At 34.0% G+C, this 72089-nt stretch overlaps 1 protein-coding gene and 2 long non-coding RNA genes across 5 annotated transcripts; 1 reads left to right on the forward strand and 2 right to left on the reverse strand.

Moving 5' to 3' along the window:
* Nucleotides 1-905: 905 nt before the first annotated feature.
* LOC135141954 (homeotic protein empty spiracles-like) lies at nucleotides 906-50632 on the forward strand. Of its 2 annotated transcripts, none has more exons than XM_064073571.1 (3): nucleotides 906-1597; nucleotides 34346-34518; nucleotides 48539-50632. In XM_064073571.1, the coding sequence occupies exons 1-3, from the start codon at nucleotides 1090-1092 to the stop codon at nucleotides 48767-48769; spliced, it is 912 nt and encodes a 303-aa protein (XP_063929641.1). In that variant the 5' UTR covers nucleotides 906-1089; the 3' UTR covers nucleotides 48770-50632. The 2 variants fall into 2 exon arrangements, with proteins under 2 accessions (XP_063929641.1, XP_063929649.1); XM_064073579.1 differs by lacking the exon at nucleotides 48539-50632 and adding an exon at nucleotides 42544-43010.
* LOC135135183 (uncharacterized) lies at nucleotides 2567-5225 on the reverse strand. 2 transcript variants are annotated; one of them, XR_010281459.1, is made up of 4 exons: nucleotides 5038-5225; nucleotides 4742-4813; nucleotides 2803-3133; nucleotides 2567-2738 (listed from the first exon to the last, which is right to left on the reverse strand). It is a non-coding gene; the product is annotated as an uncharacterized LOC135135183 (long non-coding RNA). The 2 variants fall into 2 exon arrangements; XR_010281460.1 differs by having other exon boundaries at nucleotides 2567-2752.
* Nucleotides 50633-54455: 3823 nt separating the features above from the next.
* On the reverse strand, nucleotides 54456-58794 carry LOC135135191 (uncharacterized). Its single transcript, XR_010281461.1, has 3 exons — nucleotides 58693-58794; nucleotides 54589-54802; nucleotides 54456-54538 (listed from the first exon to the last, which is right to left on the reverse strand). It is a non-coding gene; the product is annotated as an uncharacterized LOC135135191 (long non-coding RNA).
* Nucleotides 58795-72089: the final 13295 nt, after the last annotated feature.

The raw sequence follows: 72089 nt of genomic DNA on the forward strand, positions 1-72089 counted from the left end.
CTAATAACATAATACAGTTACCTAGTGAAATTTTATGTCAGTATACTATAATGATGTTTTGATAATATTTTTATTATTAATAATTCATTTAAATAACGCTGTGATATAAATTCCAGTGTCATTTATTAATGCTAATTTTAAGCAAATGTGAACGGCTTGAATATGATAAATTATTAATTGAAATGTCAATCAGTTCATCAAATCTGTTTGATGTGGGCGTTAATTTTAGAATTTATATTCCCGGACGTTTCACAACAACAATAGAAAAGTAAATAATAGCTATTAATGTTTGTATGATACATGTCATAAATTTAGTAGATTAGGTACATATTTTTTAAAATTTTCTTGCGTTAAGGCTCGTCCACATTTTGGCAGAATCTCTCGTGTTCTTTTCCCAAACCTCTCCTTGAAGTATAGTCGCGGTCAATTAATCAAATCCCGGGGTGTACAGACGCGTCAATAAAACCGTGTGTATGTTGTCTAATTAGGAATTTAGACAAGTTTTCTCGAAAGCTCCGCCTCATTGTTTGCGCACGCACACGTAGGCGTTCCCCTATTCTAATTAAGCGCTCTTAAAAAAAAAGCAAACATGTAAATGTCAACCGGCCGTCTCGGTTCGTAAAAAACCGTTTAAGTACAGTCTCCAACCTGTTTGTTTAAAAAGCGCCTATGCCATAAGTGTAATATCCTCGCATTTACCCAACTAAACCCGTTTCCCGAAGTGAAAATAAAAGGCGTGGCGTCTCGTTGTAATTCCATTTGTATTGCTCTCGGCAGCCAATCCCGTCGTGCCATTATAACACGGGGGCCGTCCGCGCAGCACCTATCATTGCACACTCCTCCCCTCCCCATCGGGTGGCTCAACCACGTTCCCCTCCCGATCGCGTTTCGACTTGATCCGTTGCTTATTAGCTGAAGAGGTTCGGTGTCGGTAGCACGCAGTTCTGCGCTAAGTAGCCCCATTAGACACTTGTTATCACGTAATTATCATGCTCCTCTGAGTGCCGTGTAGTCTGTGTCAGTGCGGTGGACATGTGGTGTGAGTTTCGCCGACGGGAGGTGACGATGGGCTGCTGAACAACTGCGACCATGATGCCTCTGGCACCGACTCCCATCGTGGCGGTGCCGTCCAAGCCCAAGATCGGTTTCTCCATCGACTCCATCGTGGGCCAGAGCCCCCAACACTCGCCGGTGCACTTCTCCGAGGGCTCGGCGCCGCTGTCTCCGGGTAGTGACGATCAGCGCGCGAACGGCTCCTCGTCGCCGCCGCGTTCTCCTCCCGCCTCGCCCAAGCAACCCATCATGGTGCCGGGCATCCCGGCGCACTCGCTGGTGCGGCCGAGCCCCACGTACGACCCCAACCTAGTGCCCAAGAACGGATTCCTGCAGCCGGAGATGGTGCACAACCACCAACAACACCCCTTCGCGCTCGCGGCGCACTTCCAGGGGGCGGCGCTCGCCGCCGCTCTCACCTCGGGTCAGCACGGCTTCCCGCAGCCGTCACCGCTGGCCACGCACCAGCCGAGGGACAGCTACCCGCTGTACCCGTGGCTGCTGTCCAGGCACGGAAGGATCTTCCCCCACAGGTTCCCGGGAGGTAGGTACTTACAAATTCCCTTTGAAAAAGTTCCAAGTTGTATGGGATTTTGGAAATTTTTTGAAAATTTGGAAAGAATGTGGTTTCCTTAAAGTTGATAAAGGATATTATTATAGAACCGGTCAGCAATATAAGCGTTCTAAAGCGACATAAGCCGGGTGCTAGGACGTTATGAGCGTCAACAATTACAAAAGTTCTAAACTATATAAGCACACGCAAGTTCTAATTTAATTACAAAGTGTTCTAAGTTTCAAAACAACCTACCATTGACACTTAGGTGATAAACATCTACTGCCTAACACTTTAACTGTCAGGCATGTGCAATTGTTTGTACTCCCAACAATTACAAGTGTTCTAGGAAGGAGAACTTCAGCACCAGTGTATATGATTTTCGACAATTTAGGTATAACTAGTGTAGAGGTGTATTAAACCACCGAAGAACATATTGAATAATTCAAATTGACAAGCCAGTCTTGGTATAATTATCAAGGTGATACATATAATAATCAGTGAAAGCAGTTATCGCTAACGAGAAAAAGTCATAGCAAAATCGCTTTTATCTTTGAGCTATGAGACAAAAAAGAAGAGTATCCTAAGATTCGATTTTTTTCCAAAGAATAACAACATGTTTTTGAGCCGAAGATTATACGTTAGGTTGCCTATCTTCAGTCGCGGTAGAAATGTTCATAATCTTAATGTGAGTCCAAATCTTTTTTATTCAATTTTCGTCTAGCACCGTAATCTCAGATCGTGCCTAGACGCTTAAAACTTAACATTTCAGCATAACCTATGTAGGAAGTTGGCACTTTTTTAAGCTTGCAAAAAAACCTAAAACAAATTTGTGGGTACGCTCAAGTGTAAACAGTTACTGTAATAATAATAATAATACCAATAATAATTTAATATCGTGTTAAACACACTTAAATCCAGTTGTCATTAAATACTTTATTCTTGGATTTATGTAATGGAATACGGTGTAAACAGGAAGTGATGTGCAACAATTTAATCTTTTCTGTTGTCCAGGACTAAATAGGACAAACATCAAAGGACTTTTTATTTTTTTCTGTACAAATTTTGAGGGTTGCTCCTATTTTAGCCAAAGCAAGTTTCTCTTAAAAGTGTGTAGGTTTCTCCAGGAACGCTGGAAAAATAAATCTAAAAATCTGAAATTTTCAGAATAGCAGGTATAACTATTTATTACATACCGGAGGTTCCTTTTTGAGCAATTTCGTGGCAATGATGGAGGATATGATCTGATTTGCCCATTATATCGCAGTTTTTATTAATGATTTTATGGTTACGAAGGCGCTATTTCTGATTTTGAGAATTCTTTCTGTATTACGACTTCCTGTTAACCTATTCCAAACCACAGCTAATGTGGCCGCTAACCGCAGCTACAATTGTTTGATTTATGAATGTGGTGGGTTCTCTCATTTTAAAATATGGCGGCGTAAAAATCCATCAAATTTAAAGTCCATTATCTTCTTAATTAGTTTATATTTTGTATTTTACATTTCCAAAGATGAGGGAACCAATCTGAAAAAAACAAGATATTAATTTATTGGAGAGAAAAGGATTTTTTGGGGAAAAAATGTGGGAGTAGCAGAAAAATCTTATATCAGACAGTGTAAATATTTGTCAAATTTGTAAACAATCATTGATTAATTAATATTAATTCTTTACAATTTTTTGCTTTAACTTTCAGGTGATGGATATTTTTTGGTTCACTTTGTTTATTCCATATATGTAGGTAAAGTGCAACCAAATCTACACCACCACTAACGACTAACGTAACGGCTAAGTTGTCTAAAATCCAGTGTTAGAGATATTGCGTAAAATATAGTTAATCATGTTGGAATGAGAAATAATATATCACATAAATCACATTTACAACGATAGAAGCTTTTAAAATATTTTACAAACTTGTAGAAAAAAAATTAATGTTTACTTCACTCTAGACACGGACACATGAATGTAAAAGCGCAAGTAATGATGTATGTTTTGACTTTTTTTAAGAGGTCATAACTTCACAAATTTAAATATTTACAAACAACTTATAATGTAGAGAATTTATTTTTTCTAAATGATCACCAGCAATAAATAAAAAGTCACTCAGGTATTTTTAATTTTAATGGTGCTTATATTAATTAAGTGCTGATTTAAATTTCAAGACTAAAATTGCGACTAGAATTTTATGATACAGCGTTGTGAATTTGTACTTTACGCCCCGCAGACATTCTCCAACCCCCGAAAATTTACGACCCACTAGGCCTAATTTTTGAGTGTGAGCCACCCCAAAGGGGGCAATTTGTTACACCCTTATAATGAAGTTATTTGATGGAGACATAGATACACCAGCCATCTGTAACGCGTAGGGGAGCGATCCGAAATTGGTTCGTGGTATCGTTATTTATTTAAGTGGTAACACCTTGTAAACGATAAAGTTAATTAACGTAGGCTTCTACTGATAATTACAACTACGTTTTTATTTTTTTTCCGGTGTGAATTACTTTATAAATCGGTTATTGATATTATTATGTAATTTTAACCACAGCCTTAACAATGAAGAATGAAGTGATGATGTCATGATGGTTGTGCAAAGCTTGCAGAGATGGACTGACTGTAATTTTAACTAGTGATTATTTAATATTAACAGGTTTTTCTGCCACAATTATTGGTAAATTATATCCCCGAGTAACCACAAATTGCTAAAAAAGCCTTGTATAAGACTTGAATTAGTTAAGCTGATGCTATGCGATTTGCCTGCGGATTATCAATTAGGTGTTTTGTAAATTTTTTAGTTTGTGTTTGTTGTTTTAGTGACTTTTGCATGTACGTATTTGCATTTTTTATGTAACGAGTGGATGATAGCTTCTGGGTGTTAACGTTATTTTAGCAAACGGATTTATGCCAGATGAATGTTACTTGCGTCACTTTTCCAGAACTACAGACTATGAATAATTATGTTAATTTTAATGTTAAAGAGATTATGATGCGACGAAGTACTGCCTATTCAGTGTACACTTATTCTTGCATGAGTTTCTCGACCGGGTTCCGACGGTTAGTAGTCATTGCGTTCACGCAGGATATTAAGTAACGTATTAATCATAATTACTGGAAATTTACTCAATAAAAGTTGCTTACCCACAGTGCTGCATTTAGTTCTTCCTTTATATTTATTGCGTTACGTTATAACAATGTTTTTTGAACGAGTACCTAAAAAAAAAATTAAATTATTACAACATCTATAGGTATTTCTCAAGAATTTCGAATATGAAAAAAGTATCACTTTTTTTGTTTTCCTTCAAAAAGAAGTGAGAATTTTTAAAAATAAGCCAAATTTTCTAATCTGGAACATAAGTAGCATCAAACAGTACAACAAAATCTTTAATAATGCGTGCTACCATGAGTATCAGCCAAAATTTCGATTTCGCACCCACCTTTCGACATTAGCCCTATAGCTGTCGATCAAACGCTTATTCTCACTTTGCTTGGTCCTCTTTAATAGGGGTCACAATCGCCCAAAACTGGAATCATTGATGTAGAGGCTGTTGCTTCTCGGTATTGTTAAAAAATTATACAGTTCATGAAGTATGTAACAATACAATATCTTCAGACATAACATCTCTACTTCGGTTAAACAAACAAAAGACCTGACAACTAAAGTTTTAACGATTTATTTAGAAATTTATACTTTTAAGTTATTTTTTTAACCCCTTGATTTCATTCCATTAATCATCACATGATCTCGTCACAAATTACCCACGTCACTAAACATTCGCCATTTTGTTCAGCCTAACACTTAAACCATGAAAACGGACCCGTCCCAAGGGTCCGATTTATCAGCATTTTTTATTTAACTACTCAAACTCATGAAATCACTATTGTTACCAATGCACTCTAGTTATACATTCATTTAACCACACATCTACCTTGACCAAAGCCGAACCCAAAAACAAAACATCCCATTTATTAATCTCATTAACTCGTCAAAAATATGTCGAGGTTTAACACCTAAACTAGCTCATTTTCTCAAACAATGTCGTAATGTCACGTCATACCACGCTAAAAAATTAAACATTTGACCCACATTTTGATTAATGCGGTAAATATAAGTGATAAACCGTTTAATTAAACGGCATGTCGTTATTAATTCCACCCAAAAAATTTTTCTTAATCTCAGTAGCGTTCACAAAAAATTAATTCAGCTCCATTTCCGGTAAAGTCGACGAAATATTCGGTGAATAAATGATGAAAGCATTAACATAACGAACGTTGTTTTTGGTCCGCCATCTTGAATTTTGGTAGCGCGGATTGTGGAACAACACCCTGTACCTATGTTTATGTATGTACACATGTCTGCTTGACGCGATTATAAAATTTAAATGTTAGAAGTTGTAAAAATTACCGAACTCGTGTTCAGGTTTCCTTATATGTACTTAAAGTCATAAATACTGCAAGTTCTTGCACTAGAACATAACACGAATAAACAAAGAAGTTGTTGAGGTCAATGGTTTTTTTCTGGAATAAATCTTGCACAAATGTGGATGGACGTGCATAAATGCCCATCTCGGGCGTACGGCGCTTTTATTATTGTCACTATTATTATTATTATTATGGCACGGCCTTACATTTGCACTTAACATGGCCTAACACATTTGCAAATTTCCTCGCAATTTATTTATAGGTGAGCGAAATGTCAGACACATAAATGTTGTAAAAAAGTAATAAAATTATAAGATCGTAAAATCGGGAAATAACAAATAAATCAAATTTTGGCGCGGAAACACGTTCAGTGTTTGAAATGATCATTGCAGTGTGTTGTCGCACCAAGAAATTTGTCTCTTTTTGGAAACATGGTTTTTTAGGTCACACCTGTTTGTAGTTTTGAATTGGTAATTTGTAATGGGCACGCATTTCCGGCGCTGGACTTATTATTTACAAACGATTGCTATTAATTAGTCTCAATTTTGAGATTTTCCGCTCGTTCGGTAACTTTATTGGCTTAGTAGTCATAGATTACATCTAGTTTTTTGGCAGGAATTTTTTACCACAGAATTTAGCACTCACTTTCGTAATTTTACAAAAACCCGCCGCTCTCGATTATGTTCTAAACGCCCAATTTATAAATAATTGGCGGTTACACGTTTTCATGAAAACACACATTAAGCCCAGCACCAACCATCCAAACTACCAATTATGGGCAAGCCACGATTTTTTCAAATCTACTTTTAAACGGGATTTAATTAAATCTCTACACAGCCATCAAATGGATTAGTCATACGTCAGATCGATCACAGCTCGAATATTTGACAGATCCATCGACCTAATCACCATCTAGTTACCGTGCATTTAAACCCAGCCAACTTGGAAACAAATTATCAACAATGTTTCCGTGTCGGAGCTCTTTCCCTTTTCCGGGTGTCGACAAAAAGCGTCTCTTGCATCATGAAACAACAAAAGTGAATTGCCATTTGCATGGCAAACCTCGGAGTTTACTCTCCATAATTAGGGCTTTTTTGAGCGAGCAAGCAATTACGCTATTAAAGTATTAATTTCAAGTCTTAAACATAATAACAGTGGTGCAGCTCCTAGATATAATTACGGCGGCGCTGCTAATGTGTAAATAATTACCTCGGTTCAAGGTATTTCACGATCGCTATCTCGCGTTTCCACCGAAAAAGGCTCACGGACAGGGACGGACCCGGCGAAATTCCGCCCGGAAGACCAGAGAAAGCCGCCAACTATTTGCAATGAATCACAGCTGCGGCACGATCTTATTCGAACAATTTGGTGTACAGTTTTACACCCTGAATATGATCTACAGTAACAGATTTTACCTTACAAACTTAAATTATCCAAACTAAAATGTTTAATTTAAAAAAATTGATCTCATGTGGTACAAACAAACAAATCCAGTTTGGAAACGTCAATAAATTAGTCAAATTTTGGTTAGCCACTGCTTAATCGTGAATTTTTAATTATTCTTTAAAATTACGATGAAATCGGCAAAAGACTGATCAAAAATTTTTTTAGTGTCACTTTGTGTTATAGCCCTACATTTGTGTGACATTTTATTGCTTTTTGCCTTCTGTACGAAATAGTGTGCACCAACGTAATTAAAATCATGTCACTTATTAGTGCCTCGAAGTTTATTGCCCCACTATCAAAACCCAATTATTTAATAATTAAATTAGATAATTAATCGTCATAGACATACAACGGACAGGTGTGTGCCTACGGATCCGTTATAAAAACCTATTTAGATTTAAGTGGATAAAATAGCATTATTTTATGCCCCATCAGTGACTTGATTGGTGCGCTTTTTTCGCCTTAATTAAATTAAGCTCTCAATAATTTGACACTCAAATTAAACAAAACGGGCAAGTTTCGACTCAATCGAAGATCGCGCGAACAAATTACCCGAGCGCGCGCTCGAGTGCTTTTGTCGCAATTTGGAAAAACACGTGGTAATTGTTGCACGTTTCTAGGAATTTCTTCCGCTAATCTCGACGAAATTACGAATATGAAATATACCTCCACTTAGCTGTAATCCTCAAGGCAATTATCCGTAATTACAATCCTCATCACTTAGCTAAACACATTATGAAGATGTTCCGATAGGCCGGAAAAATCCCACGCTCGTTTATCGAAGAAGCGCTTTTTTTGAGAAATGGCTCTGATTTCAATTTTTACGTTGGGCCACCAATCGGCGGCCGTTTAGGAACGTTTAATTACGTCCGCCGAAGGCCGAAAAACGGCTGGCTAATTACGGCCAAGTCGCACCATTATACATGCGAGAGAGTAATCTAACATGTAAATGTATCCTTAGAAGCTCACAGTAAATTAGGCACGCAGGAAAAAGGAGCAAGCAAACGCCTCGGCCCGAATTATCATAATTTGTGAACGTATTAAGAGGGCCAGTGATTAAGAGGAGGCCAGGGCCGGACGGCGTACTTTTCGACACTAATTACTAACCCGGGGTTTGATTTTATTGTTCCATTCTGATTTATCACATTCTTAACCAAATCTGCCACAAGCTGTGTACTGGTAGCATCTATTTTCCTCGTGTGAATTCACGAATGAATGCATTTTTACATTTGCTCTGGTAATTTAAAAAAAAAACCTGTAGCAAGTCGTCAATGGTTTGTATAAAATGTAACGAAACAAAAAGCGCGACACTTGATACAGAATATCTAACTGAGAAAGGTTCACTCCTGCTAATTGATGACTATGTATCAATATGTTTAAACTCCTATAGTAACAGGATCTCTGAAACATTGTTTATTTTCTCTTTCATTCATATTACTTTACAAATCTCCAACGGTACTCCATTACTAATTTATATAAAATTATATAAACGAATTTTGCATATTTCTTACACAACATAACATCACCAACTTGTTCTATTAATATATTGTATTACTTAATTAATGACTAACACCAGTTTTTTATCATTGTGTTTCATTTTATTTACCGCAATGTATTTTTTTTTTATTTTCGTCTTTCATTCATCTTTTTATGTCGTTTTTTTTTTCAATTTCCAACGTGGTACTAAATATTTTGTTAATTGTTAAAACCATGTTAAAACACTGGAAAGTGATACCAAGAGATTTTCCTTTTTTTGTCGTAGGTACTGGATTTTAAATTTAACCTATGTTACTACATAATTTTTCTTCTTTTTTACTTGTTTGCAACTGCAGTTATGTAATAAACCGTTACTGAGTTTTTGCTTGTTTGTTTTTTGTCATTAAAATTTATTTGGTTCTATGATGATAGCTGTGGCTAAAGTCACGCAAATAGTGTGGGATTTCTTTTAATCACTTCCTTGACATTTGACGTTCACAAATCAAGCAAATAGTGACTTTATACTTAAAAAAAAGTTTTGTAATAACCAGAAAATACATAATTAAGAGCTTCATTTCCAAACTGCTTGCAGTGATGAATTAAGTCCTCTAAAACTAATATATGTATTTTAAAAGTATTTGATAATAGTGATTCCAAAATTATGTTTGATTATTTGAAAAAATACGGAGTGTACTCTGTCATTTGATTAGTGTTGTCTATTCTTTATTAATGATAAAAGTAATGGACTTAAAATATAAGACGACAAATAAAAAAATTCTTGTTGAAAGGCCTTAATTAAACATTAATAATAATAAAAAATAATAAAAACTTATGGGTGGAAGCGACGTCCAGTTTCATCCAAGAGATGTGGCAAAATAGCATCTGACATTGCGAAGAAATATTCATAGTATTTGGCGCTATGGGAAATTTCAGAGTCCAAGACCAGGGGCGGATGGGACCCTCTGGAAATCTGGAATTTTCCAGAGGAGTCAGTAGCTGTGGTACATCAAAGAATCCGCGTCCGAATCTAAATTTTATATACCTACTTTTAAATGAATTAAAATTTCGGCCTTTCAGACTCCGGAGTAAATTTTTCCGGGACTTATTCAGCAGGTCCTATCCATCCTTGTCCAAGATATACCACGAATTATTATAAATTTAGCCCGGGATTCAATTTCTTCTTGATTTGATTGTTCAGATGAGGACCAGATATGGAATTAATTGAAGGCAACAGTTTCATTTAGATATATTTTACCCTTTGAGAGCCTCGTTAAATTTTAAAGATGTATGTGGATCCAGTTATAGGAAGTGGAGGTTGTAGAAATTTAGAATAGAGATCGAAGTATGTCTGCACGTTACTTAAAATTCAATTTTATTTTATTTAATAAAGGAATCTATGAACTACTTACTATGAAGTAGAAAAATCAGATTTGCTTAAATGACCAACTGAATTTTGATATTCCAATCATTAACTCACAAACCTTCAAACTTATGAAAATTAGTATCACCAACCAATAAAACTAAATCTCACTGGTCACTACGTTCCATCACAACGGACTCCTTTGTCACATGTGCCTTAGCAACAGATAACACCTTTCTAATGATAAGGTTGCCCACCAAATTTTAATATAGCGAGTATTATTATTTGGCACAATTAATATAGTGTGCATAGCAACGGCATAAATTTTTATAAATAAAAAACTGGTGTTAATCGCTGTATTCGTTGCTAACAGTAATCTTTTATTGCACTAGTATACTTTTCCTACTCAAAATAAAGCAATAAAGTACTTTTTTTGCAAGAACGTAGAAAAATGTTTTATTAAATGCTATAAATTTGCACTTAAAAACCCGTCACTTGTAATTTTGTGATCACAATATAATCTATTTACTTAGTTTTCAGTCCTGGAACGATTTCATACTTGATTATTACAGTTAATTTTCCACATTTGAATTAGTATTTGTAAAATTTCTTCTAATGTTAGAATTTTAATAAATTTATTTTTTTAAATTTTAATGCGGCATTGTTTTTAAGTTAAGAAACAAATTATTAAGACTTTGAAACTGGTTGGTAAAATCTATATTTTTGGAAGAAAATGTAGAAAATGTCAAGCGTATAAAGCTTCTAATTATTGCTGTCTATGTTTATGAATCATAGTTTCTTATCAATAAATAATAAATCATTTTTTAGGCGACCAATACTAAAAGAGCTACTTTACGACTCGATCTGCGGCCGTAAAGTGTTACTTTTTCGGACTGAACCTTCAAAATTACTTTTTTGGACTGAAGTGTCATATCTGCTAACCTTTCTTCGAAGTGCTTGTGTGTTTACCTTACATTTAGCGGAATTCTTCTTATGTCCTACCAAATTACCTCAACAATAAGATGAGATATCTATTTGTCACAATTATAAAGACTACTGAAGCAAGAGTGATTGAATAATTTAAACATTTATGATGAGATTGGTTCTAAAATGTTTGTCGCAAAATATCGTTAATTACACATTCTCTTAATTAAAAGGCAAAGTAGATCTCTGATTTTGTGACAAATTCGTCAGGGTTTTGGTCCAACAAGAAAAGCAACAGTTTCCTCCTTTTTTAAGTCGTATGTTATTTTTCAATAAAATAATATTTCATAATCATTTTTTCAAATTTAACTACGAATTTTTACACGTGGTCGCCTAAAAATTCTGTATGCACCATGGCCAAAGAGATCAAGAGATCAGCCGAAAAAGTTTTTCTTTACGTCCTTGGTACATAAATAACTATTTTTCACTAGCAGCCTGGACGCATGCAAATGTCGACTCATTTAGTGGTAGCAAATTCAACTTTTGCTACCACGGGTTCAAAAAGAAAAATTGAGGTTATGTACGCAATGTTTGATGTGATTATTTCTTAAAAAATGAACAAATGTGTGCTACAAACATTACTTGAGTATAAGCATGGTAGTTGGTAGACGGTAGAAGATAAAATGATTAACTCAGCGACAAGTATAAACGGTTTTCTTTGCGTTGAAGATTTAGATCAAGTTTGATTAGAAATCAAAACAAAATCACGTTGCGTCAAAAAATTGAACGTTTATTTTTCAGTTTATTGTTTTATGGTTTCTACTAGTGAAAAAAATAGTATATTAACCACGGTTGCAAAGCCACTTCTAGACCTCGCACTTAGAGCCCTCGACGCTACGCGTCTCGGGTTCTAATTTGCGCTCGGTCTAGAATGCTTGGCTCTGCAACGTTGGCTAATAATATACTATTAAATTTCATTCCTTTCATTTTTCCATTTGGCTTTTGCTGAAATTTCTTATTGTGTGAATGTAGTTCTCCACAACCAGTGTAGGTATTTATGAAACTACAGATAGGTTACATGAACAGAATATTAGGTATTTCACCATGATAATTTCCTATTTATATGTGTTTAGTGTAGTAATTCTGTAATACACATTTTTTATTTACAATCTTCCTACTTCAGGCAAGCAACATAATTTCATGTTCAAAAGATGATATTCAACGACAAGAAAATTGTATTGTACCTACTGAAAAAAATCTTAGTAACGACAAGATATAAAATATCAAAAAGAATAAATTTATTAACTTGGAGAATGAAATGACTAGAAGCTGTACGTCGACGCATGATGAAATACCTACGTCACGTTTCTGTGTCTAATTTGTGTTGGAGTATCTTCTTTACTTTTATGCTTGTAACGGATTACCTTATGGATTTTGACGTTAATACATATAAAACAATTAATATAGTGCTATTTGATTGTTACATACCTTTGTAGACACTATACACAATAACTTTATGAAAAGAAATGTTATTACAATTTTCAATCACAATAAAAAACAACAAGGAACGAATATAACGCGTGTTTTCAAAACGTCAACAAACTATGACAACACAGAATGACAGTGCGGGCAAACAGCTGATTTGCCGCGCATGCGTACAAGTACAGTTTAGTGCCAACGCAAGGAAATTTAATACTAACTTCCTGAATCCAACCAACAGTTGGAACGGGATTGAAAGACGCATTCCTGATTAAAATATTAGTTAACTGTAACTGCCAAAAGCCTAAAAGGCATAATAAGAAGAATAAGAAAAAATTTAATAAATAATAATTTGTCGTTAACTGTTTTTGTCGTGAAAAATAACTATTATGACGTGCCAAGATATATTCCTCCTTTAAAAATATCCTGTAGATAGTAAAGTGTAAACTAAAAATGACGTCATCTCACGATTTTGCTAAGTAAATCCTTTTTAAATGGCATGCTTCTATTATAGATGTAATTTATTAGTCCGATTCTGTACAAAATTTGAAATGGTGATAATAAGAACAATAAATATTTTCTTTAACAATAAACAATAACTTCACTGTTTTTCTTTGTTGTTAATGCATATCAACACTATCGACGGTAATAATTATAAATTCGTAATTTGCGGAAAACTGTTTTGTTTTATGTTTTCGCGCTACTGACTCATAAAAAATGTCTTAATAAGGTTGTTAGAAACAATGAAATATAATATTCGGTTTACCTGTGTGCAACCTAAATAACAAGTGAATTTCACGATTTTCAAGAAGGCTTTAGTAGGACAGTACTATACATTGCTGTATAACAAGATGAAGATAATATTTATGAAAAGAGTAATTTTATATGCTGGTCATGTTTTTTATTGTTTTTAACGAGATACAATATACTTATTTTGGTTGGTTCCAATTTTCTAAGATAAAAACTGTATGGAATATAAACCATAAAATCGCTTTGGGTTGCACATCAGAATGTATTTGCATAATGTTACAATTTACAATATAATGCGTGACCAAAACAATACCCATTTTTGTTTATGAGTCAACAAGTTTCACAAGCAAAAATATATATTTCCCGAAATTACTTTTTGCTTCTTCACATTTACTCATTTATTAATAATAAATTATAAGCAAACCACGATTTTCTCAACAACTGGAGCTTTTATGGACGTATCCTTGTCATTTTTTTTTCATTATTTCCATTAACAACACAGTCACATTTCTATTCTTGTTACACAAACAAATCCACGTCTACTTAATTAATAACACAATTAAAAAGCAAACCGTGCTATATATTCCACACTAATAAGTACCCACATACAAAGTTTATTATCTGCACCTGATCCACTTCCCTTTTTATATGCATCGCGAAAGCAATAAAATCCACTACAAATGGATTTGTCCTCTTGATCGACGCACTTAAGGCACTAATTATCACAAGGAGACACACGGCAGACCAAGGCTGTGCCAGATTAAAATAAGCCATTCCTATTTAAAGAATGTTAAATAATTAATAAATACAAGCGACAATTGCAACAAAGCGCTTGAAGAATCTGTTAGTCTGCAATTACCGTGGACGTCTTTTTATGCGGCTGCTCTTCAACATTCTTTGTATGTAAAGCAGCCTTTGCGCACAAAACAACCACAAACAAATAGCTACAAATTGTTCCATCCGTGCACAACTTTATTTACTCGCTCTTTCGGTTTCAAAGCACGGCTGTATTCAAATCCAACAGCCATTAAACCAGCACTAAATATGCTGCTGCGGAATGCAGGAAATGTTTGTTAAATAAGTTCTTTTACCATTAGGAAATATTAAGTATTAACTAGCTGGACTTACGGCGATCGTTGAATCCAAACGATGCCTGCGGAGAGCGTCGACGGACGAAACTGAAGTTACTAATAAAATCGGTTGGAAGTGAGAGGCTCGGCCAGCCAACTTCCCCAAGACGTCACATTCGTTTTATCTTCTTTCTTTTTCGTTTAGTTTGGCTTCGAAATACCTCGCTAATGTTTGCCAATCGCTACAATTAGGGCCAAAACGCCGAAAATTGCTCTCGAAAACCAAAACCCATGCCCGTGGCGCAGCAGATGGCATGGGGTATTTATATAGCAATTAGTCAGCGCCGCCTTCCTCCTCGAGAGAACAATTAGAGCGCAATTAAGGCAGTGTTCTCCGCCGTAAAAAATGGAACAAGCCGTAATTTCAGACGAATTATAATAGAAATAGGGAGCACTTAAAGCGCCATTAGCAGGCACACCGTACACTTATTCGATTAATTACGGCGACTTAATTAAGCAGAAGGTGTCGCCTGAAGGACAACCTGTTATTGTGACAGCGTTGTGAAATTCATCTCGATGGAAAAAATCCGGGGAAGTGAGAGATTTATGCGATGACGGAGGTTGGACTGTTGATATGATCGTTAATTTGGTTGAAATGTTAAAAAAGTCGTGTTCTTGTGGCTGAACTGTGACGTTTTTTGCATTTTTGTACGGTTGTTGGCTTTGGTTTACAATATGTAATTATTTTAAAGTTTGTGTGTGGCAAAAAATACATGAATTGAGGCTCATTATGGCGTTAAGTGTGTGCATCGGAAATTAAATTATGGAGAGGACTTGTGTTCGGCTTGTAGTTGTCGTGCGGTTTTTAATTATTTATGAGTGAGGCGGAAGTTTGTGGAATGGCAATTAGCGGTGACGAGTGTCTTGAAAGGCGGATGATAGAAGAGAGGATAAATTGACTTGACCGGATAATTGTTTGTAATTTGGGTTGTTATGATATTCTAGTCTCAAGCATGAGATTTGCATTTTTTGTCCATTATTTATATTAGTGTTGCAAATTTTTTCGTGCGCAAGTTCTCACATTATTTTCGCATTCCTGCTCTTACGTAGTTGTTGTTTTATATTCCTGCAGGAATTGTTGATGTAAATTTTATTTATGACCTTCATATAATAACTTCCACAGGTTTAAGTTCACCTATTTATTATCAAAAATGTATGAAAAGAAATTGAATGCCAATTTCGACTACCTATACATTAATTTTTATTCAAAAATACAATCAGAGTTAATAAGAATCCCACACATTATTACCGTTTTGAAATTGAAATCAGCTGTTGAAAATTTTACCATAAACTTGCTCATGCCAGTGGCGTTCATTTGATTTTTGAAAATTTTTATATGAAAATATCACCTAATCTGGCTTAACTTGACCCGAACTGACTTAATCTGACCTGACCTGATTTGAGTGAGAAACCTAATTGGACTCTGGGATTCTTTGCACTAAATTTAAGGTGAGATTCCACCTGACTTGACTTGTTCTGACCTGACCTGATCTAACTTGACCGAGTCTACCTAATCTGGCCTGATCTGACGCCTTAGCAAGAGACCTGATGGTACTCTTTGGACTTGAGGAAGGAAAAAAATTTACCCCGAAACGTTCTGAAACAAAATGGCGAGAGAAAATCTTTTCACAACAAGAAACTTAAAACATGGTTAAAATTGTATATTTTTGCAAGGAAATATGGATTTTGCAATAATGGGGCGGAGCCTAATTGCAAAATCGATACAAATTATCCATTTTAAAATGTTTTAAGTTTCATGCCGTGAAAAGAAATCTACAAATATTATACCAAAAAGGCAAAATGTAGGCCCGCCCACCCGCCCTATCTCAATTGTGATGATTTTTTTATTCGCCGTGAACCAGGAGGATGGTGCTTGACTGCAAAATACTTATTTCTTTCCAAGAAATCAGAAACATGTTGTTGAATATCGTGTTGTTCAAAGAATACAATGTATATTAAGGAAAAAAGCCAAAATATAAACCCCGCCCACCCACCCCTTCTCAATTGTGATGACTTTTTTTACTCTTGTTAAAAACTTAAAATACATTTAAAATCGTAAATTTTTGTAAGGAAATATAAATTATATGTGGAGCTTAATCTTTGGCTTTAATTTTTTCTTAATATACGTAATATTCTTTGAATAACACGATACTCAAAAACATGTCCTACATGGTAATATCTTGTAGAGAAATAATAAGGATTTTGCAATTAAATTCCGCTCCTTTAACTCTCGACGATTAAAAAAAAATCGTCACACTTGAGATAGGGCGGGTGGGCGGGGCTTATATTTTACCCTTTTTCTTAATATACGTAGTCGTCTTTCCAGAACAAGAAACTTAAAACATGTTTAAAATGGTAAATTCTTGTAGACAAATATGGATCTTGCAACTAAGCCCCGCCGCTCGATCTGACAACGAATGAAAAATTCATCACAACTGAGAATTGAGATCAGGGCGGCTATGGGTGGGGCCTAATCTTTAGCTTTATTTTTTCTTAATATACATAATATTCTTTAAACAACACGATACTCAAAAACATGTTTTTAATTTCTAGTAGAGAAATAAGGACTTTGGAGTTAAGCCCCGCCTCCTTGGCTCACTACGAATAAAAAAATCATCACAATTGAGATAGGGCGGGTGGGCGGGGCTACATTTTGCCTTTTTTTCTTAATATGTGTAGATTTATTTCGACAACAAGAACTTAAAACATGATTAAAATAGTACATTTTTGCAAGGAAATATGGATTTTGCAATTATGGGGCGGAGCCTAATTACAAAATCCATATTTCCGTATACAAATGTTTCATTTTAAACATGTTTTAAGTTTTATGTTGTGAAAGTAAGTTGTGCAGTGCAGAATACTGATTCCTCTGCAAGAAATTAAAAACATGTTTATGAGTATCGTGTTGTTCAAAGAATACCATGTATATTAAGAAAAACAGGCAAGGTATAAAAACATCAAATGAGGTATGAATTTTTCTTCTGATGAAAAAATTGAGGGTCATGTTTTAGGTAACAAATATGAAAAACCGTCATTTATTTTTTTGGATTCTGAAGTGTCCTTTTCAAATTCTCCTATTATAACTTTTTTTCAGTAACACGTATTGAAATGATTATAATTTTATAATATAAAGAGGGTGCTTTCAATAATAAATATAAATACCCTGCCTGACCAATGAATGGTGGGCTGCTACAACATTATTGACCTGAGAGGGCTGATTTTTTTTTCAGGCATTTAGGACTCATAAAACAAAAAATGTAAAGGAAGTTTTAAATTCCTGGACTTTCAGTGTCTTGGAAAAAAACTTTGAGATTTATAAACTTTCAAAAATAGCCCACTTTGTCTCCTGAAATCATTATGTTGAAATTTGAAACTTTCAGAAAACATAATCTCCACGTTCATCTTTTAATGCCAATAAGTCTGGTTCTGTTATTTTTATCTCACTAAGAGATACAATTTTTTTACGACTGTTTCTGAAATTATTAAAAGTAATTGGCTTCCACAGAAAATTATTGGCTTACAATATAGTTTTCTTTCAGTTCCAATTAGTACTGTAGAAACTTACGTGCATGCACAGATAATACTTAAACGTGTGTCATAGAACTTTTTTTAACATCTTCTGAAACTACATTTAAAAAAATCATATCTCTTAGTAAGGTGAAAATAACAAAACAGGACTTACTGGCGCAAAAAGATGAAAGTAGAGACTATATTTCCTGAAAATTTCAGATTTGTATTTTTTCCTCAACATAACGATTTCGGTGGGTAAAATAGGCACTTTTTTTTAAGTTTACATACTTTAATCATTTTTTTTTTCCTCTAAGAAATGGTAGTCCAGGAACTTAACTCTTCCGCTACATTTTCTATTAAGTACTAAATGCCTGAAAAAAATACCATACATTGATGAATTGTCCAAATGACCCTTTTTCATACTGATGACCCAAAAAAATCATCCTCAATTTTCTTCATCAAAATCAAACATCATGCGGCACACTTTTTTTATTCAAATTTGGTGCTTTCAATGGAACCCCAGCAGCTATAAATTAAAATGATTATACCACGTATATTCCCTTATCAATACGCACGCTATTACTCAGGAATTCATCATCACCACTGACTGATTTTCTAATTAATTGCCTAATCAGTATAATGGATTAAAAATACCTTCAATGTGTTTCAATTAAGTTATATGATTGCGTTTGAAGTAAATAAACACAGGTCGGCGACGCGGAGGTGGTTTCCAACATAATGGAATACATTTAATGCCTTTCTAAGTAATATTTAGCATGTCATTAAGTTTTAGTCAGGCTTTTTTTAAGTTTTTTATTTATACGCAGCTTTCATAATGATTGTAACATCCAAGTGTGCCCTGATTTGTTCCGCCTCTTTCGAAGTGTGGATCTAACTATAATACGATAGATTTAAAATAACACCTTTATTTGAAAAACACGTTATCAACTCTGAGCTTTACACAATTACAGCGACAATATCGGCTGCAGTTTCGACTGTATTTAGATATATGTAAAGATAATGTTGTTATTTATGAGGACGAATTAAACATAATGAATTTAAGTTCAAAAGTATTCATGAAAAGAGATAAAAAATAAAAAAAACGATAATAAATTTCGAAAACGGAATCGATGATAGATCGCCCATTACATCAATCATAGCAGCCAGGTGCCCCATCCGGTGCTTAAACCCGTGAAAATTCACATACTACTGAAAAAACACCGGTTTCTCAATTTAATACTTTCATCAATACTATAATTAACGAACATTTGATTTTATAGCAAAATTAGAGCTAATGATCATGTTCATAATAATTAAATTTATAATGAAGCCATAACCATACACATTCTCCGTACTAGCTCCAATGAAAACCATCAAAGAAGCCGGCAATTATCAATAAATAAATTAATTTTTTACCGCTAGTTTTGACACGTTTACGACAACCCGTCAAAAGAAAACATAAACATGAAAAACCGTCTTCGCAAAAAAGTGCACCATTTTCCCAATCCGAGTAGACCTCGCCATTCACTGACCCCTTTATCCGGAATTAACCCGCCGATCTCTATTCATAAGCTGATCCTCATCCATCAATCACGAATGACTCATTATTTATTTAAACAAACCAGATGATTGATTAATCAATTACGACCGAAATCCCACGATAGTACGGTGACTCAGTCCGCTGATAACCGAGTTATCTGTGGTTCTCGGGCCCGACGCGACCTCTGGGGTACGCCGCGGCGCGCCGCAGTCGCCCACTCTCGTACCATTCCTATTCCGCGCGCGTCTCGCTTGGTATTCCGCGCCGGTCCACCATCAGTAATGTTTAGATTTTTTGCATTATAAAATGACCGATTGTCTTAAATGCCAAATAAGCGCGCGAAATGCATATAAATTACGGAAAATTGCCGACACGGCCCATTTAATTTGTATAATTGCACATTTTAATTATTTTCCAGCTACTAGGTGGGCCAGTAATAGAAATTAGAAAATGCAACGGCTGACACGCATTCAAATCTCTTGTTTAAGTCGTCGTAATTTTACGCGATTGTGACATTTAAACGGCGAATGAATTTTTATTGTGTCATTAAGCGCGGCGGTGCGGAGAGCGAAAAATGGCGGTGTGGCGATTTGCGCGAAAAATGGAATCAGAGCCGTGGAGGAAATTGAATACATTGAGGAAATTACTGCTACTAAGATGATTGTTTTATCTATTAACCGAAGTAGTTGATATTTTTTTTTCATTAAACAAATATTGGTGAGTGGTCTTGGAAAATTCGGTAGACTTATTGCGTCACCCATCCATTTTTGGTCGCTTTATTGTTTGATGGTATTGTTTATTGTTGCTTTCGGATGAAATTACCGAAAGGACGGTTGTTATAATATTGTTTATTAAAATAACAAGACAGTTATGATTCACAATAGTTTTGGTACCGTTGAAGCGTGAAGAAATAATTTAAGTTTTTAATATGAGAATTTCGCCGACACTTGACAGTTCACCATAAACAAAGGTGGCGCTCGTTTTTGGCTAGGTCATTACATTCTAGAGTCATATATATTTTTTAATGAAGTCTGTCCAAAAATGGCTTGTAACAAATTACTTCTGATTTTGTGAAATTGTTTTTTTTATGATAACCCCTGTAAGTTAAAAAAGATAGTGTGGACTGCTACAGTACAGGTAAAGAAGCATGATATGCGTGATTTCAAGTGAGTTTTTCCATAACAAAATTTTGTAATGACGTTATCATTTTGTCAAGGATACATATTATTTTGAAGTTGCGGTATAATATAGTACTGTATACTCAAATCTTCGAGAAAATGGAACGGGCCCTTCTTGATTTAATCAATAAAATAGATTGCATTATTAATTTTTTTTGAGTCACTATGTATAACTAAGCATAAAAAATTGTAACGCCTTTATAAACCACTAATATAGGTTCATTATATTTGACAAATTTAATACAGGATTTATTCGGCAAAATTAATGACGTTATCAATTTTTAGATGGAATAAACGGATAAATTTTGATTAACGATTTATAATGCTTACGATGAGCTTACAATGCTTGCAAGATTTAAGGCTATTCGGTTTTAGAGTTTCAAAGTTAAAGTGCAAAATGTCATCAATTTTGATTTTCTTTCAAAAAATATGAATGTCTAAGGTAAAAAATCGATACAGATTCATAAATTACAAGTGTAGAGGTAATTTATTTCATAAAATTTAAACAACGACGACTAGACAAATTTTGATCAGCGTTTTACCATGTACACGATACTGCTTACGTACGCATAAAATTTTACAATTGGTCAAGTAGTTTCGGAGGTTGCCTCGTAATGAAAATGGACACAGACCACAGACACGCAGAAACGTGAGACTTACTTTTTTGTAGACTTGGGATAATGAAACGTCGAGAAAACATGAAAGTAGCTGTTCGTTATATGGATCCTATTGTATACTTCTTTCTTTGTAACACTGTCTAAAAAGAGTTTCAAAAAATAGAAGTGGATGAGAAAATTACATTAGTATATTTCTTTGATTTTGCAAAATTTTGAAATGACGTCATCAATTTTATGGAAGGGATGAAAAGGCAAATACTTATTAAAACTTTACCATCTCCACAATAATCTTAAAGAAAGTATAACATTTCAGAGCTATCGGTATTTTAGTTTGTAAGATAAATAATGCAATTTGGTTGAGCAATTTTATTTTTAGCTAGCGTAAGTGAAGGAAGGATCGGGCGACTTCCTGTTTTCATGTTTTCTCGACGTTTCATGACCCCTATTGTTGTCATTTTTATATCTATATTAGAAATATCGTGTAGATGGTAAAACGCTAACCAAAATTTGTCTAATCATTCTCACCCATACTCTTTGATAACGTCATCTTAGACTTCTCCATTGTAACTTACTGAAATTTTATAAAATATGATACTGCTGTACTTGTGGTTTATGAATCTGTCTTGAGATTTTTCTCCAAGTATCAAAATTTTCACAAAAAAATTAAAATTGAATAAGAGCCTTTAATCCTAATATAAGCGAAGCGCTCGGAACGCGAAAGTCGTGGGTTCGATTACTTTATGAGGCATTGTTTTTGTCATATACTGTACCTGGTATTATCTATATATTTTTTAAATTATAATGTTTATCATAATTAAGGGGTGAAGAAAGTTTCGTCTATAGAACCTTAGACGAAATTTTGGATATTTTAATTTTTTTTTGGTGACGTCATCTCATTTTTTGGTATGGGAGGACAGGCAAATTTTGGCTAGCGTTTGACGATCTACACGATATATTTAAAATAATCTAAACTTCAACGATCTGTGTGATATTTTTGATATATTACATATAAAATTTCGAAAAAAGGGGGACCTACTTTCATATATTCTACGAGCTATGAGACGTCGAGGAACCATAATTAATCATTCGTTAAATGTAACCATAACTTTTAATAAAAAAATTAATAATTAAAAATAAAATAGAACCAAAACAAAATGGAGAAATAATGTAGTAAGTGTTCAAGTGTTCAATTGAAAAAGTCATAAAGTTGACTTTGATTTTTTGTAAACATTGTGAAGTATTTTTACAATGAACCTAAAATTTAATCGATGGCAGCAGATAACACGGAAATGTCAATACATACATAACTGTATGGAATAATAAAACACATGCGTTTTCGCTACGTTTTCTCCTGTCAAAAAAGCAGGGCCAACTTGATGACTTTTTTAATTGAACAGCCGTCATATTTGTGTCGCTATTTTGATTTCTATTTGACGACTGTAGTTAGATCTTATGAGGTCTAGTTTTTTTTAATATCTTAAACTGTTGTTAACATTCATGTAATAGACCACCTACGTATATGCGAATACAGAACCAAAGTGAATTCATTAAAGATATGTAAGATACACTGTAGATATCTTATAATTACATTACATTTTTGTAATTCTTCTTGATATAATCGTTAAGTCTTGTACTGTGTAATTATTTGGTTCAACTTACTTATAAAAATTCTAGAAATTTAATTAAACTGGTTTTCATTAATCTTCATTAAATCTTTATAAATTACTCATATATATTTAATAAAAACTCTACAGCTTCACAGCCGATTATGCTGATGACAGAAATATATTAAAGAATTAATTAGTTAATTAAAAATAACTTATGAATTAAAATTGTATACAGATGTACCGTAATTAGATTCAACATGTTTGCCAAGCAAAAATACTCCAGTTCCAATGAACTTATCGTACCTTTTTTTATGATTTCGAAAAATTAACCAGTTTATGAACTTTTTCGTAAAAATTTCGACATTTCTGTGACCAAATTTATCGTTATTATTACAACAGCACCGAGCGACAGATGGGCCGCGTAAAAAATGCGGCGGCCATGTTGGGTTTTTTAGTGACACCCCTAAAGAGAGTATGATTGACTTTTGAATTGTTTAATTTGATAATAGAGTGGCTGACAATGGGACTAATCTAGTTTGCACGCCCTGGAAAAAAGGGCAGCGGATTGTGCCGATTCGCCGGAGCGTGAATTGGGCGAATTATAAAAAGAGGATCATGTCAGCGAGGGGGTGAGGGCTTGCGAGGGTAAAAACGAACTTGATCCGTTGACGCCTGGAAAAGACGACGATCGCGAAAAAGGCGACATTTTATTGGCTTGTTTACACGCGATTATAATGAGAATTATGGTCCTTTATTGCGAAAATAAGTGTGCAAATCCATCATAAATAAAAGCGAACAACGTGCTTCGCGGCTCAAAACATTAGTTTATTGGTCTACTATATATATGTGTTGGTAGTTACGTCAAAAGCGTGATACAGCGTGAAAAATGTTTTGCACAAAAATCGTGATTCTTGCGGCCAACTAAGTATAGGTACGTGAGTTTTTTATTGTAACTATAGTCTGTCAAAAAGTGTCAAAATCCTCGGCTGTTTATTTTGCGGTTCATTTACTGAAACTTGCACATAAACAAGCTGATCGATACTTTTGTTGATGCTTCTTTCGGAGATAACGTTTATGTGATATGCTGCTCTAAAGCAACTGTTTATTAATCTTAAGCCATAAAAATATGACCTATAAAATTTCTCTTAATAATAATGGTTTAATAAAACTGCTATACGCTACCTCTTCTCGCCATTAAATTAAAAACCTTGATTTTATTATTGGGTCTTTACTTAGCAGTAACCATAATTTAGCGTTTTTTTTATAACCGATCAGCGTGGGAGCTTGAAGCAGTATTTGCTACACAAACAATAATTACAATTGTTTTTAATGATACACTTCATACCGTGAACAAGAAATGTAAAGAGTATGTATTTTTAATTCGAATTGTTATGTAAAAATGTGAAACGGCGTGGGCTCTGACAGGTTCATTACCATAGAAGATGAAAAAATTTTTGATGGACTTTAATTGGTGATAAAATTTCTTTCAGGTGTGGGTGGGTTATTTTGCAATATAGTCACATGATTTGTGGTTTATCAAATTGCTGCTATGCTATACATTAACGTTATCCTGCAATGCTGACCGTCATAATTTATTGTTTTACAATTAAATTCACTGCACTTCCAAATAAATATCTTTATGCGTTTAAACGATTACATGTTTCCGTTAACTTGATAAACGTAATTTAGAAAAAGAGGTTTTTTTTCAACTTTCACTACAATTGCGAGATTGTGCTGTCATTAGTTATTATAATTCTGTTATGTTACGATAAAGAATTTCCTTCTCTGTTGTTATATACACATTTATAACAAGCACTGTTCTTGAATGCCTTTTCTAAACAAGTTTTACTTTTTGCAACACTTTTACTGGCAAATTATTTTCTTAGTTTCATTTCTTTTTCTTAGTTTTTGTATAAAGTTGTTTCACTATTGTATTCCCATTTATCAAAATTTTTGAATTATTCTGTTCATATTGCACGTATTATCTTAGATCTCTACTTTCACAATTAAATCTCTTTTTATAATCATCCCGCCGACTTTTTATTGCGCTTTCTAACAACTTGCTTGGCTGGAATCTGTGTCTTCTCTTTCTTATTCAAATTTATTAAACCTTATTACGAAGAATGACGCTGTTAATTTAATTGTTTTATTAATAGAAATTAGGTGTATAATATTCTAAAAATTATAATTCAAAAACTGGAATCCCCAAAATTCTTTCTAGTAACTTCAAAAATAAGTCAAGGCGTCCACGAGATTCTTTCAAACTATTTTAAAAACAAAACAAAAGGAATCCTCGAGATTCTTTCAAACTACTTGAACAACAAGACACAACAGGTCCCCGAGATTCTATCGAACTATTTCGAAAACAAAACAAAAGGGATCAAACTACATACTTGAAAAACAAAACACAGAAAGTCCTCGAGATTCTTTAAATTACTTCAAAACCAAAACAAGGGATCCCTAAAATTCATTTAGATTTAGACTACTTCAAAAACAAAAGAAACGGAGTTCTCAAGATTCTTTCAAACTACTTCAAAACCCAAAGAAAACCCATCACCGAGATTCTTTCAACCTACGTCAAAAATTAAACATAAGGAATCCCCTAGATTCACTCAACCTACTTCAAAAACTAGACATAAGAGGTCCCCGAGATTCTTTCAAACTACTTCAAAAACAGAATAGAAGGAATCTTCAAGATTCTTTCAAACTACTTCAAAACGAAAGCAAAAGGGATCCCCGAGATTCTTTCAACCTACTTCAAAAACTAGACATAAGAGGTCCCCGCGATTCTTTTAAACTACTTCAAAACCAAAACAAAAAGAGACTTCGAGATTCTTTCAAACTACAAAACTCAAGGAGTCCCCGAGATTCTTTGAAATTACTTCAAAAACAAAAGAAGCTCTCAAATTAGACACATGAGGTCCCCGAGATACTTTCAAACTACATACTTCAAAAACAAAACATAGGGAGCCTTCGAGATTCTTTAAATTACTTCAAAAATAAGACACATGAGGTCCCCGAGATTTTTTCAAACTATGTATTGCTAAAACGGAACAAAAGAGATCACCGAGATTTTTTTTAAATTACTTCAAAAATAAAACAAACGGAGTGTTTAAGATTCTTTTAAACTACTTCAAAAACACACAAGAGGTAAGCGAGATTCTTTCGAGCTACTTCGAAAACAAAATAAAACCGGGGACCACAAGATTCTTTTAAACTACTTGAAAAACTAGACACATGAGGTCCTCGAGATTCTTTCAAACTACTTCAAAACTAAAACAAAAGGAATTCTCAAGATTCTTTTAAAATAAACTAGACACATGAGGTCCCCGAGATTCTTTTAAACTACTTCAAAACTAAAACAAAAGGAATTTTCAAGATTCTTTTAAAATACTTCAAAAACACAAGAGGTAAGCGAGATTCTTTTAAACTACTTCAAAAACTAGATACATGAGGTCCCCGAGATTCTTTCAAACTACTTTGAAAACGGAACAAAAGAGATCACCGAGATGTTTTTCAAATTACTTCAAAAACAAAACAAAAGGAGTCCTCGAGATTCTTTCAAACTACTTCAAAATAAAAAAAAAAGGGTTCCCGGCATTCTTTCAAACTACTTCGAAAACAAAATACAAGTAATCCTCGAGATTCTTTAAATTACTTGAAAAAAAGACAAGGGATCCCTAAGATTCTTTTAGACTACTTCAAAAATCAAACAAAAGAAGTCCTCAAGATTTTTTCAGACTAAGTAAGTACTTCAAAAACAAAATACTAAGAGGCCCCGAGATTCTTTCAAATTACTTTAAAAACAAGACAAGGATTCCCCAAGACTTTTGTAGATTATTTCAAAAACAAAACAAACAAGGGTCCCATAAAATTCTTTCAAATTCAATTTTGCAGGGGCGCCAGTAGCCAATTTTATATCTATCTATACTTTTAAATGTTGTAAAATTTCGGGCTTTCAGACGCCTCTATTAACAGGTAAACAGAAAAAAATGTGCAAGGCTGTTTCGACAGAACTTCCTTCACCCTTGAAGTACAATCTAGTTCGCTTGGTTAAAAAATTATATCTAATTATGATTTTGCGATTTTTGTTTTGTGATAATTGATAACCTCAATCAAGTAAATACAGTGGCGCAGATAACATTCCTCTAGTACACAGAGATTACCAATCGGAAAAAATGTATACTCAATTTCTCAGTACATGCTTAACTTATATTCATCATACTTCCAAAGAATTCGACTGTTGGTACATTCAGATAACAAGATTAAGCGGTAGCATTTGGGTTAAAATGTATTAATTAAGCACAGATTTTACAGAATTCGGGTTTGCAATTTCAAAGTTAAATTGTAAAATGTTGTGAAACCGGACATCGACCAAATGCGACGTTCGCGCAGGCTGTTTGTGCGACTTTCACGTGATCGCTGCATCCCTTCGGCTACCAGTCTCACACGCTTTGCTTCGAACTGTTGCAGTAGTGCGTATACAGTATTGCATATTAAGGTATGATTGAAGAAAGCTTAGTAGCTGTCACTTTGCAAGTCAGCGGAAAGACAAATTATAGATGATATGATGTATGGTGTTATAATACACATATCGTCTTCACGTTCAATTGATCTCACTAAATCCAGTCCAATTGACTGTCATAGCTTCAGGGGATGTTTTATATTTAAGTACCTGCTATGACGGACTTGGAGTTCATTTATCACTCTTAAGTGTCTATTACATCATGAATGATGCGATTTTTCATCTTCTCTAAAACTTAGTTACATAGATGTGGGTTTACAAATCAAGTGGACCCAGATTAGGGTATATATGCCAGCCTTGCTTGGAAAACTTGGACCGTATATAGATTACTTTATAGTGATAATAATAATAAAAATCTTTATTAGATACTTTTTACTCAAAAAGATCAGATAAGAGACTGTGGTTAATTTTAATATTTAGGTTTATGTACCATAGCTTTATGGTACATTTAGAACGTGTACCAAAAGCTATAAATTTACATTTCTCTTTGTTGATGTGCAAATAGTAACTCATGTACCATTAACGAACACCTCTTAAATCCTGATTAAAGCAATTTATAGAATATAAATAAAATATAGAATAATAATAATTAAACAGGGGCTCCTATCGTTAAGATTTCACAATGGACACCCTAAAAGGTATACCTAAACTTAAATTTCAAAATATTTAACGAGTTTTACACTGATGTAACGTGGTCAAACCTGTTTATATTGTAAAAAAATGCACACAACAGTCCACTTAAAATCATGCTCTGAACTAAAGCCCGTTTTCTGATTGAAGTTGAAATGTTTAAAGTGTTATAAATATCCATAATCGCAGATTCTTTTCACAACCAGTTAAGAGTTATGACTTTGCTATTAATCACAATATCTTGATGTAATACGGACAAGCCTCCTCCACTTATCTTCGTTAAGAGTTAATCCGTTTGCCACAGACCATTTCGAAGTGTATTCCAGGTTCTTGTGTAAGAAGATGATTGCGGTGTTTATATCATCAGGGTCAAAAGATGTACACATTTGTGTGTCATTTGCATGTAGGTGTATAGATAATTCAGTTGACAAATAAGAAACTAGATCAACAGTAAATATGATGAATTGAGTCAAATAGCTCTTGAACCACGCACGTATTCATGCACATCTGATTCATGGAACCTTTGTTGATCCTAAGCGGTGACTTCCAATAAACAAAGTCAGAGTTCACTATTTGGCAGACTCTACACTATCTAGACAATATTAACAAATCTAGCTGTGGTTTTGTTATCTTCAAACGTAAAATTTTGAAATATACCGTGTGATGTACAACTTGTTGCAATGACCAAAACAAGGTTCGTTTCCTCCTTCAGCATATCATCGTCTCTAACCAAGCGTGATAATACTTCCACTCGGAAAAAAACATCGATCCGCCCAGCAATCGCAGAAACAACGTGAACGTAATATACCTCCATACGTTATTTTTACGTAGTGCGCGGCGTTGGCGATTTCACAAGTCAATTAGGACTTGCGTGATAGGGGGCCATTAGGGCCGCAGAGATAGTACGATACGTACACACACACACAAACGTGTTCATTACGTGAGAAACGCGCCTAGCAACTTGAATACCATATATCGCACCTTATTATTACTGCATTATCGTCGTTAACGCCGAAAGTGCAAATGAGGCCTTATGATTTTTAACTGTGATTCGCACTTTTATTCGACGGGGAGATAAAGTTCGGAGTTAATCGGTGTGTTGCGTTGGGCGATAATTGGGTGTAGGACCAGACCCGACGAAGTTGGTGGGCTCGTTGTGAAGTGTCTTTAAATTGGTCGGTTTGGGTTGGTGATTTAGTGAAAGTTTTCATGTATAAATGTCAAATTAAACGGTTGACAGGTGAATTAAGCGGGTTCATTAGGAAATTAAGGAGGGAGCTATTATGTATTAGTGTAACAAGAGTGTGCTGATTTTGGAGGCGTTTGACGGGTTAATTATGTTGTGTGGAAAAAATCGTGAGAAACTTAGATATAAATACGGGATTTTGGTTTTTTGTTTCTAAAATGTTTATTATAGATTTTTTGCTTTTGCGAAGTTTTCACTTGTCTTGCTATTTTTGGCTTCTTTAACTTTATTGCGTCATCTGATCCGTTGTTAGGTTTATTTCTGTTCCGATTTAATTTAGGAAATGTCTTGCGTGCACACAAAACTGTTATTCACTACTTTCTTCTGCACTTTCATATTTTTTCTTGTTATAGTTACCATCCAGTATATTACTTTCACCAGTACTTCTTCTCATTATCGATTTAAGAGCACTGGAGTATCCACGGACCCTTCATTTTTCAATATATCCTATAGGTATTATTTTCTTCAGTAAAATTTTAATCCCTTTTGTTCTATCTATGTGGTTAATATTTATATTCCCCTTAAACATTTTTCATTTAGTGAGTGCAGAATGTCAATTCAATTTTATTTGTTCATCCCTTCCGCTAAGTTGGTGACGTCATGCCAAAAAATTATTAAACAGACGTTTATTAAAGAATATTTCCTTTTAAATTTCCACTATACCTAAACAATTTTTCTATACATACATATTTCTGAAATCGTAAATCGGAGAAAATAAAGCTACTAAACGTGCTTACGGGTCTTTATTTTGGCAGAATATTCTATGACGATATCAAAATTTACTTTCCTCTCTTTTTCAATTGATAAAATGGAAAGATTGTTTAGTCGCCTAAAATTTCCAAAATTATTTTCTCCGCAGAAAATTCATCGTAGATTTTTGTAAGATTTGGAAATATTCCATGAACATCTTTTTTTGATGACGTTAGCAGTGGGATTTATAAACTTCCTGTTGCAGTTGCTTTTAGAGCTGAAAATTGTCATTTATAAACTCAGTTGCCAAGTTGCCGTTAATAGTAAATTTGATGTTCAACTTTTGCCATATTTAAAGGGGTTGTAGAAGAAAAGTGGAGGATTTAAATTGATTACTTCAAAAATTTACCATTTTAGACATGTTTTAAGTTTCTTGTTGTCGAAATAAGTCTACACAAACTAAGAAAAAAAGGCAAAATGTAGCCCCGCTCACCCGCCCTATCTCAATTGTGATGATTTTTTTTATTCGTCGTGAGCCAAGGGGACGAAGCTTAAATGCAAAATCCTTATTAGTTCTCTGCGAGAAATTAAAAACATGTTTTTGAGTATCGTGTTGTTCAAAGAATACTATGTATATTAAGAAAAAAAAAACCCAAATATTAGGCCCCACCCATTCCCACCCCGATCTCGATTCTCAATTGTGATGAATTTTTCATTCGTTGTCAGATCGAGGGGCGGGCATTAATTGCAAGATCCATATTTGTCTACATTTTAAACATGTTGTAAGTTTCTTGTTATGAAAAGATGGCTATGTATATGAAGAAAAAAAGGCAAAATATGAGCCCCGCCCACCAGCCCCATCTCGATTGTGATGATTTTTTTTTAATTGTCGCGATTTTTTTAGAATTTAAACGCAAAATTTCTTATGATTTCTCTACAAGAAATTACCATGCAACACATTTGTTTGAGCAGAATATATTAAGAAAAAATTAAAGGCAAAGATTAAACCTCACCCATACCTGCCCTGATCTAAATAGTAATGAAGTTTTCATTCGTTGCCAGACCTAGAGGCGGAGCCTAATTGCAAAATCCATATTTCCTTACAAAAATTTACCATTTTAAACGTGTTTTAAATTTCTAAGAATTAAAAAATCATCACAATTAAGATGGGGTGGGTGGGCGGGGTTTATATTTTGCCTTTCTTTCTTAATATGCGTAGTATTCTTTGAACAACACCATACTAAAAAACATGTTTTTAATTTCTTGTAAAGAAATATGTAGATATGTATATTGAAATTAAGTTCCATCCCCTTGGTTCACGGCGAATAAAAAGAATTTTATTAATCACAATTGAGATAGGGCGGGCGGGTGGTCTTAAATTTTGCCTTTTTGTTTTAATATGTGTAGACTTCTTTTCACAACATGAAACAAAATATGTTACAAAAATGGAAAATTTGTATAAGGAAATATCGATTTCCTTGCAAAAACCATTTTAACCATCTTTCAAGTTTCTTGTTATGAAAATATGGCTATGAATATTAAGAAAAAAAAAAAGGTAAAAATAAACCCGCCAACCAGCCCTATCTCAATTCTGATGATTTTTTTTATTCGTCGTAAGCCGAGGGGCGGAGCTTAATTGAAAAATCCTTATTTTTCTACAAGAAATTACGTAATCGTATTATACAAAGAAAACTAAATGTTTTAATTAAAAAAGAAAACCAAAAGAGAAGCCCCACCCATCCGTGTCGATTTTTTGCCGTAATAAATTTTTCATTCGTTGTCAGACCGAGGGGCGGGGCTTAATTGCAAAATCGATATTTCCCTATACAAATTTACCATTTTTAACATGTTTTAAGTTTCTTGTTGTGGAAAGAAATATACACATATTAAAACAAAAAGGCAAAATGTAAATGCATTTTTTTATAATTGAAAATTTTAAACATTTGGTTTTGTAATTTCAACGTTAAATCGTAATACAGTTTTTAGTGATCTTAGCTCAGATAGATTTTAGGAAGAATTACTGGTTGCATTTAGAGCAAGCAGTGATACGGTTCGTAAAAAACCACTTATGTGCTTAAGATATTAAAAGCTTAATGTGAAACTCACGTAAAATTTCCATAAAATTCAGCTCAATTTTAATTTTCAACTCATTTGAAGTGTGACCAGCTGGACACCGGTGTTAATTTCTTCCTTTATTACTCTACCAGTAATTAGCACATTAGTCCACACATAACTTCAACACCGCATCCACAGAATAAACCACTTTCTCACTGATAACCATCTCCACAATTTTCAACTCGTGTTACCTTCAACAAACACCATCAAAACCTCAAACTCAATTACCACCAACTCCGCCCACCGTATAACTCTTTGTTCCGTCGAAACTTCGCCCTAATTAATTTTAATACTATTCCTAATAAAGCCATTTCCATGTAAACACAGGAAACGCGTTAAAAATTTCAGTCGTGTGATGAGATTACGTCAATAAATTTGAATATTCAAGCGATAATATTTCAGCCTTACCCATTTTCAGGCGCTGCGTTATTTTTATTACGTGCCGACTTATCACCAGATTTCAGCTCTCGAAACTTTCAACTTTTAGTAATTATTATTTTCCACGATACCATCGACGAATTTATAAAATCATGTTTATGTTTTGAGTGAGTCTACTTGGATTTTATTTTCGTTTCAGGATGTTTGATTTTAATCTTACTTAGCCGGGGCTATTTTATAATAACTTTCACGCTTTTTTACCGTCCACTTGTCTAATAAATTTTAAATTTAATGCAATTCGGGACAAATATTTACGGCGCGCACATTTAGGCGCTCGGCAGTTACGATCAGAGGCGGCGCGAATGGGCGGAATGTGGGGATTCTAGATCCTCGCTTTTTATATAGATTATATTTTCACTGGAATTATAGCCGCTAGTTTAGTGATCTGGTACTAGCACGCAGTGACGTCTTTTGCATAAATTATTTACAAACATTTAAGTGTCAGTCGCACGATTACGTTCAACATTAATCTGTATTGTAATTAAATGCATTTGGTGGTCACGGGAAAACGAATTACTGTTGTTTACGATGTAACTAAATTAAACGCGGTTTAAAAAAAATATTTGCGGGATTGATAATTTAATAAGTTAAACAATATTTTGTTTATTGTTAAATTGTGAATTTATTGAACTCATTTATGTATGTTTATCTGTATTTGTTTACTATTGATTACATTATTATTATTATTATTAAAGGCAGCTGTTGAAATATTGGCGAAAATATCTAAGTGGCTAGCAAGTGATCAGAAGCAGAATGCGCCCAAGGGTAGCCTCCAGGCCACGGTCTATTTATAATCTATTTAAATAAATAAGGCGCGTATTAAAAACAGGAAATACAGTTGTTCTAATCGGAAATTTTCTTTGTGGCGTGGGGGTCAAGAGCCAGTTGCCCGCTAATCTCGCGGCAATTACTACAATTTTCACCCTTCCATTCGGCGCCTCTGAGCTCGCGATATTTATAAATTGCCCGCTTTCACCAGGATTCTAATGCGTTGTTCAATTAAATGTAAACACCCTTTCAACATCTAATGCCTGTTCTTAAAAGTATCTCGTAGCTCGGCGATGATAATTTAAGAGTTGGACGTTCACTCTCATTAGCCGGGTCTTTGTTCGAGAAAATTATAATTTAGTCTGATTACCATACACATAAAGTGATAAATATTCAGGAATTTTCGTTTTTATGTTTTTATCGCCTGTACACCTGAAATTCGCATAAAAATCGTGATGGTCAATAAATTCGGTATTTTATTAGAAATAGGAAAGTTTAACGAGTCGCCTCGACATGACATAATTGTGTTGTAAGCAATATGTAACAGATAATTAGCCTGACCCGTTCGTACGCATGTTTATTGAACTTGAACCGAGAATATTTCTCCCATAAGATCGGAATAAAATCAAGTTCATTGCATTATTAATAGTGGACGTATTGTTAAATTTCTGTTAGAGAGTCGGTTGTGTTTGATGCCAGATGTCATGCAAATTTTCGATCACGTGTAATGGCCGCAATTTCACTTTAAAATTTATGCAAATCGCCGGTGATAATTATAGTGGAAAGGTGGCAGCTACCACGTTCTTACCTTGTAAATAATTTAGGAAAAAATAATTTGTACGAATTGATGGAATTACGGTTATCGCGACTAATTAGTTGGTGTGTTTGTTACAGGACCGGACATACCGGGCTTCCTCCTCCAGCCCTTCAGGAAACCAAAGAGAATACGGACGGCGTTCAGTCCGTCGCAGCTGCTCAAACTAGAGCACGCTTTCGAGAAGAACCACTACGTAGTAGGTGCCGAACGGAAGCAACTAGCACAATCGTTATCACTGACGGAAACTCAGGTATGGTTCGGTTTCGAGTCCACAGAGCGGCGACCAAAAAGTGACCATTTTTGCCGTTACTAATTGCTTCATTTTAGTAGCACCAAATTAACATATGTTAACGGTTAATTGTATGTAATTTTTGGCAAAAAACTCGCTCCGCCGCAAATTTGCAAATTATAGGTTGGATGTTTATGTATTACAGCTTTTTTGCAAAATTTAAACGCCGTGTTAATTCGATGCTTAAAAAAAACATTTCTTAAAACTATAGTGTTGACTGACTAGATCTGTATCAGTGATGAATTCATTAGGACTCTGGATGTGGAAATCACCGGGTTTCTTTATTGTTTTCGGCGCGGTCAAGTTAGGTCAGGTCAGACCATGTTCCGTGGAAGACAATGAACATTTTTAAAAATCATTAATGCATATCTAGAAATTTTAATTATTATTTACATTCTGGTGTGAGTAGACGATCCGATTTAAAATTGAAAGTTATTATGGTTATAGCTGTTAAATATTCATAATTAATTGGTTCTTAATCTTAATAATTTAGTAAACCAGATTTCATTTTTTTTTTTTAGTTGTGCAAAACATTTAATGATATTTTAATGGTTTGTTGGATGCACATGACCTGCATAAGCCAAGAGAGGATCATTGTAGCGCGTCGAGCGGTTATTTTCATTGTGAACTAAATCTTATGAAAGCAACATGAAATAAAACGGTGATGATTTTACCTTTTGTAATAATCATTTACTAAGACCCTGTAGAAAATAGGTACAACTTAAAAAATAAATTTTATAATTTCTATAAACACGCTGTATAGTAGTCACTTTTTTGCAAGTGTTTTTCCACATACCTTTTTTAACTTACTAGTCATTACTGAAGATATACACAAAACAAAACAATATGTAAATTTGGGTTAATGTTTAACTAGCTATAGATACTTTTGTTTTTTCAATAATTATACTTTTTAGTTGCTGTCATGAATTGGTTTAGTCAGTTTGATATTATTCCTGTAATTGGGTGTTACCCGTAGGAATAAATATTATAATGACGACCCACCACTGACCCGGAAATGACCGGCATTCAGGCAAGACTTCTATCATTACGGGTATTAAAACCAAGTAATGATATGCATTGATTAGATTAACAAAACAACTTTCGAGATTCTAGAATTACAGCATACAAATTAGTCTGCTATTATTCTCTAATCTCACCCCATCCCCAAAAGTCTAGCGTAACTACTGACCATTTATCCGCGCATCACTTGGAAAGTGACCTACACTACTCTGACCTACTGGTGCTAATCTAATCTGACTGACATGATCCGACTGTTCGAGAAACTTACGAACTTATTATTATTGTTATTATTATTAATATATGTATTATTTTTTTCACAAACGCACCTGCACAAAAATTTAGCATACATGTTATGTCTATTAAAATATATATGAAATTCTCTCGTTATGCCATGAATATTTTTTTTATTAATAAATCGGGGGCGACTCTCCCTAAAATTTTCACTACAATTTTGTGGTCGTAAGACAGAACAATTTTTTATTAAATATTCAACTGAATTAATTATTTTTATTTAAAATCAAACAATTTCACTAGCGCAAACGTATTTGAAATACTGCTAGCGGTCACTATTTCAAATCTGACCCGATTCCAGCCGAATACGACGACTAAAGGCGCGGTTTCCATGGCAACGGTGTAAATAAAAAGTGTAAATAAGTCACGACTGGGTCTCCGTTTTTATCGAGATACAGTATCTTTAGATGTAAGTTTTGATATATTTGATACAATGGAGCGACTTAAAAGAATAGTTTTGATAATTATGAATGACACAAACTTCCGAATAATTTTTTAACTATTGGAAATTACTATTTTGCTATGTTCACTGTGTTTGTAGACTTCGTAATATTGGGGGGGCACGCACCTTCGTGCCCCCTGGCACCAGCCGCCCCTAATGACTCACTCTGTACGGAGCTTGTAAACAGGTACAAAATTCCACGGCCTTATATCTTATTGAGAACGAGATATTGAAATTTTGTAAACGCCATTGTTTTTAGATTGAAGGAAGAAGCTTAATTTGGCACATTCCAAATATATATTTTTAAGGTATTTTGATATAATTAAGTTACGTAAAACACTCATGTGTTGTAATAGTTTTAACTATATATCTAAATTCTAAATACAGGAAAATAACAGAATTTAGAATGCACAGTTTTAAAATAACATTAAGCCAAATTAGCTGGATTGAATTCGAAGACAAGTCTGCGAGAACTGCTTACACGTACTTCCACCATCAATTTCTGCATTTATTTGAAAATCATTTTCCAAAAGTAGAAAAGAAAATACTCACTGAAATAGTCATTCTAAAAACCAAAACGTTTGGCAAACAAAAAAATTTAAAAACAAGACGATTACCTATACTTGAGATTCTAGACACAATAAAGAAACTCAAAAAGTATGATAAATCAGAAAAATGTTTATTAGATATACAGACAATAAAAAGATGAACCCAGAAGGATGTCAGATTGTCAAAAATACAAAAAAAAAAAATAATCTGGATTATTTTCAACAAAGAAGTACTCTTAATCAAGCAAGAAGAAAGGAAAAATTAGCACTATAATCTCTTCAGATAAACTCAACAACCATTTCTCTACGATTGGAGCGAAAACGGCTAAGGAAATAAAAGAAAACTACATTAAACTTGAAGATTGTTTGGGTGCTACCTAATCTATCTAAAATTATTGAAGTTGCAATCGAAAGAAGACTAGTAAAATATTTTCATAAGAATAAAATGTTTAGTACCAGTCACCACAGAGACAGAAATAATACTTGCTCTGCTTCAATTCTTTGAAAAAATTATGGAAAGCCACGGCAATAAAGACACAGTAAAAACTGATATCATATTGGAAACAGAAGCCAAATGTAGAAATAAAGAGTGACTTCAAAAAGTCATCAAGTCAATGATGCTGTGCCCCAAGGATCAGTCCTGGGACCGATACTGTTCCTATAAATGTCAACGATCAACTTGAAAACGTAACAGCCTCTAAGTGACGACACTTCTTGCTTAATAAAACGCAAAGGAGAACAGAAGACAATGGTGGAAAAGACAAAGAAAATAATAAGCTGAAAATTTAGAAATTGTAAAATTTGCTGCATTATATTATTGCCTAAGGAGAGTGAGAAAAATAACATGTCATGAAGCCGCCAAGCTAACATATTTTGCAAATTTCCATAGTGTAGCCACTTACGGCATTATGTTATGGGGAGCATCATCAGAGGCCAGTAAACTACCGTGTGATTTTTAAAATTTCTGCTCTAGTTCGCCATGACGCATACGTTAGAAGCGAACTTCAAACGGCTGACGCAAGCGTAATGGCCAACAAAGCTACAGAACATTTTTCAAACATCAGAAGATATTAACGTCAATGTAGATATTGAAACCCAATTGTTTAATATCTCAGAAATTTTAGACTACTGCATTATTTCTTTGGTTAAATTTTTTAAGTCAAAAAAACATGCTCAATGGCCAGCTCGCAACCCTGATATAAGGTCCTTAGATTTATTGTTGCGGTGATTGAGCCTTTTCAAAATGTGATAAACGTGATTAATCGCGAACTAATAAGAAGCTTTGTGACGGTGAACGTCGACAGATTTTACTAATTTTTTGTAAAATAAACTGGTTCTACTACTTTATTTCATTCAACTTCAATTTTTTGTATTATAACTTTATTTTTTTTATCTGACTGAAAATGTAAAATATTGAAGTATTTTTATATCATCCCTCCACCTGTTCAAACTAACAACAATGGGGTTTACAGAATTTTAATACCTCTATCCGTTGTCAAGAGGCCAAGGAACTTTATCTGGAACACATTGTACACTGAACATTTTTTACAAGCAATTTTTAGAGAAATATGGAATGTCAACTCATTATCTAGGTACATAAATAAAATTAAAAATATGTATACAAGGTGTTTCATTGAAGACTCATTGCTTCCTATCTTTTTATAGAATTTTTAAATATAAAATGCTGAAATTCGACTACACCGTTAGCACATATTAAGATATTTTCTTTAAAACGCCTTTTCTTTGAAGACTTTGAAAACAAAATTGTAAACATTCTTTAAAAAAACAATATTAAAAAAGTTTGGAGAACTGCATTAAATTATGCCTCAACAATAATGCAATCAATGCAATTGCATTTTGTATACCGTTAATAAATCACTTTTACTTAAATTAATTAACTGATGGATTTTTAAAGTTTTCAAATGCAATCAGAATCAAGGATTGTGTTCTTATTTATGTTCAAATATTTCCACAGGGGTTTGTATGGTTTCCGTTTTTGGATTAACAATGAAATTCTGTATTATATAATTGTTATATTTCTCCTCATGTTTATTGGGTTAATTTTTCTTTATTCTATACTATAACGTTTCGACGTAATTTCTTCGTTATGAAAAAATGGATAAAGAGACAAAGTAAATTAAAAAAACAAAGAATACTTTTTAACAGTGTCGGATTGAGGACATGGGAGTCTACCGGGAAATTTATAAAGTCGGGCCCTGTGGTGTTGTATACAGACGTTGTTTGAGAAGTATTATTACTATTATTATTTTCAGTTTTGCTGGCGACATGGCCTTTTGAAAAAATGATGTTGTCTTGGAAGTTTTTTCTCCACAAAACACTTATAAATATGAAGAAATTCGGTAAAAATTTAAGATGACGGAGAAATTTTGATTAAATTTAAATTGTAAAGTATTGTTACACAATGTTGATTTTTTTCCAAAAATCTGGACACTAAGAGTAAATATTCAACACGGCTTCATAAATCAAACATGCAGGAATATGCTATTTTATAAAATTTAGAAAACATTTGTTAGGCAAAATTCTAAGTTGACGTCATAATCTTTTGGGACCGTCTTAAACGAACAAATTTGGTAAAATACAATTTTGAATGTTTTCCCAAAAATCCCGATGTGTAGGGTAAAAACTCACCACGGATTCTAAATTACACATACATAGAGTATGTAGTTCTAAAAATTTAAGAAACATTTGTTCTACAAAATTATTAATTAAAAAACATTAAAAATCATAAATGACTTCAACGTCAAAATTGGCCTGTTTGATTAAAAAAAAATGATGCACTATCTTAAAATAGATTAAAAAACTGGTAAAAAAGCTTAAATTGATGAAAAGAAAAATCGGGATGAAACGTAGCATTTTACTTTCTACTGATTTCGGTTTAGAAATTTCATCTAAAACGTCCAATAATCCAATTTTTAAACACGAGTCATTCAGACTAGAATTATTGAATTGAAATAACAAACAATGCTTTTGGAATCATCAAAATTTATATTTGGTGGCACAATCCGACACTCCTTTTTAAAGATTTTCTGTTAGCTAACTTGAATTCGGTGACGATTACAATATATAACGGTTAAATACACTTAATTCAACATTAAGGGTCGGTTGCATAAACGCAAATCAAATTTAATCTCTGATTAACTCCATAGTAACGATTGTTATTATCATAGTTACAATTGTTCTTAATCAGAGATTAAATTTGATTTGCGTTTATGCAACCGGCCCTAAAGGTGGGTAGTAAACAAAAATTTGAGCTTTCGGTACAACTTTATACAATTTGTAATTTTCAAATTGTGGAAACTTAAATTTATCATAAAATGTTTCCGTTAGCTGATAGCCACAAATTAGGCCAGGTAAAAAATTAAGATAACAAATTTAAACAATGTGGGTAAAGAAACGTGAGAAAAATGTTACTAAAAAGTTATCAAGTTATTCTTTCAATCACTTGTCTGGGAACCCTAATTTGTGTTGGACTTACGGAACAGAAAAATATAGTGTGACTGTGTTATTAAAGAATGTAAATTTCTAGATCTTGTTTTCTTTAAATACTCTGGTTATCTCTGGCTATTTAGATTGAAGTGTTGAGTGTAGCATTTTGGGATTTATTGTTTCCTCCAAATGTTATGAATAAATGAATAACATTTTTCTCCGGAATTGTTAGCACAATTTGGCAGTTTTTTGTAGTTTAAAGACTTCTTTTAAAATGAGGTTATGATTCAGTCACTCAGTATGATAGTTAGACAAGTTAGATTTCCTTTATCAAATGCTACAGTCGCGGCAGAGAAAACTGGACCACTTTGGCGTATCAAAGTTTGAGTTATTATTATTATTATTTTAATATTATAATAGCAACTTGGATTGAAGAATGGGACGGTGACTTCGAAATTATTTGATTTGCTAAAATAAAAAACCAACATCGAATAAACCCAAAATTTTTTCACAATTTGGAAGTGTGTGTCAAACCTAATGATCCAGTTTTCTATGGGCGCGACAGTACAATAAATTTCACTGTTAATGAATTTTTAGCCAGAGAAAACTTGCTCCTTCTAATTTTAGTTAATAATATAAATCTATTATGAATTTGATTGCATGATATACCTATAACTTACAAATTATGTTCTTCTTTTTGGCATATTTTTTGAACATCATTTGATTCTCCTAGTGACATAAAACTTAAAGGGAGGAATATTTCATGACCGTGTTCTTTCATTGTTTCATCATTCACGTAACGTCGGCCGTTTCATATTGCTTTTTTTAATCAAGTCAATTTTCGAATGTATCGTTTTTTGTTGTGTAACTATTTCAGGGCAATTTTAATTTTTCTTTGCCTCCTGCGCAGTGTGTTGTGTTAATGAATAACGAGGCTATTAAAAATAAGTGAAAATTGCAATAAAAGTAATTAGTATTTATTATTACATCATTTTATTACTAATTTTCACATAAACAAAGTCATTCGTTATACAGTGCAAAAAAAGCGTGGTTTTATTTCCACTCGAAACAGCTGAATGTTATTATCAACGTTAAATTTCCTTGTTAATCTGTTTTGACGATTCTCGTAATGCAAGTAATCAGTTCAGGAGTCGCCCCGTAGCCGCAGATAAACAACTATAAATTTCAGTGGGGCATAATAGGTCATTTTCGAAAGACGCGCTCAATTGAAATCATGGCGCCATAATGAGAATTCATAGTTGGCGTATATGATCGATATAATCGGCAATGCTTTTGCTTTTGAATAACAATAGCCTTTTCAGACGTGCAAACACACACAATTCCTACTTGAAATCTTGCAACACATTGCACACCACATTTCCAACAATTATATTGTAAACCCTACAACTATATGTAATTTCCCGGATAATTCTTCCGTCGGCAAACCGCTCCGCGCTACTAATTCCATGCACTCCCATTTATGCAAATGCCCTGATGATGCGATTAGGTTCGCCAAAACGCAAGGGATACCTGCGTTTCTATTTAAGCCGGGCCCGCCCCAAGCCCCTCCCACCGCGCATAAATACGACAGTCCCAATATTTTACCCGGGTTTATAACGAAATAAAAAATCCCGCATACGAGTGTGGGTCTTTTAATTGATTATACATGAAAACGATTAAAAACTCAAATATAATCCATCCGACACGCATATGTATTGTTTACATTTCATTAAAATAAGCGCAGAAAACTCCGACCCACACGTTTTCAATTACGAGCACAAACACACGAATGCCGGGCGAACGCTTAAAATAATAACGACCGACGTCGGCTCGCTTTTTAATCTCTTAGCGCGCTTTATTGCGAGCAATTTCGAGCGCGGATTAGCGGAGCTCTGCTAATTTTCCACCGTTTCCTTTGGGCGCAGCCACGACGCAAGAACGACGCAAATTCCACACGACGGACTCCCTCTACTGCGTCTGGACACACCAACGCATCTTCACGAAATCCAGTCACCGAGGGGAGGAGAATCAAGACAGCGAAAACTCCTTCAGAATTATCAAATTCATATAATTTTCTTGGACCGCTGTCATTACTACTATTATTATTACCTTCGACATCTCGACAAAAGCAAGCAAAACGACAAAATGTCACACGTAGCAATTGGTCTTCGGTCGTCATCGCAACCTCCCATGACAATTGTCGTCTTCAGTTTGCTAATTTCTCACGATTTTCTTTAGGTGCACGAACATCGCAAGAACGGTTTGAATTCTACTCGCTGGACTTCCTCCATTCCGTCTGCAAGAAATGATGCATCTTCTGAACTTTCATTTTCCAAGACGGAGGACAATCAAGAAACTAAAAGCTCGAATAAAGCTACGAAATTTCGGGCACGCACTTCCTTGGGGTCCTTCTACAAAGATTTCCCAGCGCCATCTTCTTAGTCCGTCTTCCCTCTTCATCCCGACGTCCAATGAGAGTTCCCGAGGGTCGACAATAGCCCCCTAATGGCTGTCCTTTCTCATGCTAATTCTCCACCGGCGTGTGAAATTGATAGTTTATCCCAGTGCGTGCGCACGTCCTATCGACCGTGCCGTGTATAATCATCGAAGCTAATCTCATTGTCAGTTGACAGTTCTGGATGAGTTAAACGGGAGATTTTTATTCCACTGATAAATAGAGCCTGATTTAAATTATTAATGGTATGATTAATCAGAAGAGCGGGATGGGATGGTCTGGACGAAGCCGTTTTTATCACAAGTGGGATCGGAGGCTTATTGCTTGCTAATCTTTCTCGAATCGAAAGGATAAAAATGCATACAGGACCGACCATATTATTAAATAATTAATTCATTTCAATTCTGCACTTGCAAGTAACGGGAAGTGGGCGGATAATGGGGGTGGGAGAGACGAGGCTCGCGGGGGAGGTGGAGTTATGGTGGTTGTAAATTGAGAAAATTGATTCGATCGGAGCGTTGCCGCGGGAGCGCTTCGAACGAAATTCGCCATTAAAATAACAAAAAAAGTCAGAATCGACGAAGATCCCATACTAAAACCATCGAAAGAAAAATGTTCTTATTATCACCTCTTGTATGATCGAGGCAATTTGTAATTGTGGGATTCTTGGAAATCTGGTCACATACTTGCCGAAGTCTGGTTTACCTACTTTACAATTGTCAACTGAATTTAGAACAGATTACTATTCCTTGTGGAGGCATGACGCCACTAAAACGACTTACATAGAATACAAGTTGCTGAAGTATGGGCACTTTTGCGATGACAATATATATATCGTCGTCATATCTAAGGCAGTAATAACTTATTCCACTAGTTGTTATTTTGCATTTATTTAACTTAGTTTTGATGTTTTTAAGTCGCAGATAAAATTTTGTACGTTATACGTAGACTGTAAATAATTTTTGGAAAAAATTACATCAAAAATAGGAGTCAAATTTTCTACTCCTATTGTTAATGTAAATTTATCTTTTGCGTGAATATTATTTTTTTGGAAAGTAATTCTAAATGCTCTTGGGTAAAATTCACCAACGCATTTACAAACAGCGGAGTAATAATACAATCGTTGGGTAAAATTCACCACCTTAGTTTTTTTCGTACATATTTCTTTTAGTCGATAGAATACGAAGAAATAGGTGTACCGTTTCCGCGTGTCTGTCTGTCTGTCGTCTGTCCGGATTTTTATTATAGACAGATAATCTTCGGACCTATCGTTGTCAAATTGTGGGATGTACTTATAATATCATGTAGATGATAAACCGCCAACCAAAAATTGAGGACGTTCGTATTCAGTTTTTACCCTAAACATCCAGATTTTTGAAAAAAAAAAAAATCAAAATTGCATGCTCTGAAATATTCCAAACGTTTTAAGATTATCGTAATCACGGCAAATCGTTAAATTTTTTCGTTAATCCTCTCCCAGAAAATTGATGGCGTCATTACAAAATTTTGCCGAATAAATCCTCTCTGAAATATGCAAAATATTACGACTCTATAGACTTGTGGTTTATAATAGTTTTCAGAATTACTTATACAGGGTGACTTAAAAATGAGGCAGTATATTGTATTGATTAAGTCAAGAATGACTAGCTTCATTTTCATGAAAATTTAGGCATACAGTACTTTTATTATTAGTATTACACTGCATCTCAAAACTTACAATTTTATGAAAAATCTTTCGTTTTTCCTTTTCTTTGATTTAACAATTTTTTGATATCACAATTTTTTGTTTTTTCATTTTTTCCATTTTTCAGTGTTTCGGATTCGTTTTCGCAATTTTGTTTTTCTTCCAAATATTTCATTTTTTCGTGTGTTCGATTTTTCGAATTGCAATTTGTTAATTTTACAATTTTCCGGTACTATTTTTTCGATTTTTCTGTTTTTCGATTTTTTATTTTTTTCTTTACAATTGTCGTTTCCTCGATTTTGAAGCTCTTGATTTTTATTTTCCGTTTTCCCGATTTTTTAAATTTTCATTTCCTCGATTTTCTCTCACAATTTCTAGTTTTTTCATTTCCTTTACTTTTTCAATGTTCTTTCGATTTTATAATTTTTCGTTTATTCAGTTCTTCAAATTTACGATCCTCGATTATCACCAGATGATTTAATTTGCAGTATTTCGGTTTTTAACTTTCTCAGTTTTTAATCGTTGGATTTTTCAAGTTTTTTGTTTCTTCAATTTTTCAAGTTCTTGATTTCCAGTTTTCAGATTTTTCAAAATTTTCATTTCCTACTTTTTCGTTTTTTCATTTTGGATTTTTTAATTTCGGTTTTGCAATTTTTCCCCTTTTTGTTCGAAAAAATAAAAAACTGAAAAATTAAAATTCGAAAAACAATAAACGGAAAGAATCGCAACATTGGTAAACTGAAAAAACGAAAAATGGAGACATCGATAAACTTAAAAATAGAAAAAAATTAATGGATCGAAAAATTGGAAAGATAGGAAAACGAATCGAATCGAAAAATGAGGAAACTCAAAAATTGTAAAATCGAAAAATTGGAGAATCGTCAAAATTATAGTCGAAAAACTGCAACTTCTTGATTTATATTTTCGTTTTCCTGATTTTTTAATTTTCATTTCCTCGATTTTCTCCCACAATTTCTCATTTTTTTCATTTCCTTTATTTTTTAAATGTTTCTTTCAATTTTATAATTTTTCGTTTATTCAGTTCTTCAAATTTACGATCTTTGATTTTTTAATTCCTCGATTCTCAGATAATTTAATTTGCAGCATTTCGATTTTGCAGTTTTTCGGTCAAGTTTCTCAATTTTTATCGTTGGATTCTTCAATTCTTTACTTCTTCAGTTTTCAAGTTCTTGATTTCCAGTTTTTGGATTTTTCAATTTTAGTTTTGCAATTTTTCCATTTTTTATTCGAAAAAATAAAAAATTGAAAAATTAAAATTCGAAAAACAATAAACGGAAAAAATCGAAAGATTGGTAAACTGAAAAAACGAAAAACGGAGACATCGATAAACTTAAAAAGAGAAAACAATTAATGGGTCGAAAAATTGGAAAGATGGAAAAACGAATCGAATCGAAAAATGAGAAAACCCAAAAATTGTAAGGTCGAAAAATTGGAGAATCGTCAAAATTAAAATGTCGAAAAACTGTAACACTGAAAGATCGAAGAAAGATTGAAAATTTGAAGAATTGAATAAACGAAAAATTAGTTTATTCATTCTTCAAATTTTCAATGTTTGATTTTTTAATTCATGGATTTTGAACTCTTTGAATTCCTCAATCATCCGACATTGATGTTTTTTAATTTTCTGTATTTCGATTTTACAATATTTTGTTTCCTCGATTTTGCAGTTTTCGACTTTTAAGTTTCTCAATATTTTGATCTTTCAGTTTTTCGTTTCTTCAATTTTTCAAGTTCTTGATTTCCAATTTTTACATTTTATAATTTTTCGTTTTTTAATTTGCACAATTTTACGATTTTTCCGTTTTTTTGAGCCGAAAAGTTGAAAAATTGAAAAATCGAAAAATAATTTAATAAAGTTCAATAAGTAAAGTAATATAATAATAATATGTTAATAAAAATAATTCTTGATTTTTTTTGTATTTTTTGTTTGTTGATTATATGAGCAGAAAAAGTATAGTATTAAACTCGTGAGAAATATACTCTTATTTTGACATTTTTGTCATGAAATTTCAAGTTTTGAAGTTTTTTATATTACCAACTGGCCAGTGTAAAAATAAACCTTAAAGGAGTTTTATTTGGTACCAACATAATTCAACAGGCAGTGGTTTTTAATTTTTGAAAAAATAATAAGTATTATGTATTAGATACAAATCTACTTAAAATGAAAACTAGAAAAATTGCAAATCAAAAATGGCAAAAACGAAAACTTAACAAGTTGAGAAACTGAAAAATCTATCAAAAATTGAAAAACCGAAAAATTCAAAAAAATAAATAAAATGAAAGACCGAAACGAAAAGCTGTAAATCGAAAATTTGAAGAAATGAAAAATTAGAGAATCGAAAAATTGAAAAATTATAAATTTTAAATGGAAAAATTGCAAAATCTAAAAATTAAAAAATGCAAAAGTTGGGAAGTTGAAAAATTGAAAATTTAAAAGTAGAAAAATTACAAATCGAAAATTGAAGAAACAAAAAAATGAAGAAATGAAGAATTGAAAAATTCAAGTCAAAAAAGCTTTAGGAATGTTATTTACGCCACTGATTTTAACTCTATAGAGGTTATCCGAAAACATAAATCGGAAAAAAAGTTCATAATTTTGCAAAGAAGCGGAATTTGTTGGGCTACATTTAAGGGACGTGGGAAGTTCTGTCGAAATAACCTTCGACCATTTTTTTTTCCAAATGCTGAGTGGAGTCATAGATTTTCCCGTTGTGGAAATCTACCACCAAGATGTAATGTTTGCCCCTTATTAAAACTTATTTAACTAATATAAAAAATTAAATTAAACTAGAGTAAAATTTTTGAAAAGACAAAAAATTAAATAACATTGAAGTTTACATTTACATCAAAAATACGGTCATTTTACTCCAATTCAAGATGTAAAGTTTACAGAAATCTTGGTTAAATTTACCTTTATTTTTTAGAGTGTAGTTTGATCATGATATATCGTGCTCGCATCATTGCATAACTCGGCCACCGTCTCGTAAACAGCACACATTATTAATTGGCATAAAAGTCTGAAAAATGTTACTAGACTTTTAGTGCTTTTCTACATCACACTGTTTTTAATATAAAAATAACAGTAGGTTAAATAAATGAAAATTTCATTGTAAGTAGTTTCTGATTCGACGTTGTGATTTACATTAATAATTTTTGACTTGTATCTCCCTCGATTGTCATTTATTTTTCTGCACCCTCAAACCTCAAAATCCGTTATAATCCCGACATCGACACCTCATTCCATCATCAATGTCCGTTCGCCGTGTCTACGTGACGCCTCGGCGTCTCTCCTCGGTCATTCACAGCAATAACAATACAATCTACAAACAATTACACTATCATTAATACAAACATGGCGCCTAATCCATATTCGTCCCAACGCAATTAGCCGTGATTGATAGCATTTTTATAGCTCCCGGAGCGCGATTTAGCATTTTAGGAGAGCACGTTTTAGCCGAATTCGTGCCGTTTACGGCGACATATTTTTATCAAACCTCGTAAATCCGCGTTAAAAATGCGTAATGCTGGCGTTCGTCACGCGAAATCCGGGCCGGAACCCGGAACCGTCCGGAAGTGAATCGAGAACGCGAAAAAAGGCGAATAAAGCCGCCATCATTGTCGGTAATTTTTGTGTAGGCAAAATAAAGTAGTTTGTATAGAGGGTTAGATGTCGTTTGTCAAGTGCTTAATGGCTTGTGAATTGGAGCCGTTTTGTTGTGTTGGCAGCACTGGGTGCGCCGGCTGCTCGAACCGCTTTTTTATGGTCGTGCACAGTGGCGGCGCGAGCTTTGGGGCCCCGGGAACGATTACACACGTGTTTTGTTTATTAAATTCTCGAGCTTTTTTTACACATAGTGAAATATTTTCATCCGCTGCAATTTTATATAAAAAAAAAGGAATATTATCTGCAAATTAATCGTTCAGCGAATTCAGTGAAGGCGGATCTTTTAGACCAAAGTGAGCGTTGGATAAGCAGCAAAAATGCAATATCGGATGACCTGATGTTTTATAACTTGTATTAACTGCAACCGACGGTATAATTGTACGAGAATGCATTTTTGGCCTTTTTGCAGGTTAAGGTGTGGTTCCAGAACCGGAGGACCAAGCACAAGCGGATGCAGCAGGAGGAAGAGGCGAAGACGAGTCAAGGCGGGAACAAATCCGGTTCGCAAGGCTCACAACAGAACAACAGTCATCACGTGAACAAGTGGAAGCAGGAGACGTCCGATGACAGTCAGTACGGAGAGTATATCGACATGGACATGGACGAGGAATGTGTGAGTGATGTAGAAAGTGAGACATAGACGCCCTGTATAAACTTGTATATAGTCTGTGTGCAAATCAAGACGATGATAGTGCCAACATTTACGTGCCAAACTGTTTTCGTTAGTGCCAACGTTGCAAATTGGTAGCCTCTGAGAGTAGATCCCAGTGTACATACGGTCATATTATTTATTTCTGTCTTGCTACATTTTGTATTTATTTTTGTTTGTGTAAATATAGTATTGTGAATATCGAAGTTTATTGAAGAATGCAGCATTTTTAGTTTTCTGTGATTATCATGTTTTTATTTCCACATATCTAACGATTTTTTACAGAATGTGTGTATAAATAGACGTTTGTTGAAAAAATTTTTTACTTGTACATTTTGGGCCCGATTTTCAATTTTTAGCGAAATCAGATTTTGACGAAAATTGAAATCTGGCCGATAGTAATCAGGCGCGGATACAGGATTTCGTTTAGGGGGGAGGCAATTTTTGTGCGATTTTACCTATCTCCCAGGAATTCGTTCCAAACAAAAAAACTTTTATAAAATTTTAGCTAGTATACTCTTTTTCACATAACATGGGTGACATTTGGTTGTTTTCGTTACACGTATAGTACAGTAGAACCTCGATAATCCTAATTAATTAGGAAAAAGGTGTGTTCGGATTAACGATTTGTTCGGATCACCGATTATTTCGCAAAAATCTGAAAGGGAATTGAACAACAACTTCATACACAACTGAAAACAAACTTCAAGAAATAAACCTAAATTTTATTAAACAAAATTAAAGAATTCTTAAGCAACAATGGATAATCGATACATTCTAAAAAAATATTACTCCGGTACCATAAACACGCTATCTTTTTGGAATCAACACGCCGGGATCTATACCCTGAATTTTTTCAGAATTTTTAGATAAATTTTTCATTCGCGACGATTTTCGAAATTTAACTAAATAAATACATTTTCTTGTAGATTTTGGGCCTCAGAAGTCACTTCTGGCTTCATTTCTTCGATAACTTAAACCATTTTTCCAGAATCGTCCCCTTGAAATATCGCAATTTTTAAAAATTTCGAAAAATTCGAATTTTCCAGCGAAGATATGGCTGTGTTGTTTTTGTAATAATTTGATAAAATTCCATTTGACAACAATGTTTGCATGATATAAAGCGAAGGTGGATTTCAGTCACCATCGTTACTAAGAAACCAGAAAGTAAGCCGGAGGTATTCGCGCATTAGGTGTGTGCAGTGTTGCCAATTTTACTTTTATTAAATTACGTTTTTTTCGTAATCTACATCATAAAGAATTTTCTTATTATTTTTTTGGGACTTCCGAAACCCCCGTATATAGCGTACTGAAGAGTTAACCGCCATTTTCCAGACACGCGGTATATCCCTGAACTTTTTCAGAATTTTTAGGAAACTTTTTCAAAAATGAAATTTTTCTCATGCAAATTTCGACCCATTTTCGACAATTTTCGAAATTTAACCAAATACTTTCTCTTGTAGATTTCGGGTCCCATTTCTCTGATAACTTCAACCTTTTTTCCAGAATTAGTTAATTAATTCAGTGCACTGAAATATTTTGAAATTTTTAAAAATCTTCAACTTATCTCTGTTCGGATTACTGGATGTTCAGATAATCGTGAGTTCGGATTATAGAGGTTGTACTGTATTTACAAAATAAAATGCGATTTCAAAATTTTGAAATTGGTCAAAATAAAGTACTTCGGTAGGGTCTCAGGGGGGGAATTGCACCCATTGTCCCCCCCCTCCCTGGAACCGCGCCTGCTCCCCTGGATCCGCGCCTGATAGTAACTGTAGAAAAAAATATGTTGAGTATGATGTACTTAAAAACTTGTAAAGCACACGAAATATACCTAAAAGAAATTTTATCAAACTTTCGTTTTATTTACCACAGGAATTTCCGTATTGCGATTTACTAATCTGCACCTCAAAGCATTTATGTGCGATGGAAGCAGTCAGCAAGTGGTCATCAGGTTTCACTTTTACATTTACATTTAGATTTGCTTAATTTACATATCTGTATTGTTGTGTAAATGTCTTGAAATCTGCACTATGTTTAATTTGAATGACTACAAATGGATGAGAAATGTTAATTTTATTTAAAGCGGGTCAACATACTTGAGTTTCGAGGTGTGATGCTACTTCAGAACTTCTTTCTTAATCGACCAGTTGTTTGCACAATCTGTCACATTTGACCACTGACGATAAGTAGCAGAATTATAATGACTCTGACAAAATTTAAAGATCGCAAAAATGACTTTGCGCTTTAAGACAAGGAAACGTATTTAAGGTAAGTAAATCCACCTTAAAAAACTGCCAGGTAAGACGTTTTTTAAAGAAATGTTCATACACCTACGGACATTGATTTTTTTTTAATAACCACCAACAATGCTTAATGTCCAATTTTTATGATTTATAAATTTATGTATATTATTTATTGCATTTGCATGCAAATTTCGAGATTTCTGCGTGATTAAAACTACTAATTACAAACGTATTATTTTTACGTACAAAGTGAGCTCATTATAATTGTAAATGAATTATACAGACGTAATTGCTTGTAATTATAATTAAATGATGGCTGTTTAATCCGACGGGTATTTCCTTATCTAAAGTCTGGAAACTGTATGTAGTTAGATATAAATAAATTAGTATTCCATTAATGCAAAAAGTACACAGTGTAGTAAGTATGTGTGAAACAGTATTGACGAACAAGTCATTAAAACCACGAGCTTTTTTCAGCACGTAGGTATATCTTACTGAAATTAAAATACGATACTAAAGTCTGTTATTATTTTATGACAGTATTTTCCGCTCAACATTCCTATTTTAATAGACAATAATTAATTAACAATACAATTTAATAAAAGTGGACGTTAAGTTTATCACGTTTTAAATGACCGCATAATTAAACAACCGCTTTGTAGTGAACATTTTAGTCACGATCTTATCGACATTTTAAAATTTTTACTAAACCAAAAACAGTTGTTTCTGTTCTGGTACACTTGTGACACCAAAGAAAATATTCCGAAAACACCAAGAAGTGTTTTCGCCAGCGACATTGGTCGGTAGCATTAGGATTTCGAGGTATTTTAATCGCTGTGACCTCAACAGACAATTTGTTAACGTGTAGTGCATACAGAGTGCTGACTTGTGTTGAAATGTATCTAGCTGAAAATAATGGTCCATCTTCCGGCAACACATAAGGCAAACTTCGATTTTTAATGTTTGTAATTTGTGCAACTGACGCCACAGTAAGACATTATTAGACCACCGAATAGAGTTCGTGCAGCGTTAAATAGTTATTCAAATATAAAAGGATGCTTAGTGGGTACTATACATCGAGTTATTTTTTTATTTGTTATGTCAAAGAGATTGGTCTACATTTTAACTTAAAAAGTTTAGGTTTGATTGGTTGCAAGCATGAGTGTAATAATTTTACTACGTATGCGTACATAATTTAAGGCTGTTGCTACACGAAACAGCCAAAAATAGCATGGATTTGCCTTGTTTTTTGATTTTGTGTGTAGTCAAAATAGATTCCTTTTAAAAATTGTTTTTTGTTACGCCACTGTCCATTGTCGGCCCTACCACTTTCAGTATGTTACTATTAACTTCAGTTCTAGCTTGTCGTTTTACCTACTGAATACTTGAATTTGACCCTTAAATTAGAAGTTGCAAAATTTTTATGAAACTCAATGAAATTCCTTGCGAGGAAATAATGAAAAAACTAAAAGCAAAAAATATAGCAGCTTTAAATTAAAAGTTCTTTTATATTACCTCATACATTTTTCCTCCGTTAATGAACCGCCACCTCCGCCATCTTGCATATTTCCTCTTCGCTCGACTCTTTTAAGATCGTCATAACTCGAGGGTAAATCTTATTACTCGCTCAATTGGCTTTAAAATCGTCGTCGAGGTGTGTCCATATAAAAACCCCTGGGGGTGTAAACATCGTCACGGAACCGCCTTGCATACAAAACACGTGTCGCGGTCATGCGAACGACATCAAAATCTAAAAAGAATGGATACCAACATAAACACCTGAAATACCCCAATATCGTTAACAAATGGCCGTACACGTACCGAGGTGGGTATAATAGCGACGACTCAACAATTACAATGTGACGTAAGCCATTAATTATAACCTAACCTGTGGTTAGGACTTAACAAGCTGTCACTAGTAGATTGTTAGCGGGTTATTTATGAGAATTTAAACGCGGACTCTTGTAGTACAATCCGGCGTATCAAGCGAGCGGCGAAAGCGTGGCTTGGCGCGGGAACGGCCGACGTTTCGGAGTCGAAGCGGCATGAGCAGGGCGCAATTAGCCAAAGGTGATGTTCTGCTACAGTGTACAAATTTTAGCTTGCGAGATGTGGGAGCAGACTGAGCTGAATGAGTAGTGTATTCTGAATACAAATATTGTTGGCAAATGAAGCTCCTAATCTGCCTTTTTTTTAATTGAATTGAGTGATTTACAAACGATACGTGCAGATCAAACTACGCCACTGGCTAGAGACAGTGCGTCACGCATTACCAGATTTACTAATTACTCGACGCGACAAACGTGGAAAGGTTGGCTCTAATAATACGCTCAAGATACAGCCAGTGGCGGTTCGTGACGTTAAAATTTGACGCGGCTGTAGAATCTGTGTATCAAATGTGTGAACATTTGATTTGAACATACTGAAAAGTAAGAGTTTCCAAAACTAATTTCTATTCTACTAGAATTACTCGAAAATAACACTAATAATAATTCAAATACTTAATATTTCACTCAAATCCAAAACACAAAGATTTTTCAAAAATTCATTGCCGACGTTTTATGTTTCATATGTTTTAAATATGAGTACAGTGTATTTTATGGCATGTAAATAAATTATACGCTTGCCAATTATTATTAATAATTTAGTGAGGGCATTCTTTACCTCTTGCGTTTATCAGGAATCTTCTTCGATCTTTTGGTACACGATTACCGTATAACCTTGGTTGCACCTAGTATACTATTAAAAATATAAAACTTCTCGACGCGTTTCGCCAACCACGTTGGCATTATCTAAATATTACTAATCTAAAGTAGACTTACAACTACTTTAGCCATACTTATTTTGCATTGTTTATATAAATATATGTAATACTATTATGTTATGCTTTATAACAAATACAACGTTGTTGGAATGTATTATCCATTCACGATCTTTATATAGTAAAGTAGACTTTGATTTTTTTCTTTAAGTTGGATAAACTGATTTGATGATTTAGTTTTTTGTCTGTCAGTAGTCTGATTGCCATTTATTTTGAGCTGACATTTATTTAAAAAGAAAATGCCTAAAATAGTTTTACGTAGACGAGACGTCAAGAGAAAGTGGTAGGTTCCATTGTCTATATAACCCTCATTATATATGTAGAGAGCGGAAAATATGCAGCAAAATTTTGGGAAATATGATCATATGATTTGCACCAAAAATTAAAAAAAAAGCTTAATAAGCGAACTAAATTTATTTACAAATTACAAAAACACGTTTACCGAGCTTACGTTTTATTAGAAAAAATACATAAATCACATTGCAAAGTGTTTAACTACATCTCACTAACACATAAATCACACTTTTAATAATAATATTCTTATACTAAAAAATAAATACAAACAGAACAAATCAAAAAATAGTAGTAGGTAATCGATTATTTAATTACTATTTTGATAACAATTTCTTTTTAGATAGGTTTCGAAATATTCCAACAAAAAGTTTTTCCGGTGATTCTATAGGTAGTATGTATCTGTAAATAGAAAAACTGCGTATTACGTCCACAGGTGTAAAATTACTTACCGGTCTAGAGCAGGCGCGACAAAACACAGTTCCTTCTTGAAGAATAAGTTCAGGAAAAGGTTCAATCCATAAATTAATTTGAGTTATCTTCGACATATTGATACCTGTATCGCTTTAAATGCTTTCAATGCTAACTCACGATGAAAAATAATAGGATAACGTCTCTTCGACCACCACAAAACATACCATTAAGGGGATGTTTGCTAAAAGAAAACTGTCGGATTTTTAATTTTGCCACCCATAATCTCTGATAACACTTCGGCACCCGCTTGTCGTGTATTATTGTTCGATTTTCGTTCGTCAACAGTTCAATTTTCATATACGAATTTATAAAAATGACCACAAGAAATTAATAAGAAATAAAAATCTGAATGTGTACAAAAATGAACTTCGAAAAATTAAGACAACAAATAGTAAGTCCAAGCAATTATAATCTAATTGGGAAACTGATTGATTTACAACAAAAAACGCACTCAGCCGAAAAATTATAAATGCAGTTATTTTTCGGACATAAAATAATCACTTTCTCAACACTTAAAAAGATTTGTAGCAAGTAAAACAAAATCAATTTTAAGTGTCCAAATGGTTCTACTGACTGTGTCCCTATACTGAAATGCAACGAGAAAATCACCAATTTCTGCATCAGTACGTACCTATATGTCATGATGTAATGCAAATAATAAAATAAACTAGAGACCAATAATTTGTTTCGTTTTTATTTATGCGTATTTATAAATGTACCCAACTGCTTTACTTAAAACTAAGTACCTACTTCAATTATTTGGTTTACATATTTCAATTATAACTGGTTCCCTATCTGGTTAGTATCGGCTAAATTCAAACTAAAGAGGTATAGAAACTACCTGTGTATACTGAATGGTTATCCGGCTAATTATAAGGTTTATGGTAATCTTTTATTCAACAAAATAAAATTCTTTCAGGTAATACACTTTGATCTTTGACAAAAAGCCGAAAAGCAATAAGATTGGTGATCATATAAAGTAAAGTTTGTCTAGAATTATAAGAATTTTATGGGCTCCCAAAGTTAATTCAATTTTACAGCCCTGTTGTCAGTTTTGTTGTTTAGCTGAAGAGCGGGGCGAACTCAGGTACAGAAAAGATCGGCTTTCCCCTGACAGGCTCTTTACCTGTACAATAGAATTGACGCCTGAGGTGTGAAACAAATTAACGTTGGGAGTCCATAAAATTCTTATAATTCTGGACAAACTTTAACAATAATAAAATTTCTATTAGTAACATTGGCTTACACTTTATGTAAGTGTATAAAAACAGCGGCAGCTCTAAAAAACAATAATATTTATATGTACAGAAATAAGGGAATAAAAGCATAATAATAGTAAAACTAATCAAATGATGATTAAACTGCATTTTTTGTCTGTAGTTTTTGGTGGCTTTGAAAGTGGAATCTTCGACTTTCGTCCCATTTCAAAATATAATCTTTATATATTTCAGTGGTCACAACTAGTTCGCTAACTACACTGAAATAAATTTATGCAAAGATTAAATTTGTCACCAAAAAGATGTCGAAAGTAATAAATTATCCCATCGGTCTAAGAACGTTCGGTGGGTGTTATACCCCGATCCGAGAGAGACCGCAGTAAGAGACAGCAAATGGAACGGATAAAATAAAGGTTCAAACATGATCAGTTTTAAACCAAAATTATGAAGTTTTATAAATCGAGAATTTTTTTTTTTTTTGAAATATCATAGTAAACACTTCAAAGAATGTCATTGACTTACTTTAATGTGAATTTTACAACTATGGTCGGCACAGTCAGACCTAATATTAGTGTGATTTTGAGCATATTTGCGATTTTATTAGAGCAAAACAAGTCATTTTCTCTCCAATTTTAAAGTTCCGGACACTAATGGCATATCAAAGATATTGTAAAAAAAAAATTGGGTTCAGATTCCAACTAGTTGTCTAGTATTTGTGAAACAAAATATACTGTAAATTCACTGAAAACTAAACCGATAACATCACCTTAATACACTGAAGTAACGAACAAAAATATTGGGAATGAACTTATTTCCAAAAGTAATTAGGGCGCGAATTTACCCGTAAGGATAGCTTAACACCCAGTGGTTTCTCCAAACTACCACAAAACCCAGACCTCTCCTAGTTATTTGAAGCTCAGGACAATAATTGCAATATGATTCATAAAATTTCGTCTATCTAGATAAATGCCAATAGTATGACAATCATTTTTTTTTTAAATCAGCACAAAAATTGATAAAAATGCAAAATATGCACCCGTTACGTGAAATATGCAGCAGAAGGCAAATATATGCAAATATGCAATTTTTTTATAGCTGTGTTCATTTTAATTAGCATGATTCGTTCACATATTAAATATCAAGACTTATATGCAAAAAATAACGGATATGCAAATTTCATAAAATCCGCTCTCTATATCATTAAAAAATAGGGTGGAGAATGTATGGCAGGCGCTTTCTAAATGTACTTCAAGCATGTGGCAAAATTTTTGTAAACATTGTGAAAAACTTATTTTGGCAGATTGGGAAAAATATGGGAAATCTTTGAAAATGACGATGATGATACAGATTTTCATAGCGAAATAATGAAAATGGAGTGAATTGTAGTTTGTTGGGGGGGTGATATTTTTACGCATCTTTCGTTCTAAATTTACCAAGGTAGTATGTGAAAAACTACCTGACGTACAACAAAATAAGTATAATTTTAGTTAGATCATCCACGTTGTTACTTTGCACCAAATTTTAAGGATTTTAATTTGTAACTCTTCATGGACCTGGAGAAGGCGTAACGTTCTTATTAATAAGCGTTTGGAAGTACTTAGTAAAAGCAAATAAAGAGCACTTACGTAAGCATTAGTAATAGCTATATAGATAAATCATTCAATTTAAGGCCGGAAAAATGTTTCAGAAGAGCTAAACCCATCAAAAGCAAGGTTGTTGTCTTTTACCAACCCTTTTAGTAATCTTAGAAAAGTGAAAAAAGAAGTTGGAAGATATGGAAATAGGCTGTTCACAAAGGTCGAAATTTCCATTTCTAAGAAGAGTGGGCGAGCAGAACGAACTGATGATTGAGAATTAAAGATGAAATGCTAAATGTGGCATGCGACAATAGTCGTATGTAGAACCCCCATTCATATAAAAACAATGTTTAAGTGAAATTTTAGTGTTTGTTCCTTACATATGAAATAAACACTTACAAAAAACCGAATAACTGTTTTAAATAGCGTAAAGTTTCATGCTTTCTAAGAAATGGTACCGTTAACTTGGTCATTGCTACTGAAAACTAAAAGTATCGGCAACAATGTTTATATTTCTGGCATATTTTTTAACCTTTAATTTAATAAAACATAACCTAACGAAAAAAGTTCAGGGAATGTTTATTCTTCTGCATCGAATACCAACAAACGCACTAGATTTTCATGGCCAACCCTACTATTTAAAGATCATGAACGGATAATATGGAAACGCTTAAATATTGTTTGTTTTGGAAAAGCAAGGCCAACTTGATTTTTTTAAATGGCACTACTATATAATTAATGCAATTTTGAAAAGAGCTTTTTTTGCAGATGTTTATTCATCAATAGAAGGGTAATAAACATCTGCAGAAGTGCATACTTATGGTCTTAAAAGTTAGGTCTAGCACTTCTTTTTGTCAGCACTATACATAGTTAGGTTCTGGCATTCCTCATAAAATAATTGAATCAATTCGAAGAAGAATAAAAACATCAATTTGTGCTATAAATTTAAATTTTGAGGAAAACCAAATCCTTTTTGGATTCGAAGAATAAACTGAAATTTTTACGATAGGTATATTGAAAAAGATATCGTTCGTGGACAGACAGTCCAATATAAAAATAATAATAATTTTTGGATATAATTTTCTGAAATGTGTCGTCTGCAAATTTGTTGGTATCAAATCATACCTAATTGACATTTGACAGAATTGTTGAAAAGTGTTAATCTTAAAATGGAGGTTCATTTTATTTATTAAATTTTTATTAAGTTCAAAAAAATTGAAAACAACTAATTATTTATGTAAGAGATACCTATTATGTACATTGAATAAATATATTTTTAAAAACTTACTGCTTTGGTTTGCACAAAACTCCATCTCCATCTAGAACCAACTCTGAGTATCATCCACGATGATAATTTGGAAGACCTGTCGCCAAGTTCGTAGACGAATGATGAATGAATCTGGAAATATAAAAATGAAATAGTTACAAATCCATTCTAGGTTTTCCATCTTTTCTATCCCCTCCCTCTACAGGGTCGTATTTAAGGGGAAACTTTAAATATACATCAATTTACGTACACATACATGAACATATATCTACCCATATAATATAAAAAGTAGTAGAGACCGTACGTTTACAGATAAACACAGTGAGACATCTCCATCTAACAAGTAGAATTCCACCAGTGGCGGAACTTACTTTCAAACGTCAAATTATAATCACAGTAGTTCTAAAAAGAAATGTTTTCTAAATCGCAACTTATAGCAGAAGAACACAACACAAAAACATAAATACAAGCGAACATTACGAAAAACATTTAACGAATGACGTGTTGACAGCGATTTATTTACTGAAGCTTATGTGCGCCAATGGGGGATGCAACCACCCCTTAAATTTAAAAATAGACTTGGTCCGACTCATTTTCGTTTAGTGTGCAAGTTTATAGGTATGCTTATCTGAAAACGCACAGACTTTAGGTAGTAATAACTAGTTAAAGGGGGTTTAACAGTGCAATAAAATTGTCAATACTCATTAGGCGGCCTGTTGAACCCCCCGTCTACTCTACCTGAAAATTCGTTTGTCGTAGTTTTCGGTAGCCACTTTGGATTATAAGGGTGGTTTGGCTTAAGTCATAAAAGCTTTACTAAGGTTGTATCGCGGCGTAGTATAAACAATCTTAATGTCTAGTCCTTTGAAAACTTTTCCTAAAATGCAAAAAGAGTGTGGCTAAAAACGGTTTTTCTGCGTTTTGTTATTTTATATTTTCGGGGTTATAGGGGTAATAACCGTTGTACACTTTCGTTTCTGAAAAAAAACACATAAAACTCTGACTTGGAAATGTTCATGGAATTGAAACAATTTTTATAATGTTCTTACGTCTAATAATAATTCTGTGCAGTTACTCACTCTTCCATATCTCGGCACTTAAGGTACACGTGTCCACTGGAGAGCACCTCTCACGAGAGTTCTGATTTTGATTTTATACCATCTTTAATCTTAAGTTGTCATTTCAAATTTCAGAGGTCTATTATTGCACTGAATTCAGTTATTACGAAATAAATACACGTTAAACAGACTTATCGGAGAACACTGTCGCACTTCGAGATACGTTCTTGTTGTGAAAGCCGCTGATAAACTCCGAGATATCAGGTAAAAACGATACCCAGTTGTGGGCAGGCCCGACCATGTGTTCACGGCTAATTTTGGAATTACTTGTGCCCATTGGTCTAAGTCAGGTACTTAAAATTTAAGCATGTATTGCACCAACGTTTAACTCTTTCTTAAACGTTCTATGAAATCCTTTTGTTAAAAACAATTTGTGATCATACTTTTCTTTTAATTTTAGTGAAATTTTTGCATCACGTATTTTAAAAAATTAATATTTCAGTTATTTATAGACATTTTGAAACGGGGTTTTCAAGACTGTTTTCAGTTTGGAAAACTTTAGAAATTTTACTAGGTCTACTTTTGACTTTATTTGCTGAAACTGAGATGTAGTAAAAATAATATTAATTAGCAACTTCTACGACACAAACTTTAATTACAGTATCGCTTCTAACAAAAAAAGTCGACGATAGATCTGGTACGATTTCTGGAGTTTTATAAGCTGAAAACATTATTGAAAACTGTGTTCTGGAATTTCCTTTAATAATTGAGATAGGTACTGATTTTTAAATATACGTTATGCAAAAATTTCACTAAAATTAAAAAAAAAAAGTATGATCACAAATTGTTTTTAACAAAATTGCCCTCCCGTTATATAAAGAAAGTTATGGACAAGATATATTTAAAATTTCAAGACCATAAATCTGTTAATAACGGAGATATTACATTCTGAAAATAAACCGAAAACTCCACTCAGAAAACGTAGCGACTGGCCTTAAAAAATCTCAGCGTCTTACCAATAATCGCACAAAAATCTACTTCACTCGTTACATGATAACACTCGCACACTGGTACTATCTAAACAGGAATATTAGAACTGCACTAATTTTTGACCTATCTAATCCTAGTCCTCCAACCCTCCCCCTCTTCTGAGTCCACAAAGGCCTTCCGAATCTTTTCGAAAATTCTAAAAGGATTAAGTACGGTCTAATGAAAAGTCAAAAATTTGACGGTTAGAAAAATCATGTGTTGCTTAACATACGTTTGAATTAACGAAAACTACTTAAAATTGTTTGTTAAATTTATAGACTTTCACAAAGGTCTAGAAATATTCAATTCAAAAAGGGCGATACTCGATTGTATTATCATTCTTCTAGAAATTTTTTATCGCTAAGATAAAGCTCTAATAAAGAAACAGAAAGATTTGATGGGAAATGTTTGAAAATAACATTTTTGGATGACTTTTCGTAAAGAACTAGAACTAGAGCCAATTCAAATGTTCTGATCACACAACAGATTACTACAACAATAGCAGTAACTGAAAGTGCAATCAAAGCTAATGCTGCATAAAATTTGATTTTTTTTGTTCCCCTGTGTAATTAATAATACCCGAATGACCGAATCAAAAATCTGTGAAACATGTGTCATAAAAAGATGTAGTAAAAAATTTATTTACACAGAACTTCATGCGCCTCCAAGGCACAATTAACTTTACATTCATGTCAGAGCATATTTTACAACAAAGACTGCCTGCATAAATTTTGGAGATGATATCACCAACTTGTTGGTGGCCTAATTTAGAAACTGAGTTTGAAATTTTCCACCAGAAACAAACCTAAGGTACAAAAATACCTTTGTTTCATTCCAAAATTGGAAACATTCTTAATTTTGTCAATCTTTGTTTTGGTACTGACAAGTGAGTCCAAAATGCCAACAGTTTCTGCACGTGTCCAAAGTATGTGCCAAAATCAGTCTTATCTTGGCAAGTACTAGCCCCCACTACTAGTACTAGTTTTTGCTTTCCATTAAATTATTGTTCAGGTCAGGACAAGCTTTAACAAAAATAAGCTGACGAATTCTACTAATGTGAAGTCACGAAGCAAAAATCTTTGTCCAACACCCAGAAGAAGCCTTCCTCAGTACCGATATTCCTTTATCAAAACTGAGTAACCCCATCCACGCTACGATCATTTTTTGAAAAGCGTACCATAGTCAGTTCCCGATGAGAGAGTTCCTTAAGAAAAAACGACATGAACAAAGTGTTTCAAAAAACAAAGCAGGCAATAATCTAATTTATTTTCATGTCGATGAAACAACCGATTCATGTGGACGTTATGTCGCAAATATTTTTTTTTTCGCTTAATCCATATTATATGCTTAGTTCATTGTATAAATTGTGTGGCTGAGGAAATTAAAAATTTGTTTTCAATAGCAAAAGATTTGGTCATTAATGTTAAAAAAAATTGTTAAATCACCTTTGCGAGTACAATTTTATCGAAATGCATTGCCCACAACCTGTTATAACCAGATGGGGGACATGGTTAAATGCAGTTATTTTTGTACAAAAACTACAATGCAATTGAGAACTTTTTTAATCAGCTGTCAAATGATGCTACTATAATAAAAATTATAGCTAAAATACAAATGCTGTGTAAACAGTATTTTTTTACATACTTAATTTAGTCATAATTTACTTTAACAATAAGTAATTTAAAATGTCATTTTGTTTTATTAGACATATTCAAATTAAATAGCTGCATATTTAGCTGCGTATTTTTGATAAAGTGGTGCAGATTTTGAGTTTGACCAAAAATGTGTGTATATTATGCGCATATTTCTTCGATATTTTGATGCATACAATACAATCCGACCTTTAGTTACTAAAATGTTTACGGTACTATCAATCCTGCGTCCGCTTCAACTTTTTATTTCGACGGGAGCGTGATGTGACATCCGTATAAGGACGCAAAGTGTAGGTATGCTATTATTTCCTGACAGGGTGTTTTGCCCCGATTAGGGTAAAAACAAATCGCTGAACATCCCAGATCTTTGTCCTCGGTTAGTTTAGCCTCCTCTGCATTAATAATCATGTTGGTTTGTTAACCGCGTGTAATGGCAAGGGAAGCGTCGAGGGCCTAATGCAGCACCATAAATCCTGCTTTGATTTATGCTCTCGTATAATGTATGATGGTAATTTGAATTTTTGGCTTGTTAATCGCCTAAACGTGCCATCCTATTAGACAACTGCATTCCTCACTAATTATCATCGTGTACGGCAACTTTTGCTTTATAAACAATAAAAATTTCTGCGCGATTACACACCGGTTCTCGGAATGGCTGGAACACCTGGACGAAAGCGCAATTTCGGAAGAACCGTAATGTTGAGAGCGGACCGTTTAACACCTTGTAAATAATTAACTGATTAAATCTGCCATATAAACCCATGAAAAGTCGACTGGTGATGTTAACGCGCCGTAATTACCCAGCCTGCTCCATCGCGGAGTGAAAGTGCCAACAGTCGGGAAGAGTGGAGCTCATAGGAGATGAGTGGTTATGATGTGGAGAACTGTCTATAGCAATTCTTGGATTATGACGGCTTCATACGTGAATTAACGCTGAAACTGCTGGAAATTGCAGTAAGTACCGGCGAAGTGGTTTGATGTTGTGACTGACCCATGACGATGAACTGTTTCCTGTCTGGTATGAGTAAGTTCAGCTCGGGATGACCTGATGGTGGGTTTTATTTTATAGGCAAGTGTATTAACGTAATTATAACTGAACTGGAACTGCTATGATTCATTTACGAGGACTTCGTCCGTTTGTTTCATGGTACTGCTCTACAATTTTGACACCGGTGTGTCTCAACCATATCATTACACAGTGCTGAAGACATTTTTTCAACTTTATAATATAATTTGGCCACTAACTCACAATGATTGCTGTTTATTATGGGACTATCTATAGTGAGCTAGAAGTGTTGATATCGTACAGGCGTGAAGTTTTGCAGAACGAATTCTATAATCACACGGGTACGATAATAATGCACTAACCCACACGTTGCACAGGCCACTTTGTCTACAACAGTCATTTTTTTCCTGCCTGAATGATGGCGTGGATTTTTTCAAAAGATAATCTCCGAAACCACCGCATCGATGAATCTGAAATTGTACGAGGATTGTTACAACGGTAACCACAATTTGTCTATCTTGTGGAATTCGACCCTATTTTTACATGTGTTCATTAACTAGATGATGAATTGGCAGGATGGGGCCACAGCTCAAGGCAATGACTCAGTGAATAATTTTGTTGTAGGAATATCTGACTGAATACAACTAAAGCAAGTGGTACTTACACAATATACTAATTTAATAAATGGTATTAAAAATTCAACACCTACTTGATGTACGATCTTTTATAATCGCTCTGCATAAAGTTATATGTAAATACACAGAATTAGTTGACCAGCGTAAAACCCAAAAGATCACACGAGTTCAAGAACGAATACCTTATATAACACCAAAAAACATTGAAATTATTTAACATCAGAATGAAATGACACATGGCAGCATTTGGGTTTTTTACAATCTAATAAACGCAGTCAAGTCACGTTGCGTCCTATTGTTGGCATACTTAATTAGTATATTTAAGTGGTCAAAATAGATTTAGAGACCTAGTTAATAAATAAAAAATAAGTAAAAAATACTGTTTTAAAATTGTTCTGAAATCTTGAAATGAAGCGTTAAAAAAATCTATGTCGCAAATATGAATAAAATATGGAGCGAATGACAAAAGATAAAGTCAGTGACTAATTGGCGAAAAAATAATATGGTGAAGTTATGAAGAAGGGAAAAACACAAGTGCACTGACAAACTAATGAAAAAATTGGTCCAATGCTATTTCGACAAAACTGACTTAGATATATAAGATATAAGATAACCAACGGGAAAAAATGTAGATACTCTCAAATTCTCAGTACATGCCTAACTTCAACTGTTTATGAGTTTAATTCGAAAGAATTCGTTCGACTATTAGCACGTTCAGATTACAAGCATCAGGTGTTAAAAGAATATTATGTAGATAGTTAAACGCTAACCAAAATTTGGCTAATCATCCCCACCAACAATTTTATGACACATCTCAAATAATTCTATTTTATAGTGATTTAAATGTTATATAACAATATACCTCTACTTGTGGTGTTTGAATCCGCTTTGCCTTTTTTCCTTAGACGTTCAAATTTTCGTAAAAATATTTGTAAAAGATTTTACTAGATAATGCTTCGTGGAAATGCTAGTGATTTAAGAGAACGCTGACCTGCGGTTGCAAGTTCTATGCCAAAGTTTATTACCAAAGTAAGAAAATATGAGAATACGCAATTTATTTAATAATGATAAAATAAGAATTATAATATTCAAAACATTTTGTTCGATAGTGGATTAAATAATAATTTTAGTCCTTTGTTTTGAGGAGACAAACTCATTCAAATACAACTAATTTCTACGTGACATTCTTGTGATGTATAAACATAAAAAGTTGAACTTAAGTTTGTTATTAGTGCTGAAAGGACATTGATTATCTGCTTTAAATATATTTTACATCGTCCCTGCTTGGGAGGGCAAATAGTTGGCGCAGGGACTACGAGGGTGTTATTTGTGTCGCTAGTTTTTACTTTGTAGAGATATCACTAAAACGAAAATCACAAAATCAAATTTTATAATTTTTTAAAGAAGAGGGATTTGTCGGATTATACTTTAAGGGAGAGGAAAGTTCTGTCGAAATAACTTTCTACCAATTTTTAAATCTAAGTTACAATATTTTGTGGAAAGATAAATGAAGATACGATAGATAAACTTAATTTTCAAATACATATCTATATTTCAGTTTTCTCAAATAGAACACCTGTATTTTGTAACTACATCTTTTTCGGCTTTTTATTCTATTCTTTTATTGTTTTCACTTTTTTAGGGACACAGAAAGAAAATAAAAAATAGAGGACGATGCAGTAATAAAATACGAAGTGTTCGGTTTGAAAAATTGTAATATCGATATTTGAAAATTGTAAATTTCAATTTTATCATAAACACCCTTTTATGGCCATTAAAATTGGAATAACATAATAACAATAAACTTTGGTTATAAATTCTAGACGCCAATAAGAATATGCAAAAATATATAAGGTATTCTATTTCAAAAAAATTAATTGGGTGCTGTGCCTCGAAAGCAAAACACTCTGTATAAATAGTCGAAAATAATGTATATGTATGCTACTCAAAAAACCGTCTCTGACTTTCTTCTGGGTCAAATAATTAAGAGGGATGTTTGTATTTGTATTAAAATAAAGCCAAAAAGTAGAAAGTAAAACGAGTAACGAACTCCTGTACTTTGCCGAAAGCTTTGGTCCGGTTATGGCTTAATTACTGCTCAACTTACACTTATTTTTGGAGGAATCCTCTTGAAATCCTTACGAAGTCAAAGTTGTAAACGTACTAAACCTTTCGTCCAACTCTACTTTAAATCCTCCCATGTTGAATTACAGACGCCCGCCGCTGGTCCCTCTCCCGAAAACAAAGAGCGCACCTCTTGGAGATGAAGAAAGAAGAGCGGACAGCGTCGAAAGGCAGCGCCTGCTCGACGTTGGCTCGTTTTTAATTGTTATGGATCAGTAATTAAACAAATAAATTACTAAACGGTCTCTTTCGTCGTTATTAATGATCCCACAACAGTTGCCAGCTTCACCAACGTGGTTATTATGTAATTATCAGTTAGTTTTAATCTCGGGTTAAGCAAACCTTTCAAGATTGCCAACAAATTACTCGTCGTACACTCCTCCGAACGCTCACTATCGGGATACGTTTCTATAAATTATGCGCTAATGCCCCACGAGCACGACGGGGAAACGATGAAGAGCCTTTCACGCGAAGCCGTTTCCGCCGAACACTATTTATGAATTACAGGAATCTGTAATGACGAGTGCAGGCTGGCTCCGCCCATTTTCGGTCAAGATATGCTCGTTATGTTAATTTGCATTTTTGCGTTCTGCCGAAATGTTACCGAGGAGGAAAGGCCGGTGGCCTTACCAGAGGCGGACTGAAAAATTTGTCTCGATAGATATCTTTGACTAGATTTTGTTTACTAGTCAACTTGCCGTTAAAGTTAGCTTTTTCAAGCGAAATCTGAAACACCATCTCTTGCCTTCGTTCCCACAGGCGGTCTTCAGTCCGTTTTGGGTTCTTTTATTTTCTCGTAAAGTATGCAATTTAAGGTATCGAACGCATACTTCTTTCGTCACTATCGCGTCGTGACTTTTCATTGGCGGTGTCTTAATGCCCTTTTATGGCCTATCAACATCATTCATCCATCCATTCATCAATTAATCTTGCAATTATGGTTTTTCTTGTTTTCTTTCTCACGATCTTGTATCCGCATCATAAAGAATAATAAATTAGACACTAATGATCGATCAACGGGCATTAGAGCGATCAAACTGAGAAAATGGAAATTATTTTAATAAGAGTTTTTCAGCGAAATACCAAACCAACTTTTTTATCATCCCCTCCAGCCAGTTGATGACGTATTAAATAACCATTTCGGCAATTTATTTTTAACCTTTTGCTGAGACCTTTCTCCTCCACTATCTTTTCGCGCCACTTATCCGCATTATCGTAATTCGCATCGACCCAAAGCATCCAACCGCAACCCAAAAAATCCCCATCCATTGCCAACTGACAATATAATTACCCGTCATTGTGGCGGGCTTTTTAAATATGTCGGTGTCAGGTCGTGAAAGTATTCTATTTCAAATGTCTCTATTAGAATTCCTCTCGCAATCCGGGGTTATAATTACAAGAGGTGCTCGAAACACGTCCGTAAATCCGGCAAGCCCATGCACTTAATTCGCAACGGTATTTAACCTTTGATAGTGGCTATTTTCCACAAGCGCATATAAAAATAAACGATCTCGACAATAATGGAAGTTGAAATACTGGTTATCAAACATTTGCACGTAGTTTGTGTCAATTGTCAGAAACAAACGACCGTGCTTCCATATCTGATCGAGGATGGTCGCACCGCGGTGTACCATCATGGTTTATTCATAAATGAAGGCGAGCAGAAGGGCCGGATTATGGGTTAATGGCGGTATTAATTGGGTCGTTGGGTATTTGGTAATTAAAAAGGTGATGTATTTATTAACGTTAATAAACATAAGTTGATAGTCGTCGCTACTTTGTCGTACGTTAATAAAAGCTTACTTTGAAGTCGCGGGATTTATCTCCCTGAAGGGCCATAGTTATAGACTTATGATGAGAGGAATAAATTTAATAAATAATAATGCGTTGCAGTAACTCATTACACATTCTTTATATGTACCATTTTTTTATTGGTTACATAAAATAAAACACAAACGTTATAATGTTGGATTATATTCAGGTTTTAAAATTTAGTAACAGCTGGCACTCAAAAATTGCTGTGCTGATTCTTGTCGTGCTAGTTCAGAATATCCTTCCACAACGGATGAAATTTTTTTGTATGTTTTATAACAATAGATTTAATGACGTAAGCGTTCTAGTTGCCTCCACCAACTACTAAAAAGAAAAAACAATCAAGTATACCGCTTCGTCAGACAAAATAAGATTTGTGCAGAATAGTCTTTTTCTAAATTGAATATGTAAACTGTCTCTCTATCAGTCTGTCTGTCTGTATCAATTTTTGTTAGATGCATAATCTCCGAAACTACTGGACTGATTCTTGTCAAATTTTATATCTAGGTATATTAGGACGCCAACCAAAAATTGGCGCCAATTTCACTAACAATTTACATTGTTTTTATTTTTATAAAATAAGATACTCCTGCACTTGTGGTCTATGAATCAGTGTTGAGTTTTCACCACGGAGGTAGAAGACACCGGGGGGAAGGCATCGTGAATTTTGTGACACAGTCTCAGGCACCGTTTATGACCCTACTTGAAACCGTAACCAGTGGCGGGGCAACATTGACAAACACAAACTGAACATTTATGTATTTACAGTTAGCACAAAATACATAGTTACCAAAACGTATAAACTAAGTCTTTTATTATTCATTCAGTCACCTACATAAGTAATATTGCGAAGAAAATAAAAATTGTTTAATTAAACTGAAACATTTTAATTAAAATAAAATGAAATTAATACTTGTTTAAAGGGTTAGAGAAAGGATTAATTATTGCCCTTTAAAATGAATTAATTTAGTTAAACTACTTCTTATTCTTGGTTCTTCTTTAGAGAAGATTTTATTTCTATAATGTTGTTTACGACGCAAGTTATATATATGTTACAGTCAAAGCGTACATTTCAGCGAATGTATACATTGACGTACTGTTTTAGCTAAAGTATTCACTGCACATGGAAATGGATACTTTTACTAGTAAATGTATACATTCACTAGACAGTGTATGCATTTACTGCAGTCTGTTAGTCAAAGCTTCAATAAAAAGAAATACTTAAATATCACAATTGAAGAGCTCAGAGAAGAAGTAGTACAAGTGACATTTTTATTAAAAATGAGTTAAGTGCTGAACAGTATATTCACTAATGCCTATGCTTTCTTTCTTTGGCAAAGTTTTTGCATTTTTCACTTCTGCCTTTAACTTTAGATATTTTTCTAAATTCATCCGAAAACTGTTGGGTTTATGCAGGATTTTTTCAATGCGTTCATAACTCTTTGTTTTTATTGCAGTTTTATCCATTGTAGATAATATTAAACTAACACTTAATATGTAGGGGAACTAGGGGCTTGTTGTAACAGGGGTAAGTTGTAACACTAAATTTTTACCCGGAATTTAAACTCTTTAACGTCAGGTTATTTACTGAATTTAATTCTTGCACCATAAGACATCATGTCATCACAACCACTGTTCCTTCAGCCAGCGCAGTGAGTGGATGCGTGCACGTGTTTCGTTTTTGCCAAGTAATGTAAAATATTGCTTCAGTAAAATTTGGTTTTTCGTATCAGTTATTAATTAATTTAAAACTTTTAGTTTTGTATGTAGTTCAAAAATTACTCAGCTTTGATATTCCTTACACATTTTGACGCTAAACCACCAAATTTTTTCGAAATGTAATTAAATGTAGGAAATTGTGCTACGGGGCATGTTGTAACAATATGTTTGGGGCAAGTTGTAACATGTTACAACTTATCCCAAATTCACTTCTACAAATCTCGTCACTAGCATACGAAAAGCGAGCCAAATTTTGACCTATGCCTTATATCGCTTTCCAGATATATTAAGAAAAAGGAAGACAAAACTCAAATCTTTAATGTTGACTCTTTTTCTAAAAGTTTATTTCAGTTTTACTGAAAAAAATTTGTATATAATGAAGTGTTGTGTTGATTTTTGAAAAATAAAGTCTAAATATGTATCAACATTAGCTTTATTTTTATTGTTACTACCTGTCTCATGGCTGTTACAACTAGCCCCAACCACGGGGCAAGTTGTAACAATGCACTTTTTTTAAGAAAATGCCTGGTGTGAAGTGAAGATGAACAATTTTGACCTTTTGCCTGTTCAGTCCAATAGGGGAATAGTTAGACTATCGATAGATACTTTTATAATGGTCAAACAGCTAATAGATACCAAATTATATTCGTTTTCCTAAAAACTGTTACAACAAGCCCCTCGTTCCCCTACTACACACCACACAAAAACAATAAATCACAAATACCGCTAAAACATCAGTAGGTACAATGTGAGGTTATGTCACCATGTATTATTTGGTGCATACTTTGACTAAGCGGGAACCGCTAATGTATACATTGACTAGTTAAAGCTTACACATCGTCCATTGTGAACACATTTACTGAGCAAATCAGTCAATGCATACATTGGCTAGTCAGTGTATACATTGACGGAATAAACACTTTGACTATAATATTTATATAAACAACAATATGGGGAAAATGGCCAATGGACTCACCCTAATTGCACCGATCTTCCACTACAATTCACTTGATTCTACGACTAGGAGGCGCGGGGGCCCCTTGCACCAACAAAATAACAACGACGACAAAAAAGGCCACCACGAGGTGTTGCAGCCTTGATGGTTGACGAACTACAACGTTTTTTCTATATATGAATGTTTCTTCTACTAGAGGGCGGCTTTAGTGTATGGGTGGGGATGATCTTAGGGTGGTAGTTAAGGTTAGCCAATAAGAGGGTGGACAGGAATTGTTGCTTGCCAAAATACGGATCCAGTATTTTATTTACAAGTTACGCTTGCAATGAGCTACAGCTATTAAAATTAACTACGAAGTAAGAAAAAAGAGAACGACTAAAACTAACATATACAAAAGGTTTCAAAGATTCGATATTGGTTTTATTGGTTGCAGGGGAGGGGTATTATCGTCCTTAAGGAGAACTACGGTACCGATACCGACTTCGATATTGTCTACATGCTTGGAGACTGCCCATTTGGCGCGCTGATACAATTTATGAAGGTACTCGTTTTTCCACTTTCCCAAATGCCTCCAAAGTGAGGTGCCGAGGGGGGATTAAAAGTCCATTGAATCATCTGTGATTCGGCTGCTGTTCTCATCGCCTTCACAAACTCGCGATTTGCCCTGGAAAAATTGGTCCCACAATCACTAAAGATATGTGGGCATCGACCGTGGCGACTAACGAAACGACGAAGTGCCGCGATAAATGCATCCGTGAACAAACTAAATGCCACTTCCAAGTGTACCGCTTTGGTAGCAAAGCAGATGAATAGGCATAAATACGCCTTTATAACAGATGCCCCACGAATCCTAGCAACCGAGACTGAAAAGGGTCCACCGTAATCTACATCAACGCAACTAAAGGGTTTTGATTCGGATACTCGCATGGCGGGTAGATCGCCCATTTTTGGCTGTGCAGATAAAGGGTGAGCTTTAAAACACCGAACGCAAGAGGACAGCACACGCCGAACTTTTAGAACAGGGCTCTCTGCTTTGAAGCTTTGACAATTCTTGAGCAAAGGTAGTTTTTTGAACCTTGCTTATGAGGTACAAGAGTGACTCAAAGAGTTCAGCCGTCGTCAACGACAATGAAGAACATTTCTCCTTTTGCACCGCTCTACGACAGTAAGCAACAATTCTTTGTATTTTTCTAAGCGGGGAAAACCGACCGATCAACGTTTCACCAACAGTGGGCTCTTTGGTTTGTGCAACAAATAGCTCGATCTTGCGAGCTTCTAAGTCCGTGTCGACTGATCCAACATGTGATTTTTGAGGCCAGTAATGTTCGCGAAATTTCAAGAATGATGGGCGGGCACGATAGGGAGCTTGAGACAAAGTCCTCCGGCAAGAGCCCGCGTGATGTGATGTCAGCGGGCTTATCAGAAGTG

Source organism: Zophobas morio, unplaced genomic scaffold (assembly GCF_036711695.1).
Source record: "Zophobas morio isolate AGI-343-1 ecotype UQ-CSIRO unplaced genomic scaffold, CSIRO_AGI_Zmor_V1 ptg000004l, whole genome shotgun sequence".
NCBI classification, from domain to species: domain Eukaryota; kingdom Metazoa; phylum Arthropoda; class Insecta; order Coleoptera; family Tenebrionidae; genus Zophobas; species Zophobas morio.

Excerpts from the sequence above, each read along its gene's own strand:
- LOC135141954 (XM_064073571.1), top strand. The coding sequence starts at position 1,090 with ATGATGCCTCTGGCACCGACTCCCATCGTGGCGGTGCCGTCCAAGCCC. Across the intron at positions 1,598-34,345 it reads CCCCCACAGGTTCCCGGGAG|GACCGGACATACCGGGCTTC; the intron begins GTAGGTACTTAC and ends TGTTTGTTACAG. Across the intron at positions 34,519-48,538 it reads TATCACTGACGGAAACTCAG|GTTAAGGTGTGGTTCCAGAA; the intron begins GTATGGTTCGGT and ends GCCTTTTTGCAG.